Raw genomic sequence first — 72,089 nt, forward strand, 5'->3', positions numbered from 1 at the left:
TCAACCGAACCGGATAAATTTTACCGCTCCAAGAGCGCCGGTTTATATGGGGGCTATACGGAAAAGTGGTCCATTTGTAAAACCATTCGACCTACATCAATAACAACTACACTGAAAAAACAGTGAACCCACCAGGAAGAAAACATTTAGTTATTTTTAGAATTTTTTTAATATTTTTAGAAAATTTTCACTAAACAGTATTACAAACGCTGACATCGCGCCGATATCATAATTAACTTTTTTCACTTGTTAAAGAAAATTTTGTACTTTGAGAGAAAAATTTGGATTTCAAAATTGCAAGAATGTCTTTAGTGACATACGAAGTTCATGATGGGCACATTTGTAATAAAATTTACAAATTTAAAGAAATAATGAACTGTCTTGTGAGAAGTACGAATTTAGTTAAACTTTTTACTTCATTTGTGTATATTTTTTTCCCGTTTTTTAGTTCATTTAACTAACGAATGCAAAAATTTATTAGAGTAAAGGAAACTTTCTGCATATATAATAATTCCATGAACTAAAATAAAGTTAAATTGGCTTTAGTGAAATAGAGAGTTCACTTTTTTTGAGTGTACTTGTGCCAAGTTTCAAGTCGATAGCTTGTTTCGTTCGGAAGTTAGCGTGATTTCAACAGACGGACGAGCGGACGGATATATACTTTATGGGGTCTTAGTGCAATAATTCGATGTGTTACAAACGGAATGACATAGTTAAGCTGTATCTAAATCTGAACCAATTTGTATAATATTTTACACGCCTGATTGATACAACAAAAGGTTACCTTGTGCAAAATTTAAGTGAGATCAGTTCATAAATAAGCCCTCTATGGTCAAAAATATAGTTATAAGGGGTAAATTTTTCAAAATCGGGCGATGCAAATATATGGGAGCTATATCTAACTCTGAACCGATTTCGATGATACTTTACAGGTTTGGTTGATATTGCAGAAGATTATATTGTGCTAAATTTGTGTAAGATCGGTCAATAATTGAGGCCACTATTGTCAAAAATAAATTTATTAGAGCAAATTTTTGAAAATCGGGCGGTACATATATATGGGAGCTATATCTAAATGTAAACCAATTTCCATGATTTTTTGCACATATTGTTAGTACCATAGAAGATTAAAGTAAACCAACTTTAAGTACGATCAGTTGATAAATTTATGGCCAAATTTGGCAAAATTGGGCGATACATATATGTGGGAACTAAATCTATATCTGAACCGATTTCGATGAAATTTTTTAAACATGAAGGGTGATAAAAAAGATTACTTTGTGCTAAATGTGATGACGATCGGTTGGTAAAAAAGTGCAACGTGGTCCATTTGTCGAAATCGGGCGATACATATATATGGGAGCTATATCTAAATATGATCCGATTTCTCCCAAATTCGTTTGTCCTTGTGCCCAAAAAACACCCTGTACCAAATTTCCTCAAAATCGGTTAAGAATTGCGACTGGAATCCTGTGAACAAAAAATACATGGACAGACGGACGAACACCAAGCGCTATATCGACTCAGGAGGTGATTCTGAGTCGATCGGTATATATTTTATGGGGTCTAAAATCAATATTTCTGGTAGGCATTTTTTTTTTTTTTGCCGATCAAAGTTATTATACCCTGACCACTATGGATGAAATCACAATAAACTTTTACAATAACAACAACAACAACCGACATCTCGAGAAAATTTATAAAACCATAGAGCCTTGGCGCTGATTTTTATACCCACCACCATAGGATGGGGGTATACTAACTTTGTCATTCCGTTTGTAACACATCGAAAAATTGCTCTAAGACCCGATAAAGTATATATATTCTGGGTCGTGGTGAAATTCTGAGTCGATCTGAGCATGTCCGTCCGTCCGTCCGTCTGTTGAAAACACGCTAACTTCCGAACGAAATAAGCTATCGACTTGAAACTTGGCACAAGTATTTGTTATAGATGTAGGTATTGAAAATGGGCTGGTATTGCAATTGGGCCATATCGGTCCACTTTTACGTATATCCCCCATATAAACGGACCCCCAAATTTGGCTTGCAGACCCTCTAAGAGAAGCAAATTTCATCCGATCCGGCTGAAATTTGGTACATAGTGTTAGTATATGAACTCTAACAACCATGCAAAAATTGGTCCACATCGGTCAATAATTATATATAGCCCCCATATAAACCGATCCCTCGATTTGGCTTTCGGAGCCTCTTGAAGGAGCAAATTTCATCTGATCCGGCGGAAATTTGGTACATGGTGTGACAATATGGTATTTAACAACCATGCAAAAATTGATCTACATCGGTCCATAATTATATATAGCCCCCATATAAACTTATCCCCAGATTTGGCTTGCGGAGCCTGTAAGAGATCCGGCTGAAATTTGGTACATGGTGTTATTATATGGTCTCTAACAACTATACACAAATTGGTCCATATCGGTCAATAATTATATATAGCCCCCATATAAACCGATCCCCCGATTTGGTTTGCGGAGCCTCTTCGGAGACCAAAATTCATTTGATTCAGTTGATATTTGGTACGTGGTGTTAATATATGGCCTCAAACACCCATGCAAAAATTGGTCGAAATCGGTCCATAACTATATATAGTCCCCATATAAACCGATCCCCAGATTTGACCTCCGGTGCCTTTTGGAGAAGCAAAATTCATCCGATCTGGTTGAAATTTGGTACGTGGTGGTAGTATATAATATTTAACAACCATGCCATAAGTGGTCCATATCAGTTAATAATCATATATAGCCCCCATATAAATCAATCCCGAGATTTGGTTTTGGAGCATCTTGGAGGAGCAAATTTCATCCGAGTCAGTTGAAATTTGGTACATTGTGCTAGTATATGGCCGTTAACAACCATGCCTAACTAGGTCCATATCGGTCTATAATTATATATAGTCCTCAGATAAATCGATCCCCAAATCACACAAAAATTGGTCCACATCAAGTCCATAATTGTACACTGAAAAAACAGTGAACCCACCAGGAAAGATAACTTTCGATTAATTTTAGAAAATTTGGAACTTTTTTAGAAAATTTTAACTAAACGGTATTACAAGCGCTGGCATCACTCCGATATGGCAAAAATAAGTAAATATTTTTCGACAAATTCAAGAAAATTTATTAGACATAACTAAATTTTTTCAGTAGTTAAAGAAAATTTTGTAGTTTTAAGAGAAATCTTGGAGTTCAAAATTGCAAGAATGTCTTTAGTGACATACGAAGTTCATGATGGACACATTTTTGGTAAAATTTACAAATTTAAAGAAATAATGAACTATTTTGTAAGAAATACGAAATTAGGAAATCTTTATGCTTTATTTGTGTATAACTTTTTCCCGTTTTTTAGTTCATTTAACTAACATACGCAAAAAATTATTTGACTAAAATAAACTTTTTCCAAACATAATGATTCTATGAACTAATATAAAGTTAATATGGCTTTAGTGAAATAGAGAGTTCACTTTTTTTTGAGTGTATATAGCCCCCATATAAGCGACCCCCATATTTCAATTCTGGCTCCCTACGTACCGTGCAAAAGTCCATGTCGATTCTTAATTATTTGTAGACTTACCTATACATAACTTTTTTGTCTAATATATACCACGTATGGACTAACTCACAATTGAGACAAGTAAGTAAAGTCTAAAATCGGGCGGGTCCGACTATATTATACCCTTCATCCCTATGTAGGACAAAATTTGTGTTACCATCCCAACTACTTCACATTTGCTGGAAGCTGTATAAAGGAGACAATATTTATACCCTTCACCACTACTGTGGTACAGGGTATAATAAGTTTGTGCATTTGTATGTAACGCCAAGAAGGAGTAATCATAGACCAACCTTTTAGTATACGGATCGGCTTAGAATTAAATTCTGAGTCGATTTAGCGATGTCCGTCTGTCTCTCTGTCCGTCTGTCTGTCCGTCTGTCTGTCTGTCTGTCTGTCTGTTGATATATTTTTGTGTGCAAAGTACAGCTCGCTGTTTTAGTCCGATTGTCCTAAAATTTGGTATAGGGTCCTGTTTCGGCTCAAAGACGATCCCTATTGAATTTGGAAAAAATCGGTTCAGATTTAGATATAGCTGCCATATATATTTTTCGCCGATCTGGTCATAATTGGCGTGTATATCAACCGATCTTCCTCAAATTCCGTACATCCGAATATTTTATGGGTCTCGAAAAACTTGCAAAATACCAGCCAAATCGGTTCAGATTTAGATATAGCTCGCATATATAGCTTTCGCCCGATTTACACTCATTTGCCCAAAGAGGCCAATTTTTAACTCCGATTTGGTTGAAATGTTGCACAGGGAGTAGAATTAGCATTGAAACTATGCGTGCCAAATTTGGTTGAAATCGGTTCAGATTTGGATACATCTCCCATATATAGCTTTCGCCCGATTTACACTCATATGACCACAGAGGCCAATTTTTAACTCCGATTTAGTTGAAATTTTGCACAGGGAGTAGAATTAGCATTGAAACTATGCGTGCCAAAGTTGGTTGAAATCGGTTCAGATTTGGATATATCTCCCATATATAGCTTTCGCCCGATTTACACTCATATGACCACAGAGGCCAAGTTTTTGCTCCGATTTAGTTGAAATTTTGCACAAAGAGTAGAATTAGCATTGTAGCTATGCGTGCCAAATTTGGTTGAAATCGGTTCAGATTTAGATATATCTCCCATGTATAGCTTTCGCCCGATTTACACTCATATGACCACAGAGGCCAATTTTTAACTCCGATTTAGTTGAAATTTTGCACAGAGAGTAGAATTAACATTGTTGCTATGCGTGCCAAATTTGGTTGAAATCGGTTCAGATTTAGATATAGCTCCCATATATATGTTTTTCTGATTTCGACAAAAATGGTCAAAATGCCAACAATTTCCTTGTAAAATCGCCACTGCTTAGTCGCAAAGTTGTAAAAATGACTCTAATTTTCCTAAACTTCTAATACATATATATCGAGCGATAAATCATAAATAAACTTTTGCAAAGTTTCCTTAAAATTGCTTCAGATTTAAATGTTTCCCATATTTATACCCTTCACCACTGCTGTGGTACAGGGTATAATAAGTTTGTGCATTTGTATGTAACGCCAAGAAGGAGTAATCATAGACCAACCTTTTAGTATACGGATCGGCTTAGAATTAAATTCTGAGTCGATTTAGCGATGTCCGTCTGTCTGTCCGTCTGTCTGTCCGTCTGTCTGTCTGTCTGTCTGTTGATGTATTTTTGTGTGCAAAGTACAGCTCGCTGTTTTAGTCCGATTGTCCTAAAATTTGGTATAGGGTCCTGTTTCGGCTCAAAGACGATCCCTATTGAATTTGGAAAAAATCGGTTCAGATTTAGATATAGCTGCCATATATATTTTTCGCCGATCTGGTCATAATTGGCGTGTATATCAACCGATCTTCCTCAAATTCCGTACATCCGAATATTTTATGGGTCTCGAAAAACTTGCAAAATACCAGCCAAATCGGTTCAGATTTAGATATAGCTCGCATATATAGCTTTCGCCCGATTTACACTCATTTGCCCAAAGAGGCCAATTTTTAACTCCGATTTGGTTGAAATATTGCACAGGGAGTAGAATTAGCATTGAAACTATGCGTGCCAAATTTGGTTGAAATCGGTTCAGATTTGGATACATCTCCCATATATAGCTTTCGCCCGATTTACACTCATATGACCACAGAGGCCAATTTTTAACTCCGATTTAGTTGAAATTTTGCACAGGGAGTAGAATTAGCATTGAAACTATGCGTGCCAAAGTTGGTTGAAATCGGTTCAGATTTGGATATATCTCCCATATATAGCTTTCGCCCGATTTACACTCATATGACCACAGAGGCCAATTTTTTGCTCCGATTTAGTTAAAATTTTGCACAGGGAGTAGAATTAGCATTGTATGCGTGCCAAATTTGGTTGAAATCGGTTCAGATTTAGATATATCTCCCATGTATAGCTTTCGCCCGATTTACACTCATATGACCACAGAGGCCAATTTTTAACTCCGATTTAGTTGAAATTTTGCACAGAGAGTAGAATTAACATTGTTGCTATGCGTGCCAAATTTGGTTGAAATCGGTTCAGATTTAGATATAGCTCCCATATATATGTTTTTCTGATTTCGACAAAAATGGTCAAAATACCAACATTTTCCTTGTAAAATCGCCACTGCTTAGTCGAAAAGTTGTAAAAATGACTCTAATTTTCCTAAACTTCTAATACATATATATCGAGCGATAAATCATAAATGAACTTTTTCGAAGTTTCCTTAAAATTGCTTCAGATTTAAACGTTTCCCATATTTTTTTACTAACATTGTGTTCCACCCTAGTGCATTAGCCGACTTAAATTTTGAGTCTATAGATTTTGTAGAAGTCTATCAAATTCTTCCAGATCGAGTGATATTTAAATTTATGTATTTGGGACAAACCTTTATAAAGGGTGATTCTTTTGAGGTTAGGATTTTCATGCATTAGTATTTGACAGATCACGTGGGATTTCAGACATGGTGTCAAAGAGAAAGATGCTCAGTATGCTTTGACATTTCATCATGAATAGACTTACTAACGAGCAACGCTTGCAAATCATTGAATTTTATTACCAAAATCAGTGGCAGAAAATCCGCTTTTTTATCGACAAATTTTGTTCAGCGATGAGGCTCATTTCTGGTTGAATGGCTACGTAAATAAGCAAAATTGCCGCATTTGGAGTGAAGAGGAACCAGAAGCCGTTCAAGAACTGCCCATGCATCCCGAAAAATGCACTGTTTGGTGTGGTTTGTACGCTGGTGGAATCATTGGACCGTATTTTTTCAAAGATGCTGTTGGACGCAACGTTACGGTGAATGGCGATCGCTATCGTTCGATGCTAACAAACTTTTTGTTGCCAAAAATGGAAGAACTGAACTTGGTTGACATGTGGTTTCAACAAGATGGCGCTACATGCCACACAGCTCGCGATTCTATGGCCATTTTGAGGGAAAACTTCGGAGAACAATTCATCTCAAGAAATGGACCGGTAAGTTGGCCACCAAGATCATGCGATTTGACGCCTTTAGACTATTTTTTGTGGGGCTACGTCAAGTCTAAAGTCTACAGAAATAAGCCAGCAACTATTCCAGCTTTGGAAGACAACATTTCCGAAGAAATTCGGGCTATTCCGGCCGAAATGCTCGAAAAAGTTGCCCAAAATTGGACTTTCCGAATGGACCACCTAAGACGCAGCCGCGGTCAACATTTAAATGAAATTATCTTCAAAAAGTAAATGTCATGGACCAATCTAACGTTTCAAATAAAGAACCGATGAGATTTTGCAAATTTTATGCGTTTTTAAAAAAAAAAAAGTTATCAAGCTCTTAACAAATCACCCTTTATATAGCCCCCAACACATTTGACGGATGTGATATGGTATCGAAAATTTAGATCTACAAAGTGGTGCAGGGTATAATATAGTCGGCCCCGCCCGACTTTAGACTTTCCTTACTGGTTTTTTACTAACATTGTGTTCCACCCTAGTGCATTAGCCGACTTAAATTTTGAGTCTATAGATTTGTAGAAGTCAATCAAATTCTGTCCAGATCGAGTGATATTTAAATGTATGTATTTGGGACAAACTTTTATATATAGCCCCAAACACATTTGACGGATGTGATATGGTATCGAAAATTTAGATCTACAAAGTGGTGCAGGGTATAATATAGTCGGCCCCGCCCGACTTTAGACTTTCCTTACTGGTTTTACTTCTACAAAATCTCTAGAATTAAAATTTAAATCGGCTAACGCTATCCAGTTAATTGGAGGAAACTTCCATTGAAAATGGGTCTAAAATGTGTAACAGTCTACCATATTTCCCCAACTATGGTGTACGTATATATGGGAGCTATATAAAGGGTGATTTGTTAAGAGCTTGATAACTTTTTTTTAAAAAAAAACGCATAAAATTTGCAAAATCTCATCGGTTCTTTATTTGAAACGTTAGATTGGTCCATGACATTTACTTTTTGAAGATAATTTCATTTAAATGTTGACCGCGGCTGCGTCTTAGGTGGTCCATTCGGAAAGTCCAATTTTGGGCAACTTTTTCGAGCATTTCGGCCGGAATAGCCCGAATTTCTTCGGAAATGTTGTCTTCTAAAGCTGGAATAGTTGCTGGCTTATTTCTGTAGACTTTAGACTTGACGTAGCCCCACAAAAAATAGTCTAAAGGCGTCAAATCGCATGATCTTGGTGGCCAACTTACCGGTCCATTTCTTGAGATGAATTGTTCTCCGAAGTTTCCCTCAAAATGGCCATAGAATCGCGAGCTGTGTGGCATGTAGCGCCATCTTGTTGAAACCACATGTCAACCAAGTTCAGTTCTTCCATTTTTGGCAACAAAAAGTTTGTTAGCATCGAACGATAGCGATCGCCATTCACCGTAACGTTGCGTCCAACAGCATCTTTGAAAAAATACGGTCCAATGATTCCACCAGCGTACAAACCACACCAAACAGTGCATTTTTCGGGATGCATGGGTAGTTCTTGAACGGCTTCTGGTTGCTCTTCACTCCAAATGCGGCAATTTTGCTTATTTACGTAGCCATTCAACCAGAAATGAGCCTCATCGCTGAACAAAATTTGTCGATAAAAAAGCGGATTTTCTGCCAACTTTTCTAGGGCCCATTCACTGAAAATTCGACGTTGTGGCAGATCGTAAGTCTATTCATGATGAAATGTCAAAGCATACTGAGCATCTTTCTCTTTGACACCATGTCTGAAATCCCACGTGATCTGTCAAATACTAATGCATGAAAATCCTAACCTCAAAAGAATCACCCTTTATAATCTGAACCGATTTTGACTAAATTTGACACGTATAGTTAGAATAATAATTCTGCTATCTATGCGAAATTGCACGTAAATGGGAGTATAACTTTGGGCCCCCTGGTCATATGAGTGCAAGTCGGACGGAAGATATATATGGGAGCTAAATCTGAAACGATTTCAACCAAATTTGGCACAATTACCGATACTACTAAACGTACCCCTTGTGCAAAATTTGAAGCAAATCACGGCAAAATCCTGGCATTTGTGGCCATATAAGTTCAAATCGGACGAAAGATATATATGGGAGCTATATCTAAATTTGAACCGATTTCAATCAAATTTACCAAGCATTGGTAGAATGTCAATTCTACCCTCTGTGCAAAAGAAGATCGGTAGTAAACGAAGATCGGTAGTAAACATTGGCCTATGTGGTCATATGAGTCTAAATCGGACGAAAGATATATATGGGAGCTATATCTAAATCTGAACCGATTTGGCTGATATTTTGCAAGATTTTCAAGATTCATAAAATATTTGGATGTACGGTATTTCAAGAAAATCGGTTGATAAACACGCTAACGATGACGAAATCGGGGATAAATATATATGGCAGATATATCTAAATCTGAACCGATTTTTTCCAAAACCAATAGCGATTGTCTCTGTCCCAAGAAACGGCCCTATGCCAAATTTGAGGACGATCGGACTTAAATTGCGAGCTGTACTTTGTGCACAAAATTACATATACAGACAGACGGACGGACAGACAGACAGACAGACGGACATCGCTAAATCGACTCAGGATTTAATTCTAATGGCCAGTTTCTCATCCTCCGATTAATTTTAACCGGTGGATAGACCTCCGGTTAGTAAAATTTTTGTATGGGATCTGCTGTTTTATCGACACGATAAATAATAACAAGACATTGAGAAACTGGCCCTAAGCCGATCGGTATACTAAAAGATGGGCCTATGACCACTATTTCTTGGCGTTACATACCAATGCACAAACTTATTATACCCTGTACCACAGTAGTGGTAAAGGGTATAAAAACGATTTAATATACCACAACCCAATTAATTCGATTGTGGATGACAGTCTTTCGTAGAAGTTTCTACGCAATCCATGGTGGATTGCGAACTTACGGCCGTATATACTTGTTTTTTTTTTTTTTTTTTTGCCGATTAAAGTTATTATACCCTGACCACTATGGATGAAATCACAATAAACTTTTATAACATCTCGAGAAAATTTATAAAATCATGGATCCTTGGCGCTGATTTTTATTTTAAAATATTTTTACAATATACTTACCAATATATTCCGACATTTCCAAAAAAAAACAGTTAAATTTTATATAAAGGCATTTGTTTATTTAATTTGTATTTTTTTTTAATATTTATTTAGTAATATTGCAATATATATTTTATAAATATATGGAACACATGTACATAAATCAAGCAATTGCCAATTTAATAATATGGATCTTGATAATGTGGATTAGAGCCATAGGCAACACAACTGCAAGGATAACCTAAAGGATTAGAAATAATGAGAAATATTGCAAAAATATAAAATGATTATATAAAACAATATCAAATGGAAAATTATTTTTTATTCACAATAGAGAAGTCTAAATAATACAATTTTGAAAAATGTCAAAGAATAAAATAGACAAAAATTAGAAAAGAAATAAAATTGAAATATCTCATAAACTACAGACATGGAAACTTATAACACTGGATAATATTTCGAGGTGTTACATACATCACACAACTATAAAAAGTATTAAAAGTGAGTCTATTATAATTAACTATATTTGTGTATATGGAAATAAATTAATTAAAGCATGTTAGGGGGGGGGGGGTAGTTCAATTAATGCTCCAATTAATTTATTATTTTTTTTTTTATATTCGAGATTTTTGTTTTACTTTACTGAGAGTTGTATAGGTGTAGGTTTTTCTTATTTTTGCTATACGTAATTGCACAGTATCCAATTATTCAATTATGTAACGTTCCCGGGGCTCGAGTCCAAACAACTTGACCTAAACTATTCACAACCACTGTGAATAGAAGATAAAGAAAATTTTCTTATTAGGAAATAATTTTCACAAACACACAAACGTTACGCATACACACACACAATATTGTTTTTCGACCATAAGGAATGGAAAGTTAAACAAGCAAATAATGAAATTAAATGATTTAGACTAGAATTTATCACAATAAAATTTAAAAATTTTTAGAATTACAACTTTTTCGCAGATCTGTACAATTACATAGAGAAAGCAGATGTTTATGAAATAGGCAAAAACGATATATTAAAATGGGTTTATTTGTCAAAATGAGTCCATTTAGAAATTTATGAGCACTAAGCCATCATCTTTCATCTTTCGACGATATAGTTTGACAAATACCCCTATTACAAAAAGTATGAGAACGATAAGGAAAGGAAACTTATACAAATATATTACAGAAATATTAAAACGGCAAAATATATTTACGGTGAAAATTTAACAAACAGCTATTAACAAACACCTACAATAAATGTGATATTCATGATATTTCCGAAATCACTTTACAAGAGTGACTTTATGAAAATACACAAAAAAAAAAAGATTTAAATGTAGGCCAAGATAGATAAAAGTAATTACATTTAATTTGTTTTATCATTTAATTTTTTTTTAATTTCAATTGATAATTTAATTTATAATTTCAATTTTTATTTATTAAACGCAATGCAATTAAAATTTGTATCTATTAGTTTAGCTTTAATGTTATTTTCTTTTACTACAATACATTTTAATTTTTATATAATTTTTATTTGGAATTTAATCTATTAAATTTATTTCAATATTAATTTTTAATTTTTTTGAATTTAATTTTAATTTCAAATTATATTTTGTTTTCTTTTATTACAATTTTAATTTTTCAGTTTTATTTTATTTTAAATTAATTTTATTTTTATTTATTTTTTCAATTTTAATTAAAATTTGGGTTTAATTTATTAAACTTAATGCAATTTTAATTTTTATTGATAATTTTATTTTTAGTTATAAAAATATAAAAATTTTATTTGTACTTTTAGTTTCTGATTATAATTTTAATATATAAGATTTCGCTCATTTTAAATATTTACCTTTTATTTTAATTTTAATTTAATTTTTTTTGTAAGCGTAATTTTAAAAATACTTAATTTTTAATTTAAATTAAATTTTCTTTATTACAATATTAATTTCAATTGCAAATTTGATTTAAAGTTAAACTCCAAACTTAGTTTTATTTTATATTCTTTTATTACAATTTTACTTTTTTGTTTTAATTCTAATTTAATAAATTTAATTTATTAAAGTTTTTTTCTTTTATTAAACATTTTATTTATTATATATTAATTTCAATTGCAATTTTGATTTAAAGTTAAACTCCAAACTTAGTTTTATTTTATATTCTTTTATTACAATTTTACTTTTTTGTTTTAATTCTAATTTAATAAATTTAATTTATTAAAGTTTTTTTTCTTTTATTAAACATTTTATTTTTATATTTTAGTTTAATTGAAGTCCAAATTTTATTTATTAATCATTTTATATTTAATTGCAATGAAAACTTTCAGAAGTGGACACCTACGGTCGTTTAAATTTTGTCTACATTTGGTAAACATTCTTTTCCTCTGTTGGTTAAGGTACTCTTGTAGTTTAGTCAACGCAATGGGTTTAAAGCTGAGATCAAAACAAACAAAAAATAAAATTGAAATTGAAAAAAATTTTGTTATTTAGTTTTTTTAAAAGTTCTTCATCCAAATGAACTTCTAAGGCACAACTTTTAAAGCAATGCAAAGGATCCAAAAATTGAGTACTTCCATCCTATTATAAGTCCATGTAAAATTCATTGAAGATGATCCAAGTTTGCACTACTCCCGGATCACAAATTGAAGACCCAAAAACGTTTTTGAAGCTCTTTTTTTGCTGGGAATACAGCAAATGTCTCACGATAACTGTCCACTTTTGGGAGATGTCCGCTTTTCACAGTGCCCAAATTAGAGAGGTTTCACTGTATTATTTTAATTTATATAATTTTAATCATTTTTAATTTTTACCGTTTATTTTATTTTAATTTATATTTAAATTTTATTTTCTTTTATATCAATTTTAATTTTTATTTAAATTCTAAATTTAATTGTAATTGTTATCTTTATTGTAAATGAAAAACTGAAAATTACTGTTGTAATTTTAATTTAAGTTTAAATTTATTAAAGTTAATTCAATTTTAATTTTTAACTTTTATTTGAATTTAAATTTTATCTTCTTTTAAAAAAAAATGTTTTATTTGTTAATACAACCGCTAGGGAAATAGGGGATCATGATAACTGTAATTTTAAATATAATTACATTTTAATTTTTAATTCAATTGAAATTTTGATTTCAATTTTAATCTTTATTTTAATTTAATATATTATTTTAATTTAAATTAATTAACACTTTAATTAAGTATAATTATTTTTTATGTATTGAATATAGAGAGAGTCATGGAAATTGTAATTTAAACAAGTAAATACAGCAGTAAGTTCGGCCGGGCCGAATCTTAAATACCCACCACCATGAACCAAATAATAGGATTTCCTTTGAAATTTCAGGAGGGCTTGAGGACTTGAGGATACTTCCCGAAGATAAATTTAAATATTTCACCTATGAGGACTATATCAGATTCTGGATTTATAAGAACCATTTTTGTTTGAGTTTTAGAGGAATCATTGTAAGTGTGCAAGAAAATTATTAAATAACGTCTTGATTTGAAATCTGTAGATTTTCACCCGAGAAGTAAAATCTGGAAATTTTACACTGAGTTTCAAGCAATTTTCATGATCAGTGCGCCTTCTATACCCTCAAGAAGTGAAATCGGTCTATATGGAGGCATTACCAAATGGACCGATAAAAACTTAATCCGACACACGTCTTTGTGAGCCTAAAATATTTAAAATTTCAGGCAAATCGGATAAATACTACGGTTTCTAGAAACCCAAGGAGTTAAATCGGGAGATCGTTATTATGGGGGCTATACTAAAATATGGACCGATACTCACCGTTTTCGCACACCTCATTATGGCCCGAAAATACCTCTAGATTTCCGATTTCAGGCAAATTGGATAAAAACTTCGGATTCTAGAAGCCCAAGAAGTAAAATCGGGATATCGGTCTATATGGGGGCTATACCATAAAATGACCGATACTCACCATTTGTGGCACACCTCTTTATGGTCCTAAAATACCTACAAATTTCCAATTTCAGGCAAATTGTATATAAACTACGGATTCTATAAGCCCAAGACCTCAAATCGGGAGGTCGGTTTATATGGGGACCATACCAAAACATGGACCGATGCTCACCATTTTTGGCACACCCCTTTACGGTTCTAAAGTACCTCTCGATTTCCAATTTCAAGTAAATTAGATAAAAACTGTGGTTTCTTTAAGGCAAAGAGTAAAATCGGGAGTTCGGTCTATATGGGGGCTATACCAAAATATGGACCGATACTCACAATTTTTGGCACACGTATTTATGGTCCTACAATACCTCTAGATTTCCAATTTCAGGTAAATTTAATAAAAACTGCGGTTTCTATAAGCCCAAGAAGTAAAATCGGTAGATCGGTCTATATGGGGGCTATACCAAAACATGGACCGATACTCACCATTTTTGGCGCCCCTCTTTATGGTCATAAAATACCTCTAGATTTCAAATTTCAGGCAAATTGGATAAAAACTACGATTTCTATTAGCCCAAGACCCCAAATCGGGAGGTCGGTTTATATGGGGACTATATCAAAACATGGACCGATATAGCCCATCTTCGAACTTGACCTGCCTGCAGACAAAAGACGAGTTTGTGCAAAAATTCAGCACGATTGCTTCATTATTGAAGACTGTAGCGTGATTACAACAGACAGTCAGAGAGACAGACAGACAGACGGACATCGTTATGTCGTCTTAGAATTTCTCCCTGATCAAGAATATATACTTTATATAGTCGGAAATCGATATTTCGATGTGTTACAAACGGAATATCAAACTTATTATACCCCCGTCACCATTCCATTGTGGTGGGTATAAAAACAAGTATATACGGCCGTAAGTTCGGCCAGGCCGAATCTTATGTACCCTCCACCATGGATTGCGTAGAAGGTTAGGTTAGGTTAGGTGGCAGCCCGATGTATCAGGCTCACTTAGACTATTCAGTCCATTGTGATACCACATTGGTGAACTTCTCTCTTATCACTGAGTGCTGCCCGATTCCATGTTAAGCTCAATGACAAGGGACCTCCTTTTTATAGCCGAGTCCGAACGGCGTTCCACATTGCAGTGAAACCACTTAGAGAAGCTTTGAAACCCTCAGAAATGTCACCAGCATTACTGAGGTGGGATAATCCACCGCTGAAAAACTTTTTGGTGTTCGGTCGAAGCAGGAATCGAACCCACGACCTTGTGTATGCAAGGCGGGCATGCTAACCATTGCACCACGGTGGCTCCCGGTGGATTGCGTAGAAACTTCTACGAAAGGCTGTCATCCACAATCGAATTACTTGGGTTGTGGTATCTTAAAACTTCTTAACATCGTTTTCTAAATTGTGAGTTAGTCCATACGTCGTATATATTAGACAAAAAAGTTATGTATAGGTAAGTCTACAAATAATTACGAATCGATATGGACTTTTGCACGGTACATAGAGAGCCAGAATTGAAATATGGGGGTCCCTTATATGTGGGCTATATACAATTATGAACTTGATATGGACAACTTTTTGTGTGATTGGGGATCTATTTATCTTAGGGCTATATATAACTATAGACCGATATGGACCTAGTTAGGCATGGTTGTTAACGGCCACATGCTAGCACAATGTACCAAATTTCAACTGACTCGAATGAAATTTGCTCCTCCAAGAGGCTCCAAAACCAAATCTCGGGTTCGGTTTATATGGGGGCAATATATGATTATGGACCGATTTCGATCAATTTTTTCATGGGTGTTTGAGGCCATATATTAAAACCACGTAACAAATATCAACTGAATCAGATGAATTTTGGTCTTCCAAGAGGGTCCGGAGGTCAAATCTGGTGATCGGTTTATATGGGGGCTATATATAATTATGAACCGATGTGGACCAATTTTGCACGGTTGTTAGGTTGTTAGTTGTTATTGATGTAGGTCGGATGGTATTGCAAATGGGCCATATCGGTCCACTTTTACGTATAGCCCCTATATAAATGTTAGGTTAGGTTAGGTGGCAGCCCGATGTATCAGGCTCACTTAGACTATTCAGTCCATTGTGATACCACATTGGTGAACTTCTCTCTTATCACTGAGTGCTGCCCGATTCCATGTTAAGCTCAATGACAAGGGACCTCCTTTTTATAGCCGAGTCCGAACGGCGTTCCACATTGCAGTGAAACCACTTAGAGAAGCTTTGAAACCCTCAGAAATGTCACCAGCATTACTGAGGTGGGATAATCCACCGCTGAAAAACTTTTTTTGGTGTTTGGTCGAAGCAGGAATCGAACCCACGACCTTGTGTATGCAAGGCGGGCATGCTAACCATTGCACCACGGTGGCTCCTCCATATAAACCGATCCCCCGATTTGGCTTGCGAGGCCTCTAAGAGGAACATATTTCCTCCGATTCGGCTGAAATTTGGTACATGGTGTTAGGATATGGTCTCTAACAACCATGCAAAAATTGGTCCACATCGGTCCATAATTATATATAGCCCCCATACAAACCGATCCCCCGATTTGGCTTGCGAGGCCTCTAAGAGAAGCAAATTTCATCTGATTCAGTTGAAATTTGGTACGTGGTGTTAATATATGGCCTCAAACACCCATGCAAAAATTGGTTGAAATCGGGCCTTAATTATATATAGCCCCCATATAAACCGATCCCCAGATTTGGCCTCCGGAGCCCATTGGAAGAGCAAAATTCAACCAATTCTGTTGAAATTTGGTAGGTGCACGGATGAAAATATGTTTGGCTATAAACATTATATGTTTAGAACACAAATTTTTAAACACAATATTTTTGAGTGCAAGCATATAATGTTCATAAACTAGCATAACATGTTTGGGACATATATGTTAATATGTTAGAACATATTATGTTTGGGACATAAAATGTTTGTAAATATAATATGCTTGGATGCAAACATATATTAATTTAGAAATAGACTATAAACATATATGTGTTTAGTAGCTTGGAGCGCTATTTAACAGGGAGCGATATTGAATTAAGTTGGTGGTTGTTGCTTGTTATTACAGAATTTACATTTTATTTTTCCTTGGGCAATTGATCAGCTACTTCTTTGATCCTTACAAACTGTGTGGTCCGCTGTTCGAATCCCCGTCCGGCAAAAGGTAAAATTAAAATAAAAAAATCATACAATTGAATAATTTCTTCTACAATGTTTGTATTACAGAAAAAGGTGCTAAGAACTAAAAAATCTCGTGGAAGTGAGAAAGATGTGGGGGAATATACAATTGGGCAGAAACAAAATTTTGAGCATTCAGGTCGAAAACCTATGTTGTTAACACCTATATTACCTGTTTATTTTCATAATTCATTATGATTGTAAATATATAAATAAATAAATAAAATTTTGAGCACAATATTGTTTGGGAGAATTTTTTTAAGCATATAATATTTTTGGGTGCAAAATGCTTCCAAACATTTTATATGGTCACATAATAACATATTATTTTTTGGAAGACAACATTATTGAATTTGGATGCAAAAATACAAAATGTTTGGAACTTAGACTACCCAAACATATATTGTTTAGACCAATATGCTTTCAAACATATTATATATTGGAAGAGATCAAACATATAAATGTTTGGGCAATACTCAAAAATGTATATGCTTGAAGCAAAATATGTTTGGGAGTATATGTTACAGAAGCGATTTTTTGTGAGCGTGTGATGTTAGTATATGGTATCCAACAACCATGCAGGAATTGGTTCATATCAGTCCATAATTATATATAACCTCCATATAAACCGATCCCCAGATTTGACCTCCGGTGCCTTTTGGAGAAGCAAAATTCATCCGATCTGGTTTAAATTTGGTACGTGGAGGTAGTAAATGATATTTAACAACCATGCCAAAATATAGCCCCAATATAAACCGATCCCGAGATTTGGTTTTGGAGCCACTTGGCCGTTAACAACCATGCCTAAATAGGTCCATATCGGTCTATAGTTATATATAGCCCTCACATAAATCGATCCCCAATCACACAAAAATTGGTCCATATCAAGTTCATAATTGTATATAGCCCCCATATAAGCGACCCCCATATTTCAATTCTGGCTCTCTACGTACCGTGCAAACGTCCATATCGATTCGTAATTATTTGTAGACTTACCTATACATAGCTTTTTTGTCTAATATATATCACGTATGGACTAACTCACAATTTAGAAAACTATGTTAAGAAGTTTTAAGATAACACAACCGAAGTAATTCCATTGTGGATGACAGTTTTTCGTGGAAGTTTCTACGCAATCAATGGTGGAGGGTACATAAAATTCGGCCTGACCGAACTTACGGCCGTATATACTTGTTTTTTTTTTTTTTTAATTTATTTTATTTTTTAATACAACCGCTAGAGATAGGGGGTCATGATAATTGTAATTTTAAAAATAATTGAATTTTAATTTTTAATTCAATTGACATTTTGATTTCAATTTTAATTTTTATTTTATAACACTTCAATTAAGTATAATTATTTTTAATATATTGAATATAGAGGGTGTCATGGAAATTGTAATTTTAAGAATAATTTATTAAATTAATTTAAATTTTAGTTTTTAATTCAATTTAAATTATATTTGCAGTTTTAATTTTTATTTTAATTTTAGATATTATTTAATTTAAGTTAATAATTTAATTTGATTTAAATTATTAAAGAATTAAATAAGTATAACTTTTTTAATGTATTGGTCATAGGGAGCCATGAAATTTCACATTAGCATAACCTACCCATAGTTGGGAATTTTTTTGTTCGTATCGAGTGAGTATACTACCTTCAGTGATGTATCAAAAATATTTAGAGTTCATATTTTAAAACATAATGAAAACTTTACTTAAAATCTATTTGATCTTGTAATACTACTCACATTATTAACTACTACATAAATATGAGAAAAAGTGCTGTGATGTGAATGTATGTTTTTGTCTTTTTTTTTAATGTGATTTCATTGATGATGCATTTCGTATATGATCCTCCATCTATTCATAACGTTCGGAGGCCAACACCCAATAAACACAATCCAAAAATTTCAACTTGCCTCTTGGCTTGCATTGTAAATGATCCTTGATGTATTGGCAGGGACATTGAAATTGACCGCAATGACGTCCTGGCTCCAAGGGTGTTACATCCACCAGTCCTCTAATAGCTTCACGGCCCCAACGTGAGGCATAACGTAGAAAAACTTGCACACCGCGTTCCTGGAAATTTTTATGGGGGGTTTTGTTCATAATAAACATTTTAAGGATATAAAAAAAAAAAAACAAACATCAAATAAAAACAAAAATAAAATAAAATTGTGCAACACATTTGTTTGTTTATCATCATTATTACTATTATTATTGATTTTCTTAATTAAAATGATACATTGTATGTGTTATAGGGTAGAAATCATGCAAAATGATATGTGAACTACTACATACATATACTAACAAAAAATGTACTATGAGAATCTACATACATAAACAATCAAGACTTAATTATAGTAGTGATGTAAAGTGTTGTCCTCCAGAGTTTATAATGAAAGTGGTGTAAATTGAAATGAACTTTTATTTGATCAAGTAATAATAGAGAAATTTGGAATTAACAAAATATATATATGAGGTTCTTGTACTAGTTACTTTAGTTTGAGAGGCTGTTGTGTGTTGTTTTGATGTTTAACTTACTTTACATACTACAGTTTGAGAGATACTGGGAGAACTTTGATTGTAGGTTAGGTTAGGTGGCAGCCCTATGTACCAGGCTCACTTAGACTACTCAGTCCATTGTGATACCACATTGGTGAACTTCTCTCTTATCACTGAGAGCTGCCCGATTCCATGTTAAGCTCAATGACAAGGGACCTCCTTTTTATAGCCGAGTCCGAACGGCGTTCCACATTGCAGTGAAACCACTTAGAGAAGCTTTGAAACCCTCGGAAATGTCACCAGCATCACTGAGGTGGGATAATCCACCGCTGAAAAACTTTTTGGTGTTCGGTCGAAGCAGGTATTGAACCCACGACCTTGTGTATGCAAGGCGGGCATGCTAACCATTGCACCACGGTGGCTCCCGAACTTTGATTGTAAGGGGGTGAATAAAGCTACGGTCATAGCAGGGTTGTATTTTGAGCAATTTGGGTTGGTAACAGGGTCGACATTTTGTTCCGATCGCACCAAAATTGATCCAAAAAAATTATTAATTTTTAAATTTGGTCCGATGGTCGGACCAAATGATTTTGGTCTATCGGTCATTTTTAAAAATTTTCTATAGAATTAAAATTTTGACGACATTTTCTATAGAAAAAATATGTTGACGACATTTTTTATTGAAAAAAAATCGAGACGACATTTTCTATTAAAAAAATGTTGACAAAGTTTTCTATAGAAATAAAATTTTGACAAAATTTTCTATAGAAATAAAATTTTGACAAAATGTTCTATAGATATAAAATTTTGACAAAATTTTATATAGAAAAAAAATTATGTCAACATTTTCTATAAAAATAAAATGTTGACAAAATTTTTTATAGAAATAAAATTTTGACAAAATTTTCTATAGAAATAAAATTTTGACAAAATTTGCTAGATACTTTAGTTTGAGAGGCTGTCGTGTGTTGTTTTGATGTTTAACTTATTTTACATACTACAGTTTGAGAGATACTGGGAGAACTTTGATTGTAAGAGAGTGAATAAAGCTAGGGTCATAGCAGGTTTGTATTTTGAGCACTTTGGGTTGGCAACAGGGTTGACATTTTGGTCCGATCGCACCAAAATTGGTCCAAAAAATTATTAATTTTTAAATTTGGTCCGATGGTCGGACCAAATGGAATTTGGTTGATTTTGGTCTACATTCATCAAATCGGTAATTAAAAAAAATTCTATCGAAATAAAATTTTGACAAAATGTTCTATAGAAATTTTTAAATTTGGTCCGATGGTCGGACCAAATGGAATTTGGTTGGTTTTGGTCTATTTTCATCAAATCGACAATTTAAAAAAAAAATCGATAGAACTAAAATTTTGACAAAATTTTCTACAGAAATAAAATTTTGATAAAATTTTTTATAGAAAAAAAAATTTTGTCAAAATTTTCTAAAGAAATAGAATTTTGACAAAATTTTCTATAAAAATAAAATGTTGACATCATTTTTTATAGAAATAAAATTTTGACAACATTTTCTATAGAAATAAAATTTTGACAAAAATGCCTATAGAAATAAAATTTTGACAAAATTTGCTATGGACGGTAATTAAAAAAAATCTATAGAAATAAAATTTTGACAAAATGTTCTTTGGAAATTTTAAATTTGGTCCGATGGTCGGACCAAATGGAATTTGGTTGATTTTGGTCTATTTTCATAAAATCGGTAATTTAAAAAAAAAATCTATATAAATAAAATCTTGACAAAATTTTCTATAGAAATTAAATTTTGACAAAATCTTCTACAGAAATAAAATTTTGACGAAATTTTTTATAGAAATAAAATTTTGTCAAAATTTTCTAAAGAAATAGACAAAATTTTCTATATAAATTAAATTTTGACAAAATTTTCTACAGAAATAAAATTTTGACAAAATTTTTTATAGAAATAAAATTTTGTCAAAATTTTCTAAAGAAAAATTTTCTATAAAAATAAAATGTTGACAACATTTTTTATAGAAATAAAATTTTGACAAAATTTTCTATAGAAATAAAATTTTAACAAAAATTTCTGTTGTAATAAAATTTTGACAAAATTTGCTATGGACGTAAAATTTTGACAAAATGTTCAATACAAGTAAAATTTTAACAACATTTTCTATAGAAATAAAATTTTATTTTTATACAATGTCACAAAATTTTCTATAAAAACAAAAAAAAATGACAAAAATTTCTACAGAAATAAAAATTTGACAAAATTTTCTATCGAAGTAAAATTGCATTTATTTTTTTGAGATAAATTGGACAAATGGCATTATTGGCCACGCTTGCAGGACCATATCGTTAAATGAAATTTTTCATAACCGAACGGCGTTCCACATTGCAGTGAAACCACTTAGAGAAGCTTTGAAACCCTCAGAAATGTCACCAGCATTACTGAGGTGGGATAATCCACCGCTGAAAAACTTTTTGGTGTTCGGTCGAAGCAGGTATTGAACCCACGACCTTGTGTATGCAAGACGGGCATGCTAACCATTGCACCACGGTGGCTCCCAAACTTTGATTGTAAGGGGGTGAATAAAGCTACGGTCATAGCAGGGTTGTATTTTGAGCAATTTGGGTTGGTTCCGATCGCACCAAAATTGATCCAAAAAATTATTAATTTTTAAATTTGGTCCGATGGTCGGACCAGATGGAATTTGGTTGATTTTGGTCTATCGGCAATTTTTAAAAATTTTCTATAGCATTAAAATTTTGACGACATTTTCTATAAAAAAAATATGTTGACGACATTTTTTATAGAAAAACAAGTAAGGAAAGTCTAAAGTCGGGCGGGGCCGACTATATTATACCCTGCACCACTTTATAGATCTAAATTTTCGATACCATATCACATCCGTCAAATGTGTTGGGGGCTATATATAAAGGTTTGTCCTAAATACATATATTTAAATATCACTCGATCTGGAAGAATTTGATAGACTTCTACAAAATCTATAGACTCTAAATTTAAGTCGGCTAATGCACTAGGGTGGAACACAATGTTAGTAAAAAAATATGGGAAACATTTAAATCTGGAGCAATTTTAAGAAAACTTCGCAAAAGTTTATTTATGATTTATCGCTCGATATATATGCATTAGAAGTTTAGGAAAATTAGAGTAATTTTTACAACTTTTCGACTAAGCAGTGGCGATTTTACAAGGAAAATGTTGGTATTTTGACCATTTTTGTCGAAATCAGAAAAACATATATATGGGAGCTATATCTAAATCTGAACCGATTTCAACCAAATTTGGCACGCATAGCTACAATGCTAATTCTACTCCCTGTGTAAAATTTCAACTAAATCGAAGTTAAAAATTGGCCTCTACGGTCATATGAGTGTAAATCGGGCGAAAGCTATATATGGGAGATATATCTAAATCTGAACCGATTTCAACCAAATTTGGCACGCATAGCTACAATGCTAATTCTACTCCCTGTGCAAAATTTCAACTAAATCGGAGCAAAAAATTGGCCTCTGTGGTCATATGAGTGTAAATCGGGCGAAAGCTATATATGGGAGCTATATCTAAACCTGAACCGATTTCAACCAAATTTGGCACGCATAGCTACAATGCTAATTATACTCCCTGTGCAAAATTTCAACTAAATCGGAGCAAAAAAATTGGCCTCTGTGGTCATTTGAGTGTAAATCGGGCGAAAGCTATATATGGGAGCTATATCTAAATCTGAACCGATTTCAACCAAATTTGACACGCATAGCTATAATGCTAATTCTACTCCCTGTGCAAAATTTCAACTAAATCGGAGCAAAAAATTGGCCTCTGTGGGCAAATGAGTGTAAATCGGGCGAAAGCTATATATGGGAGCTATATCTAAATCTGAACCGATTTAGCTGATATTTTGCAAGTTTTTCGAGACTCATAAAATATTCAGATGTACGGAATTTGAGGAAGATCGCTTGATATACACGCCAATTATGACCAGATCGGTGAAAAATATATATGGCAGCTATATCTAAATCTGAACCGATTTTTTCCAAAATCAATAGGGATCGTCTTTGAGCCGAAACAGGACCCTATACCAAATTTTAGGACAATCGGACTAAAACTGCGAGCTGTACTTTGCACACAAAAATACATCAACAGACAGACAGACAGACGGACAGACAGACAGACAGACGGACATCGCTAAATCGACTCAGAATTTAATTCTAAGACGATCGGTATACTAAACGATGGGTCTCAGACTATTCCTTCTTGGCGTTACATACAAATGCACAAACTTATTATACCCTGTACCACAGTAGTGGTGAAGGGTATAAAAATCGAGACGACATTTTCTATTAAAAAAAATGTTGACAAAGTTTTCTATAGAAATAAAATTTTGACAAAATTTTCTATAGAAATAAAATTTTGACAAAATGTTCTATAGATATAAAATTTTGACAAAATTTTCTATAGAAATAGAATTTTTACAACATTTTCTATAAAAATAAAATGTTGACAAAATTTTTTATAGAAATAAAATTTTGACAAAATTTTCTATAGAAATAAAATTTTGACAAAATTTGCTAGATACTTTAGTTTGAGAGGCTGTCGTGTGTTGTTTTGATGTTTAACTTATTTTACATACTACAGTTTGAGAGATACTGGGAGAACTTTGATTGTAAGAGAGTTAATAAAGCTAGGGTCATAGCAGGTTTGTATTTTGAGCACTTTGGGTTGGCAACAGGGTTGACATTTTGGTCCGATCGCACCAAAATTGGTCCAAAAAATTATTAAATTTTAAATTTGGCCCGATGGTCGGACCAAATGGAATTTGGTTGATTTTGGTCTATATTCATCAAATCGGTAATTAAAAAAAATTCTATCGAAATAAAATTTTGACAAAATTTTCTACAGAAATAAAATTTTGACAAAATTTTTTATAGAAATAAAATTTTGTCAAAATTTTCTAAAGAAATAGAATTTTGACAAAATTTTCTATAAAAATAAAATGTTGACAACATTTTTTATAGAAATAAAATTTTGACAAAATTTTCTATAGAAATAAAATTTTGACAAAAATTTCTGTAGAAATAAAATTTTGACAAAATTTGCTATGGACGTAAAATTTTGACAAAATGTTCAATAGAAGTAAAATTTTAACAACATTTTCTATAGAAATAAAATTTTATTTTTATACAATGTCACAAAATTTTCTATAAAAACAAAAAAAAAATTGACAAAAATTTCTACAGAAATAAAAATTTGACAAAATTTTCTATCGAAGTAAAATTGCATTTTTTTTTTTTTGAGATAAATTAGACAAATGGCATTATTGGCCACGCTTGCAGGACCATATCGTTAAATGAAATTTTTCATAACCAAAGCGTTTGTTGATGATGTAGACCATCCGCAACTGCACAGAAAAGAAAGTAACTATCGTTAAACTAATGTTAATTTTGACTTATTTTTATAGCAAAACAAATGTTATAGGTTTTTTCTTTGTCCCGAAATTGTCAAGTAAATTTCATCCGATTTAGTTGAAATTTGGAACGTGGTGTTAGTATATGGTCTCTAAAAACCATGCAAAAATTGGTCCATATCGGTCCATAATTACATATAGCCCTCATATAAACCGATCCCCAAATTTTACCTCCGGAGCCTCTTGGAGGATCAAAATTCATCCGATCCGATTGAAACTTGGTACGTGGTGTTAGTATATGGTCTCTAAAAATCATGCAAAAATTGGTCCATATCGGTTCATAATTATATATAGCCCCCATATAAGCCGATCCAGAAATTTGGTTTTGGAGCCCCTTGGAGGAGCGAATTTCACCCGTTTCAGTTGAAATTTTGTACATTGTGCTAGTATATTGCCGCTAACAACCATACCATACAAAATCCACATCGGTTTATAGTTATATATAGCCCTCAGATAAACCGATCTCCAATCACACAGGAATTGTTCCATATCGGTGCATAATTGTATAAAGCGACCCCCATATTACAAATCTGGATTCCTAATAAGGGTATCGTTAAGCGTGCCAAATTTGGTTCAAATCAGTGCCGATTTAGATATAGCTCCCACATATATCTTTCGTCCGATTTGGACTTATATGGCCTCAAAAGCCAGTTTTGTCCTGATTTGCTTCAAATTTTGCACAAGTAGTGCGTTTAATAGTATCCTTAATTGTGCCACAATTAGTTGAATGGGAATATAAACCTTTATATAGAATTTTCATTGAAGATTGGGGTTGGCATCTAGACAAAGATCCGCTATTTTATTTCGATATTTGGAGGCGGAGGGGGGCCTCCCCTTTGTTCGACTTTTTTTTAAGTACAGTGAAAAAACTAAAATTATCTAAATTATCTGAGATTTACAGAGAACATGTGGTGAGGTTATGGAATTAATATGGGGTACCCGATGATTTCATATGTGGATGGGGAGGGGGACCTCCCCCTTGCCATACTTTTTGAAACTTGGAAAAAAAAATTATGCGATTTGCTTGAAATTTTCATTGAATGTTGGGGTTGGCATCTAGACAAAAATCAGGTACATTATTTTTCGATATTTGATCGGGGAGGGGGACCACCCCTTTGCCCGAATTTTTTTGTTTGAAAGTACAAAAAAACTAAACTCCCCCGACTGAAATTTTATGGAAAAAATGGATTATGAAATTTATATCAGGTTCTCGATTTTTAAATAAAAATAAAAGGGCATAGGGAGACATCCGCTTCTCTTAAGTACATACAGAGAAACAATTAAACTTTGACCGAGTTACTTGAAATTTACAGAGGACTGGGGAGAGGTTACGATATTAATAGTTGATACCTGATTTTGTGATATTTGGACGGAAGAGAGGCCGCCCTTTTAGGCTTATAATTTGCTTGACATTTTCTGGGACATTTACAAAAGGTACGCTACATCACTTTTCGATATTTAGTCGGGGAGGAGGTCCTCCTCTAAAACTGCAAAAAAAAACAACAATTCTTAATTATGAACGAAGAGGCAACCTTCCTTGCCCCACACTTGAAGGAAAGTTTCAAGAATTTTCAGGGAAGGTTAGGGGTGCTATTCAGTACGGTGTTTGTCGAAAGTGACGTCCCTTTAAAACAATAGAGCAAAATTTAACATCGCCGATCTACTTGAAATTTACAGGGAACGTGGGAGGAGGTGATTAAATTTATACATGATTTTTAAATTAGTATATGATTTTTCGATATCTGGTTGGGGAAGGGGAAAATTGAAATAAACTTTGTCGATTTACTTCGATAGAATTTATAGGGACCATTGAGTAGTTGCGAAATTAATATAGGGTACGTGATAGTCCGATATCAGGTCGGAGTGGAGCGAAGGTGGGAGGTGAGAGGGTTCCCTTTTGTCCGTTTTTTTTTTCTTAAATTGAAAGTAGAGGGTTGTCCGTAAATGGAAACTCGCTACATAATTTTATGATTTTTGCACAGGCTTCTGCCAGACTTTTTTTAGTAAAGAACTTAAATTTACATGAAATTGGCAGCCAACGTAGAGGGTGCATCATTTTCCAACATTTTGGCAAATGTTAATGTGGTAAAATTTTTTTGCTTTTTCCGATTTATTGGATGGGAAACAGTAATTCTTTGTATGTTATTATAATATAGTGCTTAATTTTCAGATATGTTGAGGAGAAGGATACATTTCCACACTTAAAATTCACAAGAAATATAGAAGATTTTCCAACTACTTGAATACCGAACATTATTTAAAAAATTTTGAGGAAAGGGTACAGCCTCTCCCCGACATTTTTTAAGACGAACCGTTTTACATATGCATATCAGCCATATTTGTATCTATAAATGAAAAAGCAAGTAGTCCGATTTGTTTGAAAGAATTCAAATCTTTTCGAATTTGTTTTCAGCACGAAGGATATGGTTGACTAAGTTAACGCAAAATGTTCCTACAAAAACACTTCGGAAGGCGCAGCGAAGCGGGCCGGGTTACGCTAGTTTTCTATAAAAATAAAATGTTGACAACATTTTTTATAGAAATAACATTTTGACAAACTTGTCTATAGAAATAAAATTTTGACAAACATTTGCTATAGAAATAAAACTTTATCGAAATTTATATAATAAATAATAAAATTTTGTCAAAATTTTCTATAGAAATAAAATTTTGTCAAAATTTTCTGTAGATATAACATTTTGTCAAAATTTTCTATAAAAAGGATTTATTGACAAAATTTTTTATAAACATAAAATTTTGAAAAAAAATTCTATAGAAATAAAATTTTGACAAACATTTCTGTAGAAATAGAGTTTTGACAAAATATGCTATAGATGTAAAATTTTGACAACATTTTCTATAGAAGTAAAATTTTAACAACATTTTCTATAGAAATAAAATTTTGACAAAATATTCTATGGAAATAAAATTTTGACAGACATTTTCTACAGAAATAAAATTTTGACAAAATTTCCTACAGAAATAAAATTTTGTCAAAATTGTCTACAGAAATAAAATTTTGTCAAAAGTTTCTATAGAAATAAAATTTTGTCAAAATTTTCTATAGAAATAAAATTTTGTCAAAATTTTCTATAGAAATAAAATTTTGTCAAATTTTTCTATAGAAATAAAATTTCGTCAAAATTTTCTATAGAAATAAAATTTTGTCAAAGTTTTCTATAGAAATAAGATTTTTTCAAAATTTTCTACAGAAATAAAATTTTGTCAAAATTTTCTATAGAAATAAAATTTAATCAAAATTTTCTATAGAAATAAAATTTTGTCAAAATTTTCTATAGAAATAAAATTTTGTCAAAATTTTCTATAGAAATAAAATTTTGTCAAAATTTTCTATAGAAATAAAATTTTGTCAAAATTTTCTACAGAAATAAAATTTAGACATAATTGTCTACAGAATTAAAATTTTGACAAAATTTTCTATAGAAATAGAATTTCGACAAAATTTTCTATAGAAATAAAATTTTGTCAAAATTTTCTATAGAAATAAAATTTTGTCAAAATTTTCTATAGAAATAAAATTTTGTCAAAATTTTCTATAGAAATAAAATTTTGTCAAAATTTTCTACAGAAATAAAATTTTGTCAAAATTTTCTATAGAAATAAAATTTTGTCAAAATTTTCTATAGAAATAAAATTTTGTCAAAATTTTCTACAGAAATAAAATTTAGACATAATTGTCTACAGAATTAAAATTTTGACAAAATTTTCTATAGAAATAGAATTTCGACAAAATTTTCTATAAAAATAAAATGTTGACAACATTTTTTATAGAAATAAAATTTTGACAAAATTTGCTAAAGATGTAAAATTTTGACAAAATTTTCTATAGAGGTAACATTTTAACAACATTTTCTATAGAAATAAAATTTTGTCGAAATTTTCTATAGAAGTAAAATTTTAATAACATTTTCTATAGAAATAAAATCTTGATAAAATTTTCTATAAAAATAAAATTGTGACACAATTTTCTATTAAGTAAAATTTTCACAAAATTTTCTATAAAAAAAATTGACAAAAAATTCTACAGAAATAAAATTTTGACAAAATTTTCTATAGAAATAAAAATTTTGATTAGAAATAAAATTGTGACAAAATTTTCTACAGAAATAAAATTGTGACAAAATTTTCTACAGAAATAAAATTTTGACAAAATTTTCTATAGAAATAAAATTCTCACAAAAAAAATTGTGAGATATACTCGGAACAAAGAAAATTTCATTGGTCTGAGAAAATTTTCTTTTGAAAATTAAACTAAAAAATATTCTTTTTTATATTCGCCTGTTATCAATGTTGGCTGGTTTTTATAAGTTGTTTCCAATGAAATTAAATTAATTTTGGCATCAGTTTAACAGCGGCCTTGTAAAATTTAAACCATTTTCATTACAAACTCCAAATAGAAATAACAATTTTTTTCTATATACCATGTATCTACTGTATTATAAAATTAATTATTAATTATATATATTTAATTATTATTATATTGATTTATTATTTTTTTTTTTAAAATTTACAATACACAATTAATCAAAAAATATTTTTATATGATTCCCATGGATAAAAGAAAAATAAGGAAAAAAGAAATTATGCCAATATTTTTTACAAAACTCAAGAAATAGAAGCAAAAAAATAAAAAACTTAAAAATATAAAAAAATTGGGATAAAAACATAAATCGACACAGAAACTATAAACAAACGTTAATTTAAGTTAAAAGTTAATTTTTTTATAACTTAAAAATTTTTCCCCTTTATTTGTGTGTATGCTATCCGAATTCCAAGCAATTGTTGGAATTTTGTTTGGCCATATTTGTGTTTTCTGATTTTTTTCTTAAGTTTTGCCATAGATATTTTATATTTGGTGTTTGGTGATTTAATTTTATTTATTATTTATTATTTTTTTTTTTTTTTGTAAATCCTCTGGCCTCCTATAGCCAACAACCCAGGCAATTAATGCCACAGCATTGTTTACGTTGCAAATGCGTTTTGATTTTATTCCTTAGAACTTCTTCTTCATATTGACAGGGACAGATGGATGATTGCAGGTGACGGGGTGTTTCATGAACACCGGCCTCTTGGACCGTCCAATCAAGACGACGCCTTAAAAAGTCTTTGCCCCAACGTTGTAAATAGCTGAGGTAAAGCTCTTGGGCCACAGCCTAAAGATTTAATATACAATAGGGTGGTTGTGATAAATTATCATAAAAAAAGTAGATAGGTGATTTTTTTTCTTGTATATAAAAATAAAATTGCATAGAAAGTGAATTAAAAACATACAAATAATTAAATAAATAAGAAGTATAAAATATATATGAAATGATATATATTAATAAAAATTAGTTTAAATATTATTTACAAAAAAAATTAAGTAAAAATTTCTTATAGTCTAAAAAAGATATATATATATATAAGACCTTAGAAATTTAGTTTCTATTAAATGATAACAATTAACAACACCCACCTGTTTCCTGGAGACCCTTACAGGCGTTGTCCCCTGTATGACAATATCATTTAAATCAATATCCAATTTTGATTCCCATCCTGCTTTAATATTTTCTCCACCATTCTGTTCGGTATGTTCCAAGAATTCATTTAGGAAATTCACACAAGGACCCGAATCAAAATACAAAAAACATAAATTCACTTTATGACATGAGATGCGTCCTCGATCATCCAATATCAGAAGAATTTTATGTTTCAGCAATTGTTTATTGACACGGGCCAAACATTTCTCCAAGCCACGAGCCAAACGTAATTTCACCCACATGCATAGGAAAATGGCGGCTGCATTTAGGAACAACCATCCTACACCCAATGAGAACAAGGCCACTCCTTGTAAACCGGAGAAGAGTAGCGTGAGTAGGACAGTAAAGGCGAAAAATATCCAACAAACTAAAATGCGTTTATAGCAAATATTGTACATTGTAAAGCGATAATCGTTAACCAAAGTTTCCATGGCATGGACATATTCCTCAACGGTTAACTGAAATTTATGAAACGAATTTCAAAAAAAAAAATTATTTGATTTCGTTTTTGATAGAGAACGGCTACTTACTGTTAACCCTTGAGCCATAAGCTCTTCGGGTACTAATTCTGGCCTGAAAATGGCTGGTGTTACCCAGGGAAATTTGGTATTGGCAGGTAGCAGTGTGACAATGACATCGCCATTAGCTGAAATAGAAATAGAGTGGAATATAATTAAATGACCAATTTTTAGGATAAAACGTTAGCTTGTTGCCGGTCGTACCAGTTAACAACAGCATAGCCAAAAAAAAAACTAAGGAAAGTTTAAAGTGGGACGGGGCCGACTATATTATACCCATCACCACTATGTATACCAACATTTTTGATACCATCTTAACACCTTCAAATTTGTTAGAAGCTATATGATTCCCATATACAAATATTTAAATATGAACCGATTTGGACAAAATTTTCCAAACTTCAACAAAATGTCTAGACCCAAATTTAAATTGGTTAATGATCGCAACGGACCACAATGTTAGTTAGCAATTTTAAGGGAACTTCACAAAAGTTTATTTACGATTTATCGCTCGATATATATGTATTAGAAGTTTAGGAAAATTAGAGTCATTTTTACATCTTTTGGACTAAGCAGTGGCGATTTTACAAGGAAAATGTTGGTATTTTGACCATTTTTGTTGAAATCAGAAAAACATATATATGGGAGCTATACCTAAATCTGCACCTATTTCAACCAAATTTGGCACGCATAGTTACAATGCTAATTCTACTCCCTGTGCAAAATTTCAACTAAATCGGAGCAAAAAATTGGCCTCTGTGGGCAAATGAGTGTAAATCGGGCGAAAGCTATATATGGGAGCTATATCTAAATCTGAACCGATTTGGATGATATTTTGCAAGTTTTTCGAGACCCATAAAATATTCGGATGTACGGAATTTGAGGAAGATCGGTTGATATACACGCCAATTATGACCAGATCGGTGAAAAATATATATGGCAGCTATATCTAAATCTGAAACGATTTTTTCCAAAATCAATAGGGATCGTCTTTGAGCCGAAACAGGACCCTATACCAAATTTTAGGACAATCGGACTAAAACTGCGAGCTGTACTTTGCACACAAAAATACATCAACAGACAGACAGACAGACGGACATCGCTAAATCGACTCAGAATTTAATTCTAAGCCGATCCGTATACTAAAAGGTTGGTCTATGATTACTCCTTCTTGGCGTGACATACAAATGCACAAACTTATTATACCCTGTAGTGGTGAAGGGTATAAATATGGGAAACATTTAAATCTGAAGCAATTTTAAGGAAACTTTGCAAAAGTTTATTTATGATTTATCGCTCGATATATATGTATGTATTAGAAGTTTAGGAAAATTAGAGTCATTTTTACAACTTTTCGACTAAGCCGTGGCGATTTTATAAGGAAAATGTTGGTATTTTGACCATTTTAGTCAAAATCAGAAAAACATATATATGGGAGCTATATCTAAATCGGAACCGAATTCAACCAAATTTGGCAAGCATAACTACAATGGTAATTCTACTCCCTGTGCAAATTTTCAACTAAATCGGAGCAAAAAATTGGCCTCTGTGGTCATATGAGTGTAAATCGGGCGAAAGGTATATATGGGAGATATATCTAAATCTGATTCGATTACAATAAAATTTGGCACACTTGACTACACTACTAATTGTACTCCTAGTGCAAAATTTTAAGCAAATTAGTGTACAACTCTGGCTTCTGGGGCCATATAAGTCCATATCGGGCGAAATATATATATGGGAGCTATATCTAAATCTGAACCGATTTCAACTAAATTTGGCAAGCATAGCTACAATGCTAATTCTACTCCCTGTGCACAATTTCAACTAAATCGGAGTTAGAAATTGGCATCTGTGGTCATATGAGTGTAAATCTGGCGAAAGCTATATATGGGAGATATATCTAAATCTGAACCGATTTAAACCAAATTTGGCACGCATAGCTACAATGCTAATTCTACTCGTTGTGCACAATTTCAACCAAATTGGGCCAAAACTCTGGCTTTTTGGACCATATTAGTCCATATTGGGCGAAAGCTATATATGGGAGCTATACCTAAATCTGAATCGATTTCAACCAAATTTGGCGCGCAAAGCTACAATGCTAAATCTACTCCCTGTGCAACATTTCAACCAAATAGGGCCAAAACTCTGGCTTTTAGGACCATGTTAGACCATATCGGATGAAATTTGCTTCTCTTAGAGGATCAGCAAGCCAAATTTGGGGGTCCGATTATATGGGGGCTAGAGGTAAAAGTAGACCGATATGTCCCATTTGCAATACCATCCGACCTACATCAATAACAACTACTTGTGTCAAGTTTCAAGTCGATAGCTTGTTTCGTTCGGAAGTTAGCGTGATTTCAACACACGGACGGACGGACATGCAAGGTTAGGTTAGGTTAGGTGGCAGCCCGAGGTATCAAGCTCACTTAGACTATTTAGTCCATTGTGATACCACATTGGTGAACATCTCTCTTATCACTGAGTGCTGCCCGATTCCATGTTAAGCTCAATGACAAGGGACCTCCTTTTTATAGCCGAGTCCGAACGGCGTTCCACATTGCAGTGAAACCACTTAGAGAAGCTTTGAAACCCCCAGAAATGTCACCAGCATTACTGAGGTGGGATAATCCACCGCTGAAAAATTTTTTGGTGTTCGGTCGAAGCAGGAATCGAACCCACGACCTTGTGAATGCAAGGCGGGCATGCTAACCATTGCACCACGGCGGCTCCCGGACATGCAAAGATCGACTCAGAATTTCACCACGACCCAGAATATATATACTTTATGGGGTCTTTGAGCAATATTTCGATGTGTTATAAACGGAATGACAAAGTTAATATCCATCCTATGGTGCAGGGTATAATATTGGAAATATTTAAATTGCATAACATTTCGCAAATCTGCATGTATTATGTATAGGTCTGCATTTATGATTTATAGGTGATTTATAGTCGAAATATACGAATTAGAGTATAGGTAAATTTTAATCATTTTTGCGAGTTTTCGACTTAATGGTGACGATTTTACAAGAAACATGTGGATATTTTCCACATGTTCCACATGGATATTTTCCACATGTTTTCCACATATTCTAAAATCAATAGGAATCGTCTTTGAACCAAAAAAGGACCCTATGCCAAATATAAGGACGATCGGACTTAAACTGCGAGCTGGACTTTGTACACAAAAATACAGCAACAGACAGACGGACATCGCTAAATCGACTTAGCAATTAATTCTAAGCCGATCGGCTTAGAAATAAAATTTTGAGAACATTTTCTATAGAAATACAATTTTGAGAAAATTTTCAATAGAAATAAAATTTTGACAAAATTTTCTATAGAAATAACATTTTCAGAAATTTTTCTATACAAATAAAATTTTGAGAAAATTTTCTACAGAAATAAAATGTTGAATAAACTCTGTCCATGGAAATACAATTTTGAGCAATGTTTATATGAAGGTAAATTTTGACAACATTTTCTATAGAAATAAAATTTTGACAAAATTTTCTTTAGAAATATAATCTTGACAAAAATTTCTATACAAATAAAATTTTGACAAAATTTTCTATAGAAATAAAATTTTGATAAAATATTTAGTAAAAATTTTATTTCTATAGAAATTTTTGTCAAGATTATATTTCTAAAGAAAATTTTGTCAAAATTTTATTTCTATAGAAAATGTTGTCAAAATTTACCTTCATATAAACATTGCTCTAACTTGTATTTCCATGGACAGAGTTTATTCAACATTTTATTTCTATAGAAAATTTTCTCAAAATTTTATTTGTATAGAAAAATTTCTGAAAATGTTATTTGTATAGAAAATTTTGTCAAAATTTTATTTCTATTGAAAATTTTCTCAAAATTGTATTTCTATAGAAAATGTTCTCCATAATGTTATTTCCAGTGGAAACTTGCTCAATTTTTTTCTTATATAGTTTGTCAAAATTTTATTTCTATTGGAAAATTTCTAAAATTAAATTTTATACAATTTTCTATCTCTTTAGAAATAAAATTTTGAGAAAAAATTTAAAAAATTTATAAAATTTCTATAGAAATAAAATGTTGACAAAATTTTCCATAAAAATAAAATTTTGACAAAATTTTCTATAGGAAAAAAATTTTGACAAAAGTTTCTATAGAAATAAAATTTTCTATAGAAATACGATTTTAAGGAAATTTCCAATAGAAATAAAATGTTGACAAAATTTTCTATTGAAATAAAATGTTCAGAAAATTTTCTATAAAAATAAAATTTTGAGAAAATTTCTTATAGAAATAATATTTTGAGAAAATTTTCTATAAAAATAAAATTTTGACAAATCTGTCCATGGAAATAAAATTTTGAGAAAATTTTCTAAAGAAGGAAAGTTTTGATAAGATTTCCAATAGAAATAAAATTTTGAAAAATTTTCTTTAGAAATAAAATGTTGAGAAAATTTCTATAGAAATAAAATTATGAGAAAATTTTTTACAGAAATGAAATTTTCAGAAAATCTACTCCGGCAATATGTTCAGCTCACAAACAAGTTGTCTACTATAGCGGCATAGATTTCTAACAAATCTGCCCAAATCTGCTCTTTCGGATTATTTCTAGTGTTGTTCCAGTTAGTTTTCGTTCATTTTTTGGACGCAATGCAACACTGTCAATATCACGGTAACGAGCAATGGTATGAGAAAAAAATTCTGAAGGGTTCTAACAATAGTCACTTGTCGTTTTGCAGCCAAACATAAAGCAATCACGCTACTATCACGCTTGAATTTCATCACTAATAACTTTATTTCTGAATGCAAAGGATCAACAGATGGGCTGTAACGGCCATGCCTCCACATAAACCGATCCCGAATAAAAATTTACTCTTGACTCTTGATGGCCAGAATATTGATGTGTACAAAAAATTCGTACGTTTCTGGGTGGACTAAAAAACCTCTAGTTTTTAAATTTCTGGCAAATCGGATAAAAATTTTATGGAGGTTACACCAAATCATTGACCATATTCAGCACACCTATTTGAAATCTTAAACATTTCTAGCTTCCCAATTTCAGGCTGATGGGAAAACAGTATCTATATCTTTTAGAAGTCCAGTCGGGAAATTGGTTTATAGGGCCTTTTTCAACAGCTGGTCCTATATAGACCACTCTTGAACTGGTTGGCGATATTTCGGTTTGTTACAAACGTAACTGTAAATCCCTAAACCATAGGATTTTGATATATCACCTCCAAAGATCTTCTTCTGAAATGAAAATTATGTCCATCTCTAGAATAGAATTTTTCTATGTACTTTACAACTAATGGCTTAGGAAGGACATCCAATTTTTTTTTGCTGGAATGTATTAACAAGAGGCTTTATACATTTTGAAAAACAAAATCCAAATCAAAAAAGAAAATTTCGTTCCATATATGAAACTTTTCATAAATATTATGTAAAAGTACATATTTGTTCAGAAGCAAATGAAATACAAAACATTTCATAAATAATATGTAGGCATGTACAACCAAAATCAGTATTTTTTTATTTAATTTATGAAATTGTTCATACATTTTATGAAATCCATCATTGGAAAATTTTTGCGAGAACTATTCATAAAATAAATGAATATTTACTTTTTTCTATGTTGCATCTATCTGAATCCTAGTTCTTTCTTGTATAATTGTAGGCCCACATTTCGATTATTTCGATACTCACCAAATCCTTCTCGTATCCTCCCAGTGGATAATTCGATTGTACGCATCGGTGGCTGAGATTCTACGGGTATTGTGACATTATTACCACTCACCGCAGCTGATGAAGAACCAATGGCTGCATTCGATGATGCTACTGGGCCATGTTTATTAGCCTGATTACTGTGATGTGGTAGTTGCTGATTGTGATGATGGTTGGCGGTGACGACATTAGTGGCTGAAGCATTCGAATGATGTTGTGGGTGTTGCTGTTGCTGATGTGCTGGAGGCGTTTTAAGGGTGGCATTCAAGTCAACATGAGTACTTTCGGTAGTTAAAACAGCCGGGGCAGCTACATCCGGTATGGAAATGGCTGAGGAAGTAGATAATGTGGTACGCTAAGGAAATGAGAAATAAAAGAAAGGAAAAATGAAACTAAAGACGAACATTTCATAAAAATTCATATTCAAGATTACGGGCAATCCACTTGTGACTTATAAGTATTTAAAATTCATGATTGATACGGAAACCCCATAAGTTTCATGGGGCAACATAAATGAATACCTAGACCTTTGACCACGGTTGCCACACGATCCAAAAATACTCCACCAAAATTTGAAGAAAAAACTAAAAACTAAAAAAATTTGTTTGCAATTTTGAATTTCTACAGAAAGTTTTGTAAATTTCTTTTTTGTAGAAAATTTTGTAAAATTTTTTTCGATAGAAAATTTTGTCAAATTTTATTTCTATAGAAAATTTTTTTCAAATTTTATTTCTATAGAAAATTTTGTCCAACTTTTATTTCTATAGAAAATTTTGTCAAAATTTGTTTTCTATGGGAACGAAAAGGAAATTTTACCAAAGTTTGTTTTTTTTAACGAAATTTTGTCAAAATTTTATTTCTATAGAAAAAAATTTTCACAATTTCATTTCTATAGAAAATTCTGTCAAAATTTTATTTCTATTGCAAATTTTGTCAAAATTGTATTTCTATAGAAAATGTTGTCAACATTTTTATTCCAACAGAAAATTCTGATAAAAAATATTTTCTATGAACAATTTTGTCAATTTTTTGTTTCCTAAAGGAAATTTTGCCAATTTTTTTTTTGTCTAAACGAAATTTTGTCAAAATTCCATTTCTATAGAAATTTCTGTCAAAAATTTATTTCTATAGAAAATTTTGTCAAAATTCTATTTCTATAGAAAATTCTGTCAAGATTTCATTTCTATAGGAAAAAATTGGCAAAATTTCATTTCTATAGAAAATTCTGTCAAAATTTTATTTCTAAACGAAATTCTGTCAAAATTTTATTTCTATAAAGAATTTTATCAAAATTTTATTTCTATAAAAGATTTTGTCAAAACTTTACTTCTATAAAAAAATTTGTCAAAATTTGTTTCCTATGGAAAATTTGTCAAAATTTATTTCCTATGTAAAATTTTGTCAATTTTTTTTTTTAAGGATATTTTGTCAATTTTTTGTTTAGCAAAATTTTATCAAAATTTTAGTTCTATAGACAATTTGGTAAAAATTGTATTTCTATGGAAAATTTGTCAAAATTTTACTTCTATAGAAAATTTTGTCATTTTATTTTTGGAGAAAATTTTGTCAAAAGTTTCTTTTTCTATAGAAAATTTAGTAAAAATTTTATTTTGTCAAAAATTTACTTCTATAGAAAAATTTGTCAAAATTTGTTTCCTAAGGAAAATTTTTTCAAAAGTTTCTAGTTTTATAGAAAATTTTGTAAAAAGTTTATTTCTTTATGTCAAAATTTTACTTCTATAGAAAATTTTATTTTTGGAGAAAATTTTGTCAAAAGTTTCTTTTTCTATAGAAAATTTAGTAACAATTTTATTTCTATAGAACATTTTGTCAAACATTTACTTCTATAGAACAATTTGTCAAAATTTGTTTCCTAAGGAAAATTTTGCCAAACGTTTTTTTAACGAAATTGTGTCAAAATACTATTTCTATAGAAAATTCTAAAATTCTGTAAACAATTTTGTCAAAATTGTATTTATATAGCAAAAAAATTGTCAAAATTTCATTTCTATAGAAAATTCTGTCAAAATTTTATTTCTATAGAAGATTTTGTCAAAAATTTACTTCTATAGAAAAATTTGTCAAAATTTGTTTCCTATGGAAATTTTTTTTCTAAAAGAAATTTTGTCAAAGTTTTTTTTTTTTAACGAAATGTTATCAAAATTATATTTCTATAGGCAATTTGGTCCAAATTTTATTTCTATGGAAAATTTGTCAACATTTTACTTGTATAGAAAATTTTATCACGTTTTGTTTAGAGAAAATTTTGCCAAAGTTTTTTTTTAACGAAATTTTTTCAAATTTTATTTTTATAGAAAAATTTGTCAAAATTTTACTTCTGTAGAAAAATTTTTCAAAATTTGTTTTCTATGTAAAATTTTACCAACGTTTTTTTTTCTAAACGAAATTTTGCCAAATTTTATTTCTATAGAAAATTCTGTCAAAATTTTATTTCTATAGAAAATTCTGTCAAGATTTCATTTCTATAGAAAAAAATTGTCAAAATTTCATTTCTATAGAAAATTCTATCAAAATTTTATTCCTATAGAAAATTCTGTCAAAATTTTATTTCTATAAAGAATTTTGTCAAAGTTTTATTTCTATACAAGATTTTGTCAAAATGTTACTTCTATAAAAAAAAATTAGTCAAAATTTGTTTTCTATGGAAAATTTTGTAAATTTTTTTTCTAAAGGAAATTTTGTCAAAGTTTTTTTTTAACGAAATTTTAACAAAATTTTATTTCTATGGAAAATAGTCAAAATTTTACTTCTATAGAAAATTTTGTCAATCTGTTTTTAAAGAAAATTTTTTTTCAAAAGGATCTTTTGCTATAGAAAATATTGTCAAAATTTTATTTCTATAGGAACATTTGTCAAAATTTTACTTCTGTAGAAAAATTTGTCAAAATTTGTTTTCTATGGAAAATTTTGTCAAAGTTTTTTTTCTAAACGAAATTTTGTCAAAATTTTATTTCTATAGAAAAAGTGGTCAAAATTTCATTTCTATAGAAAATTCTGTCAACATTTTATTTCTATAGAAAATTCTGTCAAAATTTTATTTCTATAGAAAAAGTTGTCAAAATTTGTTCCCTATGGAAAATTTTGTCAATTTTTTTCTAAAGGAACTTTTTTTGTTTACGAAATTTTATCAAAATTTTATTTCTATAGACAATTTGATCAAAATTTTATTTCTATGGAAAATTTGTCAAAATTTTTACTTCTATAGAAAAATTTGTCATTTTTTTAGAGAATATTTTGTCAAAAGTTTATTTTCCTATAGAAAATGTCAACATTTTATTTCTATAGAAAAATTTGCCAAAATTTAACTTCTGTAGAAAAATTTGCCAAAAAATGTTTTCTATGGAAAATTTTGTCAATTTTTTTCTAAAAAAAAAATTTGATCAAAGTCTTTTTATAAATGAAATTTTGTCAAAATTTTATTTCTATAGAAAAAAATTGTCAAAATGTGTTCCCTATGGAAATTTTTTTTCTAAAGGAAATTTTGTCAATTTTTTTTTTTTTAACGAAATTTTATCAAAATTTTATTTCTATAGACAATTTGGTCAAAATTTTACTTCTATAGAAAAATTTGTAATTTTTTTAGATACATTTTTGTCAAAAGTTTCTTTTCCTATAGAAAATGTCAACATTTTATTTCTATAGAAAATTTTGTCAAAATTTAACTTCTGTAGAAAAATTTGTCAAAATTAGTTTTATATGGAAAATTTTGTAAATTTTTTTCTAAAGGAAATTTTGTCAAAGTTGTTTTTTTTTTTTTTTTGTTAACGAAATTTTATCAAAATTTTATTTCTTTAGACAATTTGGTCAGAATTTTATTTCTATGGAAAATTTGTCAGAATTTTACTTCTATACAAAATTTTGTCATGTTTTTTAAAGAAATTTTGTCAAAAGTTTTTTTTATAGAAAATGTTGTCAAAATTTTATTTCTATATTTTGTAATTTTTTTTTAAAGGAAATTTGGTTAACGTTTTTTTATAAACGAAATTTTGTCAAAATTTTATGTCTATAGAAAATTTTGTCAAAATTTTATTTCCATAATAAATTTTGTCAAAATTTTATTTCTTTTCCTATAAGAACAGTCAAAATTTTATTTCTATAGACAATTTGATAAAAATTTTATTTCTATGGAAAATTTGTCAAAATTTTACTTCTATAAAAAAATTTGTCATTTCTTTTTAGAGAATATAGCGTAACCCGGCCCGCTTCGCTGCGCCTTCCGAAGCCTATTTGGAGGAATATTTTGCGTTAACTTAGTCAACTATATCCTTCGTGCTGAAAACAAATTCCAAAAGATTTGAATTCTTTTAAACAAATCGAACTACTTGATTTTTCGTTTATAGGTACAAATACGGCGGGAGAGGGTGTACCTTCTTCTATATTTCTTGTGAATTTTAAGTGTGGTTTGTCAAGGAAAGGTATCCTTCTCCTCAACATATCTGAAAATTAAGCACTATATTATAATAAGATACAAAGAATTACTATTTCCCAACCAATAAATCGGAAAAAGCAAAAATAGTAAAAAATTTTACCACATTAACCTTTGCTAAAATGTTGGAAAATGATGCACCCTCTACGTTGGCTGCCAATTTGATGTAAATGTAAGTTCTTTACTGTGCAAAAATCATAAAATTATGTACCGAGTTCCCATTTACGGACAACCCTCTACTTTCAATTTAAGAAAAAAAAACGGACAAAAGGGAACCCTCTCCCCACCTTCGCTCCACTCCGACCTGATATCGGACTATCACGTACCCTATATTAATTTCGCAACTACTCGATGGTCCCTATAAATTCTATCGAAGTAAATCGACAAAGTTTATTTCAATTTTCTCCTTCCCCAACCAGATATCGAAAAACCATATACTAATTTAAAAATCATGTATAAATTTAATCACCTCCTCCCACGTTCCCTGTAAATTTCAAGTAGATCAGCGATGTTTAAATTTTGCTCTATTGTTTTAAAGGGACGTCACTTTCCCCGATACAATATCGACAAACACCAAGTTTAAAAAAGTAGGGCAAAGGGGAGGTCCCCCTCCCCGTCCACATATGAAATCATCAGGTACCCCATATTAATTCCATAACCTCACCGCATGTTCTCTGTAAATCTCAGCTAATTTAGAGAATTTTAGTTTTTTCACTGTACTTTTAAAAAAGTCGAACAAAGGGGAGGTCCCCCTCCGCCACCAAATATCGAAATAAAAATTAGCGGATCTTTGTCTAGATGCCAACCCCAATCTTCAATGAAAATTTCAAGCAAATCGGTCAACTTTGGTCCAATTTTCAAAAAGTCCGACAAACGGGAGGTCCCCCTCCGCGACCAAGTGTCAAAAAATGAGGTACCCTATTTTCACCACATGAACGCCCCCTACGATCTCTGAAAGTTTCAAGTAAATCGGTTCAGCCGTTTCGGAGCCAACTCGGAACGTACAAACAAACAAACAAACAACAAATACACAAACATAGATTGACTTTATATATATAGATTTTGTCAAAATTTTGATTCTATAGAAGATTTTGTCAAAAATTTACTTCTATAGAAAAAATTTTCAAAATTTGTTTCCTATGGAAAATTTTGTCAAAGTTGTTTTTTTTTTTTTGTTAACGAAATTTTCTCAAAATTTTATTTCTTTAGACAATTTGGTCAAAATTTTACTTCTATACAAAATTTTGTCATGCTTTTTAGAGAAAATTTTGTCAAAAGTTTCTTTTTCTATAGAAAATGTTGTCAAAATTTTATTTCTATAGAAAAATTTGTCAAAATTTTACTTCTGTAGAAAAATTTCTCAAAATTTGTTTTCTATGGAAAATTTTGTCAAATTTTTTTTCTAAAAGAAATTTGGTCAAAGTTTTTTTATAAACGAAACTTTGTCAAAAATTTATTTGTATAGAAAATTTTGTCAACATTTTATTTCCATACAAAATTTTGTCAAATTTTTGTTTCTATAGAAATTTTTGTTAAACTTTTATTTCTTTGGAAAATTTTGTCAAAATTTTATTTCTATAGAAAATTTGACATCTTAGGTGGAAAAGAATATTTTGCAAAATCTACCAAAACATCAAGAATTCTACCAATCTACCAAACAGTAAAAATCTACGATTTTTGGTAGAAATCTACCAACTGTGGCAACCGTGCCCATGGCCCCCTCGTTGTTTGTTTTTTTTTTTTCCATATTCATAATTTCCAATAGCCCTGGTATAGAGGGAATATTTAAAAAAGGGAAATGGCAAAATGTTTGTTTTTTGTAGGAAATCAATAAAATTGATTTGCCGTCATGAGACTTGCATTTAAACGACGTATGTTGGTCAAAGCCAATGATTTCATAAATCGAATATGACCATGATATTGGCCGAATGGAATGTATTGGGTAAGAATATTTAATATTTAGGCATTATTAACTTTCCAATCCCAAATGGACATATTTGGTTGCAAATGAAAGTTTCGTTGGAAATTCGTGTGAAAAGTTAATAGCTACGTTAGGTAAGCGTGAGAGGAGAAGTCACCATTTCCATAAAAAAATTTCAAATACTTCTAGAGATGTCATGCTCAGAAATATGATAGTGAAATCCTACTAGATATCAAGACTCAAGGGTCCTATTTTAAGCGATTTTATACGATTCCAGTAAATTCCGAAGAAATCTAAAAAGTTACAAAATAGTCGGGCAAGGAAAGGTCCTCGCCTCCGCCAACAAATATCAACCAGCCAAGTATCAATTTCCATCGCAGGACTATCCTGCAAATTTCAAACAAATCCGATGATTTTTATTGAATGTTCAATAAGTAAAGAAATTGGGAGTTATCCTCCCGATGAAAGCTTCTTTGTAATTTGTTAGAAAAGCTAATAGCTATGTTTTGCAAACGTAAAGAGTGAAGTTGCCTTTCATCACCATTTCCATGAAAAAAAATCTCAGATATTTTAGCGAAGCCATCCAGAGAAACATGCTTTATCTAAATCTGAACCGATTTTAACCAACTTTGCCATGCATAGCTAGAATGCCAATTTTATTCCTTGTACAAAATTCCACGTACATCGTAGTAAAACTCTGGCTTCTGGTGCCATATAAGTGTAAATCAGGCGAAAGATGTATATGGAAATCTGAACCAACCAATAGGCTTTTATTATGACCCGAAACACATACGTGTGCCACACTTGCAGTTTCTACAGAAATAAAATGTTGAAAAAATTTTCTATAGGAATAAAATGTTGACAAAATTTTTTTAAGGAATAAAATCTTGAGAACATTTTTTTGTAGAAATAAAATTTTTACAAAATAATTTATTGAAATAAAATTTTGACAAAATTTTCTACAGAAATAAAATGTTGGCAAAATTTTCTATAGGAATAAAATTTTGACAAACTGTTTTATATGAATACAATTTTCCATAGAAATAAAATTTTGGCAAAATTTTTTTGTAGAAATAAAATTTTTACAAAACAATTTATTGAAATACAATTTTGACAAAATTTTCTACAGAAATAAAATGTTGACAAAATTGCTATAGGAATAAAATTTTGAAAAAATTTTCAACAGAAATAAAATGTTGACAAAATTTTCTATAGAAATAAAATCTCGACAAAATTTTCTATGGAAAAAAATTTTTAACATTTTTTTTTTTTTGGAAAAAAAATTTGACTAAAGTTTTTTGTAGAATTAAATTTTGAGAAAATATTCTATTGAAAAAAATATTCTATTGAAAAAAAAAAGAATTTATTATCAGAATAAATTCTTGGTTGATAGTTTTGTTGCAAGTAGAGGATGCTGATGAGGAATGTGGTAATTCCGAAACGTGCGTCCATCCAAGCATCTTGCAGTCTATAGGGCTTTGCCCAAATAAATTTGACAAACATTCTTTTCCTCTGTTGGTTAAACTACACTTGTAGTTTAGTCAATGCATGGTTTTAAAGCTGGGATCAAAATAACAAAAAATTTATTAATACAAAAAATTTGTCAAATTTTATTCTAATAGAAAATTTTGTCACAATTTTATTCCTGTACAAAATTTTATTGTTATAGAAAATTGTGTCAAATTTCATTTCTATACAAAATTTTGTCAAAATTTTGTTTCTATAGAAAATTTTGTGAAAAATTTATTCCTACAAAAAATTTTATTTCTTTGGAAAATTTTGTCAAAATTTTATTCCTAAAGAAAATTTTGGCAAATTTTTATTTCTATAGAAAACTTTTGCAAAATTTTATTCTTATAGAAAATTGTCTCAAATTTTATTTCTATAGAAAACTTTGTCAAAAATTTTATTCCTATAGAAAATTTTGTCATAATCTTATTCCTGTACAAAATTTTATTCTTATAAAAAATTGTGTCAAATTTTATTTCTATAGAAAACTTTGTCAAAAAGTTTGTTAAAATTTTACTTTAAGAAACATTTTGTTAAAATTTTATTCCCATAGAAAATTTTGTCAAAGGTGTATTTCTTTAGAGAATTTTCTTAAAATTTCATTTCTATAGAAAATTTTGTCAACATTTTATTCCTGCAGAAAATTTTGTCAAGGTTTTATTTGTATAAAAATTTTGTTAAAATGTTATTCCTATAGAAAATTTAGTAATTTTTTTTTTTATTTTTATACCCTCCACTATAGGATGGGGGTATATTAACTTTGTCATGCCGTTTGTAACACATCGAAATATTGCTCTAAGACCCCATAAAGTATATATATTCTGGGTCGTGGTGAAATTCTGAGTCGATCTGAGCATGTCCGTCCGTCCGTCTGTTGAAATCACGCTAACTTCCGAACGAAACAAGCTATCGACTTGAAACTTGGCACAAGTAGTTGTTATTGATGTAGGTCGGATGGTATTGCAAATGGGCCATATCGGTCCACTTTTACGTATAGCCCCCATATAAACGGACCCCCAAATTTGGCTTGCGATTGCTCTAAGAGAAGCAAATTTCATCCGATCCGGCTGAAATTTGGTACATGGTGTAAGTATATGGTCTCTAATGACCATGCAAAAATTGGTCGACATCGGTGCATTATTATATATAGCGCCCATAAATAAAATTCTTTATTTTGCCAAGCTTGAGATCTATTTGTTTTTATTATTTTTAATTCATCCGTCCTAATATTTCGCAATTTTCGTTGAATTGCTTCATCAGAGGTGTATGATCGATAAACATTTTTTACATTTATTATAATATTAATTAATTAATTAGGTTAACCCCCATATAAACCGATACCCAGATTTGATCTCCGGAGCCCCTTGGAAAAGCAAAATTCATGCGATTCGGTTGAAATTTGGTACGTGATGTTAGTATATGGTATCCAACGACCATGCAAAAATTGCTTCATATCAGTCCATAATCATATATAGCCTCCGTATAAACCGATCACGAGATTTGGTTTTGGAGCCACTTGGAGGATAAAATTTCATACGAGTCAGTTGAAATTTGGTAAATTGTGCTAGTATATGGCCGATAACAACCATGCCTAACTAGGTCCATATCGGTCTATGGTTATATATAGACCTCAGATATATCGATCCCCAATCACACAAAAATTCGCCCATATCAAGTTAATAATTGTATATAGCCCCCATATAAGCGACCCCCATATTTCAATTCTGGCTCTCTACCTTACCTACACATACCTTTTTTGTCTAGTATATACCACGTATGGACTAACTCACAATTTAGAAAACGATGGTAAGAAGTTTTAAGATACCACAACCCAAGTAATTCGATTGTGGATGACAATCCATGATGGAGGGTATATAAGATTCGGCCTGGCCGAACTTACGGCCGTATATATTTGTTTTTGTTTATTTTTTAGTTTATTGACTTTACTTTTGACTTTTTATCAAAATGTTATTTCTATAGAATTTTTTTTTTTCAAAGCTTTATTTCTATAGAAAATATTGTCAACATTTTATTTTTATAGAAAATTGTCGAAATTGTATTCCTATAGAAAATTTTTTCAACATTTTATTCCTATAGAAAATTTTGTAAAAATTTTATTCCTATAGAAAATTTTGTCAAAATTCATTCATTGTTGTTGTTTTTTTATTTCAGTTTAAAAATAAATTTGACAAACATTCTTTTCCTCTGTTGGTTAAGCTACACTTTTAGTTTAGTCAATGCATGGTTTTAATCTGAAATAAAAAGACAACAACAATGCTTAAAGAACAAAACCAATAATAACAAAACAAAATTTTATTCTTATAAAAAATTTTGTCAACATTTTATTCCTATAGAATATTTCGTCAAAATTTTATTCTTAAAGAAAATCTTGTCAAAATTGTATTTCATAGAACAAAATTATATTTCATAAAGTTGTATAACTATAAAAATGTTTGTCAAAATTCCTATAGAAAATTTTGTCAACATATACAAAAAATTTTAACAAAATGTAATAAAATAAAATTTTGATAAAATTTTCTATAGAAATAACATTTTTATAAAATTTCCTATTAAAATGTCCCTTTTTTAGAAGTAGCAATTTTCCCTTTTTGGTGCGAGCTAAAAATATTTGCAACTTCGACACAAGTATACACCCAAAAAAAATTGTTGCTATTAGGAGTTATCACGAAATAATTAATAAACTAAAATAATAAACCAATTCTTTCGAAGAAAATTTTTTTCATAAAACCAGAAAAAATTTATCAAAAACTGCAAAGATTGGTAGACATTTTTTTTGGCTTGAGTGGCAATCGTGCTCAGGAGCCCAAAGATATCATGTGTCTATCTCGTCTCCTTCTTGGTGTTACAAACATATGCATTGTTCCACAGTTTAACGCAGGGTATACAATTGTGGTCATTTGAGTTGGTAACACTTCGTGTTAGCTACCGTGTTTACGAAATACACCTGAATAAGATCACGGGATATATTTGTAGAAAATATTCGCATTATGAACACAAAACACATGTTAAAGGCATTTATTTATTTATTACTCTTAGCTTGCACAGTGTAACGAAACAGAAAAAAATATCCGCACAGAGAAAAAGTCCCAAATAGCCCTAATAGATGGTATTTTCTAATTAGATTCGTGAAACAGTACTGTTTCAAATGAACATATTCCCGGAATATTGCCATATTTCCACCTATATAATTCCCAGAAATTTTTCCTCACAATATTTCAAAGTCAATTCTTCGAATAACAAAACAAAAATTTCCTTGGTCTAAAATTTCATGTTAGTGAAAAGAAATTATTTTTTTTTTTTTGGGTGTATAAATCTACCAAGATACTTTTGAATTTTGTTTATTTCTGTTTTTTTTTTTTTTGTCTTTTGTTAAACATAAATATGCTATTCTCGTTAAATCTATTTATTTTCGAAACAAAAACTTCATGAAATCATTTTCATTTCACTGTATCGAGATAAAAATCATGTGTAAACTCATTCATACAAAAGTCAAGTTCTCTCCATAAAACCGGCTGGAGGTATTTTTTTGTTTATTTGCAATTACACTGTGACTCTTAACACAGTCATTCATTCAATAATAACAATTACAAAACATACAATTAAATAAAATGGTGGTGTGGGGGGAGGAACAAAAAACGCAAAACAGTTTTTGCCATGAAACCTGAAATACTAAGAGGTGACAGATTCATTTTATCGCATGTGTGTTTATTTAAAAATTAAAAACAAAAAAAAATCTTATAGACCACAATGGTATGACTCAAATTTTAAGCGATCTGACAGCGTGTCATCGAAACATTAACATTAACTGACTTGGAATGCGACATTCAAAATGTCTGGTTAAAATCTTTGGTGATAGAAAATAGAAAAGGATAGCAAACTAGGCAAAAATTTTGACAACATTTTCTATTAAAATAAATTGTTGGCAAAATTTTCTATAAAAATAAAATTTTGACAAAATTTTCTAAAGAAATAAAATTTTGAAAAAATTTTCTAAAGAAATAAAATTTTGACAAAATTTTCTAAAGAACTAAAATTTTGATAAAATTTGTATAGAAGTACAATTTTGGCAAAATTTTCTATAGAACTGAAATTTTGACAAAATTTTCTATTAAAATAACATATTGACAAATTTTCTATGGAAAAAAATTTTGAAAATATTTTCTATGGAAATAAAATTTTGGAAAATTTTGGAAAATTTTCTATGGAAATAACATTTTAAGAAAATTTTATATAGAAATAAAATTTAAGAAAAATTTTTATAGAAATAAAATTTTGAGAAAATTTTTATAGAAATAAAATTTTGACAACATTTTTTTTAAACTTTCTATTCAAAAAAAAACATATTGAAAATTTTTCTATGGAAAAAAATTTTGGAAATATTTTCTATAGAAATAAAATTTTGGAAAAACTTTCTATGGAAATAACATTTTAAGAAAATTTTATATAGAATAAAATTTTAATAAAAATTTTTAAAGAAATAAAATTTTGAGAACATTTTTATAGAAATAAAATTTTGACAAAATTTTCTATAGAAAAAAAATTTTGACAAAATTTTCTATTAAAATAACATGTTGAAAAATTTTCTATGGAAAAAAATTTTGGACATATTTTCTATGGAAATAAAATTTTGGAAAACTTTTCTATGGAAATAAAATTTTAAGAAAATTTTTTATAGAAATGAAATGTTGGGAAATTTTTTACAGAAATAAAATTTTGACAAAATTTTCTATAGAAATAAAGTTTTGACAAAATTTTCTATAGAAATAAAATTTTGACAAAATTTTCTATAGAAATAAAATTTTGACAAAATTTTCTATAGAAATAAAATTTTGACAAAATTTTCTATAGAAATAAAATTTTGACAAAATTTTCTATAGAAATAAAATGTTGACAAATATTTTTATAGAAGTAAAATTTTGACAACATTTTCTAAAGAAATAAAATTTTGACAAAACTTTTCTATTAAAATAACAAATGAGAAAATTTTCTATAGAAATAAAATTTTGACAAAATTTTCTACAGAAATAAAATTTTGACAAAATTTTCTATAGAAATAAAATTTTGACAAAATTTTCTATAGAAATAAAATGTTGACAAATATTTTTATAGAAGTAAAATTTTGACAAAACTTTTCCATTAAAATAACAATTGAGAAAATTTTCTATAGAAATAAAATTTTGACAAAATTTTCTATAGAAATAAAATTTTGAGAACATTTTAAAATTTTGACAAAATTTTCTATAGAAATAAAATTTTGACAAAATTTTCTATTAAAATAACATATTGAAAAATTTTCTATGGAAAAAAAATTTGGACATATTTTCTATGGAAATAAAATTTTGGAAACTTTTTCTATGGAAATAACATTTTAAGAAAATTTTATCTAGAAACAAAAATTTTTATAGAAATAAAATTTTTAGTAATTTCTACAGAAGTAAAATTTTGACAAAATTTTCTATAGAAATAAAAGTTTGACAAAATTTTCTATAAAAATAAAATTTTGACAAAATTTTCTAAAGAAATAAAATTTTGAAAAAATTTTCTAAAGAAATAAAATTTTGACAAAATTTTCTAAAGAAATAAAATTTTGACAAAATTTTCTAAAGAAATAAAATGTAAAAAAAATTATACAAATAAAATCTTGACACAATTTTTCTGTACAAATAAAATTTTGACAATAAAATTTTGACAAAATTTTCACAAGATTTTCAAAAGAAATAAAATTTTGTAAAAATTTTCTATAGAAATAAAATTTTGACAAAATTTTCAATAGAAATAAAATTTTGACAAAATTTTCTATAAAAATAACATATTGAAAAATTTTCTATGGAAAAAATTTTGGAAACATTTTCTATGGAAATAAAATTTTGGAAAAAGTTTCTATGGAAATAACATTTTAAGAAAATTTTATATAGAAATAAAATTTTAATAAAAATTTTTATAGAAATAAAATTTTGAGAACATTTTTATAGAAATAAAATTTTGACAAAATTTTCTATAGAAATAAAATTTTGACAAAATTTTCTATTAAAATAACATACTGAAAAATTTTCTATGGAAAAAAAATTTGGACATATTTTCTGGAAATAAAATTTTGGAAACTTTTTCTATGGAAATAACGTTTTAAGAAAATTTTATCTAGAAATAAAATTTTTATAGAATTAAAGTTTTGAGAAATTTTTTACTGAAATAAAATTTTGACAAAATTTTCTATAGAAATAAAATTTAGACAAAATTTTGTATAGAAATAAAATTGTGACATAATTTTCTATAGAAATAAAATTTTGACAAAATTTTCTATAGAAATAAAATGTAAAAAAAAATTTTATACAAATAAAATCTTGACACAATTTTTCTGTAGAAATAAAATTTTGACAATAAAATTTTGACAAAATTTTCACAAGATTTTCAACAGAAATAAAATTTTGTAAAAATTGTCTATAGAAATAGAATTTTGACAAAATTTTCTATAGAAATAAAATTTTGACAAAATTTTCTATAGAAATAAAATTTTGACAAAATTTTCCATAGAAATAAAATTTTGACAAATATTTTTATAGAAATACAATTTTTACTAATATTTTTATGGAAATAAAATTTTGGCAGAATTTTCTAAAGAAAAAAAATTTTACAAAATTTTCTATTAAAAACAATTTGGAAAATTTTCTATGGAAAAAAATTTGGAAATTTTTTCTATGGAAAAAAATTTTTTTCAAAATTTTATATAGAAAAAGAAAATTATGACGAAATTTTCTATAAAAATAAAATTTTGACAAATATTTTTAAAGAAATACAATTTTGACAAATATTTTTATAGCAATAAAATTTTGAGAAATTTTCCTTCAGAAATATAGTTATGACAAATAGTTTTATAGAAATTTTGAGAAATTTTTCTATAGAAGTAAAATTTCGAGTAATATTTTTATAGAAATAAAATTTTGACAAAACTTTTTATAGAAATAAAATTTTGACAAAATTTTTTATAGAAATAAAATGTTATCAAAATTTTCTAGAGAAATAAGATACGAAAATTTTTGTGGCCATTGTGCTGTAGAAACGAAGCGAGGAACCTCCTTTTTAAGACATTTTTGGTTGAATGTTGGAATGGCTATTGTTCGCTTGTCTGCCCAGGGATCACTGTCTTATAAACATTTTTTTAACGGCATTCATTTTAACTCTACTGAATACGAGCTGGGGGCCACCGTCAGCCGTTACGGCGGCCCACACCATTACCACCGGCACCGCTTGAGTTCTGGTGGCCCATTGAAGGTATAAATGTTCATCTGACCTCTTTGGCAGGTAAACCCTATTATTTTGTTGGTTCACAAACTGCTAAATTTTGAATTGCTTCTCAACGGAGAAAACCAAATTCGGTAACTGGCCACTTTCGTATAAACAAAACTTGATGAAACTCGGTGCACATTTTTTAACTTGGTTATAAAAATCTGAGGTATTCTCTCTTCGCATAATAATCATAGGAGACATTTTTTATTGACCTTTATTGAATTGAATTTTTGAAATGATTTAGTAAACATTAAACTATTCCAATTTCATATATCTGTATTCATAAGCCATCCAATAACATCGATTGGCAATAGAATTCTTGGCACACAGTGCCGATTAAAGTCCAGCCAATTGCAATTGCACAAAACGTGTATGGACTAAAAATGTATTTATTTGTTTTTTTTTTAGTGAATTTGTTATAATTAATTGAATATTTTCACCAGTAATCTGTGAAACAATTTATTCGTAGAAGTCATCTAATGAAACACCTAAAAATGTTAAAATTATATTCCCCATAGGAAGCACGTAAGTTAAAAAAAATATTTTTTTAATATTTCCTCATAGTTACTTCACAAAAGTCGTATAACATGTATCAATGTCGAAATTCCCTTAGTAGGGTTAAAAGAGAACAAAACAGAACAAAAAATTATTTGATTGAAAATGCGATAATTCGAAAAGGACAATTAATTGAAGCAAGAAAACAAAATAGCAAATCAATAAAAAAACAAAAACAAAAACAAAAACTAAATTAAAAATTTCACCTCTGCAGGAATTTGAATATCAACACAATATTTCCAATTAGAAAGTTGTTTGAAGTTAACGTTTTTAAATAAACCATGAATTCAATTAAATAAGTGATGGATTTTTTATACCCTCCATCATAGGATGGGGGGTATATTAAATTTGGGTCGTGGTGAAATTCTGGGTCGTGGTGAAATTCTGAGTCGATCTGAGCATGTCCGTCCGTCCGTCCGTCTGTTGAAATCACGCTAACTTCCGAACGAAACAAGCTATCGACTTGAAACTTGGCACAAGTAGTTGTTATTGATGTAGGTCGGATGGTATTGCAAATGGGCCACATCGGTCCACTTTTACGTATAGCCCCCATATAAACCGACCCCCAAATTTGGCTTGCGAATCCTCTAAGAGAAGCAACTTTCATCCGATCCGGCTGAAATTTGGTACATGGTGTTAGTATATGGTCTGTAATAAACATGCAAAAATTGGTCCACATCGATCTATATTTATATATAGCCCCCATATAAACGGACACCCAAATCTGGCTTGCGGAGCCTCTAAGAGAAGCAAATTTCATCCGATCCGGCTGAAATTTGGTACATGGTGTAAGTATATGGTCTCTAATGACCATGCAAAAATTGGTCAACATCGGTCCATAATTATATATAGCCGCCATATAAACCGATCCCCCGATTTGGCTTGCTGAGCCTCTAAGAGAAGCAAATTTCATCCGATCCGGCTGAAATTTGGTCATGGTGTCAGTATATGGTCTCTAATGACCATGCAAAAATTGGTCAACATCGGTCCATAATTATATATAGCCGCCATATAAACCGATAACCAGAATTGACCTCCGGAGCCTCTTGGAAGACCAAAATTCATCCGATTCAGTTCAAATTTGGTGCGTGGAGTTAATATATGGCCTCAAACACCCATGCAAAAATTGGTCGAAATCGGTCCCCATATAAACCGATCCACAGATTTGACCTCCGGAGCCCCTTGGAAGAGCAAAATTCATCCGATTCGTTTGAAATTTGGTATGTGATGTTAGTATATTGTATCCAACAACCATGCAGGAATTGGTTCATATCAGTCCATAATTATATATAGCTCCCATATAAACCGATCCCCATATTTGACCTCCGGTGCCTTATGGAGAAGCAAAATTCGTCCGATCTGGTTGAAATCTGGTACGTGGTGGTAGTATATGATTTTTAACAACCATGCCAAAAGTGGTCTATATCAGTCCATAATCATATATAGCCCCCATATAAACCGATCCCGAGATTTGGTTTTGGAGCCTCTTGAAGGAGCAAATTTCATCCGAGTCAGTTGAAATTTGGTACATTGTGCTACTATATGGCCGTTAACAACCATGCCTAACTAGGTCCATATCGGTCTATAGTTAACATATATATAGCCCTCAGATAAATCGATCCAATCCACGTATGGACTAACTCACAATTTAGAAAACGATGTTAAGAAGTTTTAAGATACCACAACCCAAGTAATTCGATTGTGGATGACTGTCTTTCGTAGCAGTTTCTACGCAATCCATGGTGAAGGGTACATAAGATTCGGCCTGGCCGAACTTACGGCCGTATATAGTTATTGTTGGTTTGTTTTTCAATCATTTTTGTTGTTTTGATCTCAGATTTTTTCGGAGGGTTCAAGTGGGGTTCACTTTGGGTTTAGTGAACTGCCTGAATTGATTCTGATAATTGGTTGATAGTTTTGCTGCAATTAGAGGATGCTAATGGTGGCATGTGGTATTTCCTAAACATGCGTCCATCCAACCATCTTGCAGTCTATAGGGCTTTGCCCAAATAAATTTGACAAACATTCTTTTCCTCTGTTGGTTAACACTTGTAGGTTAGTCAACACAATGAGATCAAAACAACAAATATGATTGACGTACAAACCAACAATAAAAAACAAAACACGAATGAAATAAAAATTTTGACAAATTTTCTATAGAAATAAAATTTCGACAAAATTTTCTAAAGAAATAAATTTTTGACAAAATTTTCTACAGAAATAAAATTTTGATAAAATTTTTCTATAAAAAAAATGTCGACAAATTTTGTATAGAAACAAAAATTCGACAAAATTTTCTTAAGAAATAAAATGTTGACAAAATTTTGTAGAGAAATAAAGTTTTGACAAAATTTTCTATAGAAATAAAATTTTGACAAAATTTTCTATAGAAATAAAATTTTGACAAAATTTTCTATAGAAATGAAATTTTGACAAAATTTTCTATAGGATTTTTTGTAGAAATAAAATTGTGACATAATTTTCTATAGAAAAAAAAATTTTGACAAAATTGTCTATAGAAATAATTTCTACAGAAATAAAATGTAAAAAAAAAGTACAAATAAAATTTTGACACAATTTTTTGTAGAAATAAAATTTTGACAAAATATTCTATTGAAATAAAATTGTGACATAATTTTCTATAGAAATAGAATTTTACAACATTTGCTATAGAAATATTTTCTATAGAAATAAAATGCTAAAAAATTTCTATGGAAATAAAATTGACAAAATTTTCCACAAAAATTAAATTGTGACATAATTTTCTATAGAAATAAAATTTTGGCAAAATTTTCTATAGAAATAAAATGTTGACAAAATTTTTTATAGAATTTATAGAATATAGAAAAAAATTGTGACATAATTTTCTATAGAAATAAAATTTTGACAAAATTTTGTATAGAAATCAAATAAAATTTCGACAAAATTGTTCTATAAAATAAAATGTTGAAAAATTTTCTATAAAAAATAAAATTTTGACAAAATTTTGTATATAAATAAAATTTTGACAAAATTGTCTATAGAAATAAAATTCCAACAAAATTTTCTAAAGAAATAAAATTGGGACAAAATTTTCTATACAAATAAAATTGTGACATAATTTTCTATAGAAAAAAACGTAGAAATAATTTCCATAAAAATAAAATGTTAAAAAAAAATTTATACAAATAAAATTTTGACACATTTTTTTTTTTTGTAGAAATAAAATTTTGACAAAATATTCTATTGAAATACAATTTTGACAAAATTTCCTATAGAATTTTTTATAGAAATAAAGTTTTGACAAAATATTTTATATAAATAAAATTGTGACATAATTTTCTATAGAAATATAATTTTGACAACATTTGTTATAGAAATAATTTCTATAGAAATAAAATGTTAAAAAATTTCTAAGGAAATAAAATTGTCAAAATTTTCTATAAAAATGAAATTGTGACATAATTTTCTATAGAAATATAATTTTGACAAAATAAAATGTTAAAACAAAATTTTTCTACAGAAATAAAATTTTGCAAAATTCTCTATAGAAATAAAATATTGACAAAATTTTTTATAGAGTTTATAGAATATAGAAATAAAATTGTGACATAATCTTCTACAGAAATACAATTTTGACAAAATTTTGTATAGAAATCAAATAAAATTTCGACATAATTGTTCTATAAAAAAATTGACAAAATTTTCTATAAAAAATAAAATTTCGACAAAATTTTGTATAGAAATAAAATTTTGACAAAATTGTCTATAGAAATAAAATTTTGACAAAATTGTCTATAGAAATAAAATTTCGACAAAAATTTTCTAAAGAAATAAAATTGGGACAAAATTTTCTATACAAGTAAAATTTTGACAAAATTTTCTATAGAAATAAAATTTTTATAAAAATTTTCTATAGAAATACAATTTTGATAAAATTTCTCTATAGAAATAAAATTTTGACAAAATTTTCTATAGAATTTTTTATAGAAATAAAATTGTGACATCATTTTCTATAGAAATAAAATTTTGGCAAAATTTTGTATAGAAATAAAATTTTGACAAAATTTTCTATATAAAAAAAATTTTGACAAAATTTTCTATAGAAATAAAATTGTGACAAAATTTTCTATAGAAATAAAATTGTGACATAACTTTCTATAGAAATAAAATGTTAAAAAGGAATTTCTATACAAATAAAATTTTGACACAATTTTTTGTAGAAATAAAATTTTGACAAAATATTCTATTGAAATAAAATGTTGACAAAATTTTTTCTAGAAATAAAATTTTGACATAGAAATAAAATATAGAAATAAAATGTTAAAAAAAATTTCTATACAAATAAAATTGTGACATAATTTTCTATATAAATTAAATGTTAAAAAAAATCTATAGAAATAAAATTTAACAAAATTCTCTGTAGAATTACAATTTTGACAAAAATTTTTATAGAATTTTTTTATAAATTTTTTATAGAATTTTTTACAGAAATAAAATTTGACCAAATTTTCTATAGAAATAAAATTGTGGAATAATTTTCTACAGAAATAAACTTTTGACAAAATTGTCTATAGGATTTATTATAGAAATAAAATTTTGATAAAATGTTCTATATAAATAAAATTGTGATATAATTTTCTATAGAAATAAAATTTTGCCAAAATTTTGTATAGAAATAATTTCTATAAAATAAAATGTTCAAAAAATTCTATAAAATTTGACAAAATTTTTTATAGAAATAAAATTGTGACATTATTTTCTATAGAAATAAACTTTTGACAAAATTTTCTATAGAATTTTTTATAGAAATAAAATTTGACAAAATTTTCCATAAAAATAAAATTGTGTCATAATTTTTTATAGAAATAATTTCTATAGAAATAAAATGTTAAAAAATTCTATAGAAATAAAATTTGACAAAATTTTCCATAGAAATAAAATTTGACTAAATTTTCCATAGAAATAAAATTTGACAAAATTTTCCATAGAAATAAAATTTTGGAAAAATAAAATTTTACAATATTTTTATAGATATAAAATTTATTGGACAAAATTTTTTATAGAAATAAAGTTTTGATAATATTTTCTATAAATTCAATATTTTGAAAAGTTTAAATTTTCGTGTTAGGTCCGCTATCAAATTCCATTTTGAGTAAGTTTTCCCTTTTTGTAGAAGTAGTAACCGAAATAACTAAAATAAAATAACAAAACATTTCTTTAGAAGAAAAAGCGTTTTTTCATACTAATCACAAAATTTTGTTGGTAGATTTTTGGTAAAATTTTCTTAAAATTTTGATAGATTATTTATGGCACGAGTGACAACCGTGATCTCAATCCGTTGCCTTTTGCGTCTGGAACATTTTGGAGAGTAACGTTGTCACTAAAAACTACCAAAGTGTCGATCATCTCTAGGCGGCGTTTCGCCGGAAATGGGCCAAAGGACTCCAGAGCCACTTTCGTGCAGCGTGTGATGGCTTTGTTGACCATGGAAGGCCACAACTCGTGCCAAAGATAGCCAATTCGAACCTAAATTGATTCTAAAATGTGATTTATTTGCAAATTGTTTGCCATTGGATAATATATTAAAAAAACGATTTACTTTGATGCATTACATATCAGTCACCCTGCATTTTACCATTTTTATCCTTTCATTTTCCAATGATAGCAAACACTTTTTCACATATCAGAATAAATTTGAAAAGTGATCTGAGTGGCTAAAATATGTCTCTACTTTAGATGATCGCCTACCAGCTTTATTATTGAATTTGGACTTACGGCCTTGATTAATGCCTCCAAAATGTATACTCATCAACAGATATTGAGCCTTAAATGAGATGATATTAAATAAAAGACGATTAATTCATGCAATGCAATCTCAGAATATATATACACTTCAACTATCGAAAACAAGAATTAACATATTCCATATTGGAACAAGTATATACGGCCGAAACTTCGGCCTATGGTGGAAGTGTTTTATTCCATAATTTATTGTGTTTTGTACTACTGTGCACGAACATGAGGATACATTCGACCTTAAGAAGAAATAAATTTATATTTAAAGTAAAAATTACAATACTTGGCTTTTCGAGTAGTCAAATTTCTGCCTATTCCATATAGATATTTTTCATAGGTTGGCATCCCTATATCCAGTTGATCGTCTACTCACAGAGCATGCCGAAATGTACTCATTACAATTTGGGTTTATGTCAATATTTTTTCGAGTTTCTCGCCCCCCTCATTTTAAATTCTTCCCATATAATACCACTTACCTGTATAGGCTTTGGTGGCGCTGCATCCAAATGTATGGCATGCAGCTGTTGTTGTTGTTGTGAGCTACCGCTCTCTAGTTGAGTTGGAGTACGTGGTCGAGAGATAGCATTCGGTGCTGCAGCAACAACGTTGGCAGAGTTTCTCTTGGGATGGTTTGGTGGTGGTATTGGTGATGGTGTTAACCTGTTTGATGATGTTGGGGCATTGTTAACGTCAGCGTCAACGACGACTACATTACTTGCATTCATGCGACTCTCGTTATCGTTGTGAATGGAGTGGTTATTGTTGTTGCTATTATTGTTGTTGTTGTTGGTGGAGGTACCTAAAATACCTTCATTGACGTCGTCATCAAATTTAACCCAATTTTCTTTTTTATTCACGTTTTTTGTTGTTGTTGCGTTTGCTTCATTACTGGGTGAAATATTTTCATTGCTCGCATATGGTGACGAGGCCATGGGCGCATTGAGATCAATATCCTGTAAAGGATGTTGAGTAACGGTGTGGCTTAAATCACTGGATGACATGATCACAACACTAATGCAGTTTTTGTTATTAAGATGTGAATATCATAAAGAATGAGAGAAACACAAGAGTAAGAGGGTAAGGGGGAAAAGACCCGTGTGATGTATTTGTAATTAAAAAAATAATAATAATGAAAATTTTTTGTTTATAAATTTAAATTTGGATTGGATTGGTTTTCTCCTTGTTTTAATAGATTTTTTTTTCACAAAATTATATTGCTAACCATATTGTTGTTGTATAATTTTTTTTCGTTTTTATTTTTGAAATATATTTTTTTGTTTCTATTTTTGGCTTTTTAACACTTTTTTTATTTTCAATGTTGTTGTTTTTGTTTTTTATTAGACCGATTTTTTTCGAAACGTTTTACCCGCTTCTAGTTTAGTAGCCGTATATATCTTCGCAAAGTGTCGAAAAGCAACTAAATTTGTATTTTTCTAAAGTCACACCCAGCTTTAGAGGCAGCTTGAATTTGGTTGTTTTTGTTTCATTGCTGAATTTGTTGTTGTTTTTAGTTAACACCAGTTACCTAACTCTAGCTTTGTGGCCAAGAGCCAAAACCACTGTCAATACGCTCTTACTCTCATCGGTGTTTATGGACTTAGGAATGGCAAGTAAGATTCTCAGCTCTCTGTTTTTGTGTGTAAAGTTTGTATTGACGGGGTTTTTTGTGTGTTTTTCGAATTCTGCTCTCTTTGGCTATAGACCTCACACAATCGAGAGTTAACCGTTAAATAGGTATTTTTTGCTGTTGCTTTTTTTCATACGGCTAGAGACGTTGTGTTAGTATATTTACCTTTACTCTCTCTCGCTATTAACGTTTATTATGGGACCACTGTTTTGCATATATGATGCGGTAAACTTAAGGACAGTGTTGCCACATTACTAATGTCGATATAAACAGTTGGAAAAGAGTTTTTTTTAGGAAACTCTGCATTAGGAATTTTAACAAATCAATACAAATTTCCATTAACTAAAATAGAATTAAATTGGCTGGTGTATGTTAACCCTCCACCATGGATTGCGTACAAAGTTCAACTACTAAGACTGTAATGCCCAATCGAATTGCTTGGGTATTATCATAATCCGGCGATAAGATACAATTATATTCTAAACAGTGTCTTCTAAAGAGGATTACCTGCACGGACGAAAAAGACTGTTTTTCATATGTTTGGGTGTAAAAATCAAGGCCGTGTTCAGGGGGGGGGGGGATGAGGGGGATCAAACCCCCCCTCGAAATGAATGAATATTTTTATATAAATAAATATATATTTTTAGCTGCATAGAAAAAGATGTTGAAGAAAAGCTGGAGGTTTTATGTTGAAAAACGTTTACCTATAAAACTTGCACAAATCATAGAATATTAGTTGAAAAGCCCGTCAAACGACGGTCGAAAAAAAACAACTTGTTTTTGTTCTCGCACCACAAATTTCATTTTTGAAAAAAGCATTTCTGCTTTTTATGTGGGTTTGTTGTTCTTTTTGTGAACATGACTTACTATGTTTGGCCATAGCAACAACAACGAAACAGCCAAACACACATGTGTAAATGAAATGGCGCAAAACCTGCATAATTCAGCGATGGAAGCAATAAAGAGATATTTCCAAACGTGCACATTCTTCTAAAAATTTTGGTCACTTTGCCAGTTACTCAGGGATGGAAAATACAATTTTTAAGAAAGTACAAAAATGGTATTTTTGAGCGGAAAATTTCACTGGAAAATTATTGTCAAGAGACTGAATTTGAAAGAAAGTAATATTTTGACAAAATTTTCTATATAAATAAAATTTTGCAAAAATGTTCTATAGAAAAAAAATTTTGCAAAATTTTTTCTATAGAAATAAAATTTTGCAAAAATTTCCTATAGAAATAAAATTTTTACAAAATTTTCAATTGAAATAAAATTTTGACAAAATTTTCTATAAAAATAAAATTTTGCAAAAATTCTATATAGAAATAAAATTTTGACATTTTCTACCGAAATAAAAAATCGATTGACTATCTCTGTTACAAAATCGAGATTTTCTTCCCACATGAACATGTCTGTTTTGCCATATTTGTAAAAGACTATTAGCAAATAAGGTTGATAAAGACTTTCTCAAAATATTAAAATATTTTGTCAAAGCTATTGTACCATAAATCTGATGTAGACTCAAAAATGTATACACAAAAGGTACTAAATCATTCGCGGGGGTACTACGGTACTGACCGGGGTGAAAACGTTTTGAAAAAAGTACTATAGTACTGCATTTTCCATCCCTGCAGTTACTACGTGCTCATCCGAACGTTCATTTTCAACAATGAAGAGATTAAAGACGTATCTTAGAAATTCGACTAGCGAGAGTAGACTGAAAGGATTGGCATTAATGTCGGTTCATCGCCGAATAAATGTACCGACTGAAGAAGTCATTGATTTATTTGCTGCCCAAAAAGCCCGTCGGCTCAATTTAATATTATAAAAATATTGTATACATACCTATGCATAAATAAAATTTTCTACACATGAGAATATATGAATATTTTTTTTTAAGTTGTAGTAATCATAAGCATTTGAGGGGTAACACATATGTCTGGGAGATAAACTGCAGTTGCATATTTAAGAAAATTAAGGGGTACATGTCTATGGATGCTTTGTGTTAATCTGACTATAGCTCATAGTCAATGTTGCCAGAGAAAATGTTCGGTTTACCCTACAGGGACAAAAAAAGTTCCATACATTCCCTGCTATATTTTTCGTTAAATTTAAAACAAATTACAAAACAAAAATGGTTCTAAGTACCTTATTATCTTAAAACATGAATATGCAACGTATATAACTTAGAATATAAATTTGTATTACCACCACGGTTGCCACAGTTGGTAGAATTATATCCAAAATAGTTATCTTTTTTGTTAAATCTCTATAAAAATAAAATTTTGGAAAAAGTTTCTATAAACAAATTTTTGTGAGAAATTTTTCTATAGAAATAAAATTTTGACAATAAATTCTATAGAAATAACATTTTGAGAAAAAATTCCACAGAAATAAAAGTTTGAGAAAATTTTTTATAGAAATAATATTTGGAAAAAGATTTCTATAGAAATACAATTTTGACAAAATGTTCTATAGAAATAAAATGTTGACAAAATTTTCTACAGAAATAAAGTTTACTACACATTGTTAAAGATCAAGCCTTGCCGGCTTCTAATTTCCTCCTCTAGAGCCACCAAAATGTAAAAATTATTACAAATTGTGTTGAGTGAAAATGTCCTACATTGTGGCCCTACGTCCCTACAAGACGCTAAATATTAGAAAAAACACTACATATAGGAAATTTCCCCAACTTCTAGCAACACTGGCTGTGTTGATATTGCACCTACGGAGTTAGTATGCCACTAATATTGAGCCCATTATTAAAAAAAGAGAAAATCGTTAAAATAGTGTGGGTAATAAATACAAATTTGTAAAAATCGAGCAATATTCTTATGTAAGAGCTACAAGTACGTATAAGTACGATCGGCTAGTACATCAAAATTTGAAATTTGAGTAACATTGGTTAATAAATAAGAGTACTATGGCCAATTTTGGGAAAATCGAGCTATGCATATATATATGGAAGCTATATCTAAATCTGAACCAATTTGCATAATATTTTGCGGGTTTGATTAATACCACAAAAGGTTACCTTGTGCAAGATTTGAGTAAGATCAGTTAAGAAATGAGGCCTGTATGGTCAAACATAAGGTTAATAGGGGCGAATTTTTCAAAATCGGGTGACACATATATGGGAGCTATATCTACATCTGAACCGATTTCGATGAAATTTTGTACATATAATTAGTACTATAGAGGACTGGATCTAGCCAACTTTTAGTAAGATCGGTTAATAAATAAGGATTCTATGGCCAATTTTGGGAAAATCGGGCTATACATATATATGGGAGCTATATCTAAATCTGAACCGATTTCGATGATTTTTTGCACATATAGTTAGTGCTATAGAAGACTACATTTAGTCAAATTTGGGTAAGATCGGTTTATCAAATAAGGGTTTTATGGCCAAATTTAGAAAAATCGGGCGGTACATATATATGGGAGCTATAGCTAAATCTGAATCGATTTCGATGATTTTTTGCACATATAGTTAGTGCTATAGAAGATTATATTTAGCCAACTTTGAGTAAGATCGGTTGATAAATAAAGGTTTTGTGGCCAAATTTGGGAAAATCGGAGCTATATCTAAATCTGAACCGATTTGTATGAAATTTTGCAGACTTGAAGAGCGATGGAAAAGATTACCTTTTGCCAAATTTGGTGACGATCCGTTTGAAAAAACGCGCAACGTGACCCCATTTGTCGAAATCAGGCGATACATATATATGGGAGCTATATCTAAATTTGATTCGATTTCTTCCAAATTCAATAGCGTTCGTCCTTGTGCCCAAAAAACTTCCTGTACCAAATTTCATCAAAATCGGTTAATAATTGCGGTTAATAATACCGGAATCCTGTGAACAACAAATACATGGAAAGACGGACGGACGGACGGACGGACACCAAGCGCTAGATCGACTCAGGAGGTGATTCTGAGTCGATCGGTATATATTTTATGGGGTCTAAAATCAATATTTCTGGTAGGGACATTTTGGCCGATCAAACTTATTATACCCTGACCACTACGTGGTTTAGGGTATAATTATAAAACTGAATAATTTCTTCAACATTATTTGTATTACAGAAAAAGGTGCCAAGAACTAAAATATTTCGTGGAAGTGAAAATTACGTCTTTGGGAAAAATTCTTCCAAGCATATAATATTTTTGGGCTCAAAATGCTTCCAAACATATAATATGTTCACATAAAACAAACATATTAATGTTTCGGCAGTATCCAATAATATATGTGCTTCCTGCAAAATATGTTTGGAACATATGTTAAAGAAGCGATTTTTTTTTTGACGGTGTATACATAACTTTTTTGTCTAATACATACCACGTATGGACTAACTCACAATTTAGAAAACGATGTTAAGAAGTTTTAAGATACCACAACTCAAGTAATTCGATTGTGGATGACAGTCTTTCATAGAAGTTTCTACGCAATCCATGGTGGAGGGTACATAAGATTCGGCCTGGCCGAACTTACGGTCGTATATACTTGTTTTCCGCTAAATCTGGCTATTTTGAAGTCTTTTAGCGAAAAAAATATTTCACGGCTTTTTGTGGCTTAAATATTGACAAAATTGCGTTTTTATCCAAATCACGTTGTCAGAATAATGTTTTGCATTATTTCAAAGCTCAATCCAAACATTAGAAATAATTTCCCCCGTGACTTTTGATACAAAAAATATTTAGCGTTTTTTCTGGGTTTTAAGTCGTTTGGGGAAATTCGAAACAATTCTGGCAACGCTGGTGTGCTATAACCGCAATGAAGCTTTCATTACAATTCTCGCCCCCTCCAAGAATGGAGTTTTTACCAAATATTTAGGTATTATATTGATTTAAATATGAAAACACGGTAACCCTAAAATGCATTCAACTCAAATATCTTAAGATTTTTTTTAATGAGGGGCTACCGACAAATTTTCAATATTTATTTACTGTATTTGACATTCCCTTTTGCTGTTGGCGACGGCAGAGAGGTTTTTTTTTTGTGAGCTAATTGTGGGAAATCTCATTTTTCTTTTTAGGGGGAGGGGGTTAGACTATCTCGTTTCTCCAATCACATAAAAAAGAGTCTCTCATCATGCTGACTAGTGTATGGGGTTTTGTTTTTATTGTTGCTCTTCTTTATTCTCTTTATAGTTGTGGTTACTGGCATACATACATACGCACCATACAAATATGAATCGTGTTAAATTTTATCGGTTCTACTGGTGACTGAAAACATTTTTATTTAAAACGTCTAAGTTTCATTGTTGATTATTCTCCAAACGTAAAGAAGAAACAACACACATATATACCCCCTCTTCCTCTCCCACCCTCGCCGCCTTCACCAAAGAAATATGCTAAAGACAAACGTGTAAAAAAAACAAAAACTTAAACCAAAAACAAATTTGTATTCTTAATTATAACTGGCGGTTAGTTGTTGGATTGTTTATTTGGCTAGACCATTTTAAAAGGCGAATATGAAAAGCATAATCGTTAACATTGTTGAAGATCTATCTTTGTTGAATTGTTTCTCTACTTATAGATATTTACTTAATAATTTTACTTTCCTAAAGCGAATTTGTTAATTTTAAATGGAGGGAATGGAGTGTTTTTTGTACGAGTATTCGTTGTATTATATGACCATATTTCAGCAACAAGTGTTTATTTATTTATTTTTTATACCCTCCATCATAGGATGGGGGTATATTAACTTTGTCATTCCGTTTGTAACACATCGAAATATTGCTCTAAGACCCCATAAAGTATATATATTCTGGGTCGTGGTGAAATTCTGAGTCGATCTAAGCATGTCCGTCCGTCCGTCCGTGCGTCCGTCCGTCTGTTGAAATCACGCTAACTTCCGAACGAAACAAGCTATCGACTTGAAACTTGGCACAAGCAGTTGTTATCGATGTAGGTCGGATGGTATTGAAAATGGGCCATATCGGTCCACTTTTACGAATAGCCCCCATATAAAGGGACCCTCAGATTTGGCTTGTGGAGCCTCTAACAGAAGCATATTTCATCCGATCCGGCTGAAATTTGGTACATGGTGTTGGTATATGGTCTCTAACAACCATGCAAAAATTGGTCCACATCGGTCCATAATTATATATAGCCCCCATATAAACCGATCCCCAGATTTGGCTTGCGGAGCCTAAAAGAGAAGCAAATTTCATCCGATCCTGCTGAAATTTGGTTCATGGTGTTAGTATATGGTCTCTAACAACCATGCAAAAATTGGTCCACATCGGTCCATAATTACATATAGCCCCCATATAAACCGATCCCCAGATTTGGCTTGCGGAGCCTCAAAGAGAAGAACATTTCATCTGATCCGGCTGAAATTTGGTACATGATGTTGGTATATGGTCTCTAACAACCATGCAAAAATTGGTCCATATCGGTCCATAATTATATATAGCCCCCATATAAACCGATCCCCAGATATGGATTGTGAAGCCTCTAAGAGAAGCATATTTCATCCGATCCGGCTGAAATTTGGTACATGATATTGGTATATGGTTTCTAACAACCATACAAAAATTGGTCCACATCGGTTCATAATTATATATAGCCCCCATATAAACCGATCACCAGATTTGGCTTGCGAAGTCTCCAAGAGAAGCAAATTTCATCCAATCCGGTTGTAATTTGGAACATGGTGTTAGTATATAATCTTTAAGAAGCGTGCCGGAATTGGTCCATATCGGTCCATAATTATATATAGCCCCCATATAAAACGTTCTCCCGATTTGACCTCCGGAGCCCTTTGGAGGAGCAAAATTCATCCGATCCGGATGAAATTCATCAAATTAGGAACGTGGTGTTAGTATATGGTCGCTAACAACCATACCAAAATTGGTCCACACCCTCAAAAAAAATCGCTCCTTTAACATATGTTCCAAACATATTTTGCAGGAAGCACATATATTATTGAATACTGCCGAAACATTAATATGTTTGTTTTATGTGAACATATTATATGTTTGGAAGCATTTTGAGCCCAAAAATATTATATGCTTGGAAGAATTTTTCCCAAAGACGATTGTGCTCATTCCCTAACATTATCGTAATTTTCACTTCCACGAAATTTTTAGTTTTTGACACCTTTTTCTGTAATACAAATAATGTTGAAGAAATTATTCACTTTTATAAATTTTTTAAATTTTACCTTTCGCCTGCACGGAGAATCGAACCGGGGACCATACTGTTTGTAAACCAACACACTATCCACTGGGCTACGTAGCTGTTATGGTCACCAGCAGATAATTATCGTTATAAGTTACATTTATATAGCATAGTTTGCAGCGCCCACGAGGCCATGCAAACATAACATTATTTAACAGACATTGTTTGCCACGTGGAGCAGTGGTTAGCATGTCTGCCTTGCATGCAAAGGGTCGTGGGTTCAATCCCTGGTCCGACCGAACATTTTTTTTTGTTTTTTTTTTTTTAATTTACACATTTATATTTATACTATATTAAATTTTTATTATGAAACTTCGAAATGTGGGATATTAAAGATTTATAGTCAGTAACAGTGCTTGATATAAACGAAATTGGCTGATTTTTGGATAAAATATTATTTTTTATTGCAAAAATAACAATTTTGTAACAAAAAACTGTTTTTGGTACAAAACTTTAAAATTTGGAAGGGATTCAAAAACTGTAACAAAAGAAGAACGTGGAGTCGAGTATAAACATACATAAATAATTTTATAATATAAACATAAGTTTATTTAGGCGTGAACAGTTTTTTACTAGCATTTAACACCATCGCTATAAAATACCTTTTATTTTTCTTTAATAATTCATTTTAAAGAAAATAAACTTTTTAAATTGTTTTAGCTGCAAAACTCGAACTTAATGCCCGCTTTTATATTTGAAGGTGTCCGTCAACTCCTCGTGGACTACTTATTAATCAAGAGGAACTAAACTTTGTTTTTATACATTTTACTGCGTAATTTTTCACTATTTCCTCCTTATTTCATTTTACTGTCCCAACTCTAAAAAGAGTATAGTGCCCTTTTTGTTATTTTTATGAAGACCACTGATTTCTTTTAACGAACCAAGAAAAAAATTGTGCCCATAATGCCAAAATGGTAAACAAAACACATGTCCACACATACATAAAATGCTGCTCTCAAGGCGAAAACGTATGCTGTTTGTTTTTCAAATGTCTATTCTCTTGGTTCCGAATGTCCATTCTCTTTATTCAAATTAAATAATATTTAGACTTAAGCATATCAAATTTTTGGCCTTATCATAAAACAGTTTTCCGAAACAACATGCAAGCGGTTTCACAGAAATTGTTCTCTTTTGATGCTTTCGGTGTGTTATGTTGATATCTTTCGTCAACTCTCCCGGTTTCCATCTCTATTTCTTTGTCTATACTCTCTCTCTCTCTCTGTCGCTTTGAATAAAATATCACAACATATGTATGTTTAGTCGAAATTTGTAAATTCATATATGTTTGCATTCACACATATGATTTTTATGAAACATTCATGCCCCAAACATAATATATTCTAACATATTAACATAGATGTCCCAAACATTTAGTGTTAGTTTAGGAACATTACATGTTTGCACTTAAATAAATTGTGTTTAAAAATTGTGCCCGAAACACATTTTGTTTATATCGGAACATATGAAAAACATATTTTTCTAAGAGTGCAATCACACAAAAATTGGTCCATATCGGTTCATAATCATGGTTGCCACTAGAGCCAAAAATAGTCTACCAAAATTTTATTTCTATAGAAAATTTTGTCAAAATTTTATTTCTATAGAAAATTTTGTCAACATTTTATTTCTATAGAAAATTTTGTCAACATTTTATTTCTGGAGAAAATTTTGTTAAAATTTTGTTCGGTTCATAATAAAATTTTCATCATTGTCAAAATTTTATTTCTATAGAAAATTTTGTTCAAATTTTATTCGGTTCATAATCATGGTTGCCACTCGAACCAAAAATAATCTACCAAGATTTTATTTCTATAGAAAATTTTGTCAAAAGTTTATTTCTATAGAAAATTTTGTGAAAATTTTATTTGTATAGAAAATTTTGTTAAAATTTTATTTCTGTAGAAAATTTTGTCAAAATTTTATGTCTACTTTGTCAAACTGAATTATATACGTATTGGATCGATCTTTTTTGATTTAATATATACCACGTATGGACTTACATAAAATTTAGAAGATGGTGTTAGGAGATTTTAAGATACCTTGCCATCGGCAAGCGTTACCGCAACTTAAGTAATTCGATTGTGGATGGCAGTGTTTAGAAGAAGTTTCTACGTAATCCATGATGGAGGGTACATAAGCTTCGGCCTGGCCGAACTTACGGCCGTATATACTTGTTTTTGTATGCATTGACAACCCTGACATTAGCCTATGCAACAAGAAATTTCATATTGAGCAAATATAACGGTTCACAATGAACATTAGAGTGGTGAATATCTTACGCATATATGTATACTATACATTGTATATATTCACAAATATGTATGCAAAATGAACAATTTTCTATATCAGGAAGTTCCACACAAGTTCATTGACACATTAAAGTGCTTTGTAAGCAATTTAATGGCGATCTTGCAAAATTTATAACAGGTTGGCTGATAAGTCCCCGGTCTGACACATAGATGGCGTCGCTAGTATTAAATGCATATTATTTTTATATAGTACCAACCTTCAAATGATTCGTGTCAAAATTTGATGTCTGTAAGTCAATTAGTTTGTGAGACAGAGCGTCTTTTGTGAAGCAACTTTTGTTATTGTGAAAAAAATGAAAAAAAAGGAATTTTGTGTTTTGATAAAATACTGTTTTCTGAAGGGGAAAAATACGGTGGTAGCAAAAACTTGGCTTGATAATGAGTTTCCGAACTCTGCCTCAGGGAAATCAACAATAATTGATTGGTATGCAAAATTCAAGCGTGGTGAAATGAGCACGGAGGACGGTGAACGAAGTGGACGCCCAAAAGAGCTGGTTACCGGCGAAAACATCAGAAATATCCACAAAATGATTTTGAATGACCGTAAAATGAAGTTGATCGAGATAGCAGAGGCCTTGAAGATATCAAAGGAACGTGTTGGTCATATCATTCATCAATATTTGGATATGCGGAAGCTCTGTGCACAATGGGTGTCGCGAGCTCACATTTGACCAAAAACAACAAGGTGTTGATAATTCTGAGCGGTGTTTGCAGCTGTTAACTCGTAATACACCCGAGTTTTTCCGTCGATATGTGATAATGTATGAAACATGGCTCCATCACTACACTCCTGAGTACAATCGTCAGTCGGCTGAGTGGACAGCGACCGGTGAACCGTCTCCGAAGCGTGGAAAGACTCAAAAGTCCGCTGGCAAAGTAATGGCCTCTGTTTTTTGGGATGCGCATGGAATAATTTTTATCGATTATCTTGAGAAGGGAAAAACCATCAACAGTGACTATTATATGGCGTTATTGGAGCGTTTGAAGGTCGAAATCGCGGTAAAACGGCCCCATATGAAGAAGAAAAAAGTGTTGTTCCACCAAGACAACGCACCGTGCCACAAGTCATTGAGAACGATGGCAACAATTCATGAATTGGGATTCGAATTGCTTCCCCACCCACCGTATTCTCCAGATCTGGCCCCAGCGACTTTTTCTTGTTCTCAAACCTCAAAAGGATGCTCGCAGGGAAAAAATTTTGCTGCAATGAAGAGGTGATCGCCGAAGCAGAGGCCTATTTTGAGGCAAAACCGAAGGAGTACTACCAAAATGGTATCAAAAAATTGGAAGGTCGTTATAATCATTGTATCGCTCTTGAAGGGAACTATGTTGAATGTATTATTTGAATTTTGTCAAAAAAAAATGCGTTTTTCTTTGTTAGACCGGGGGCTTATCAGCCAACCTGTTACAACAATGACTTTTTCGGTTCATCTAGTAACTAATTTTTATTAATTTTTTATTATTTGCATTCAATTCATCGCCACAAAACAAACAATAAAAAACTTTTTGCAAAATTTAAACATTTTCATATAACATGAAATTTTTGCGTTTTTAATACTCTCCACCATAGGAAGGGGGGGGTATATTAACTTTGTCATTCCGTTTGTAACACATCGAAATATTGCTCTAAGACCCCATAAAGTATATATATTCTGGGTCTTGGTGAAATTCTGAGTCGATTTTAGCATGTCCGTCCGTCTGTTGAAATCACGCTAACTTCCGAACGAAACAACCTATCGACTTGAAACTTGGCATAAGTAGTTGTTATTGATGTAGGTTAGGTTAGGTGGCAGCCCGATGTATCAGGCTCACTTAGACTTTTCCGTCCATTGGCGTTCCACATTCCAGTGAAACCACTTAGAGAAGCTTTGAAACCCTCAGAAATGTCACCAGCATTACTGAGGTGGGATAATCCACCGCTGAAAAACCTTTTTGGTGTTCGGTCGAAGCAGGAATCGAACCCACGACCTTGTGTATGCAAGGCGGGCATGCTAACCATTGCGCCACGGTGGCTCCCGGAGCCTCTTAGAGGAGCAAAATTCATCCGATGCGGTTGAAATTTGGTAAGTGGTGTTAGTATATGGTCTCTAACAACCATGCAAAAATTGGTTCATATTGGTCCATAATTATATATAGACCCCATATAAACCGATCCCCAGATTTGAGCTCCGGAGCCTCTTGGAAGAGCAAATTTAATCCGATCCGGTTAAAATTTGGTACGTGGTGTTAGTATATGGTATCTAACAACCATGCAAAAATTGGTCCATATCGGTCCATAATTATATATAGCCCCATGTAAATCGATCCCCAGATTTTGGAGGATCAAAATTATCCGATTCGGTTTAAATTTGGTACATTGCGATAGTATATGGCAGCTAACAGCCATGCAACAATTGGTTCATATCGGTCTATAGTTATATATAGCCAATGGCCAATC

At 30.6% G+C, this 72,089-nt stretch overlaps 1 protein-coding gene across 4 annotated transcripts; it reads right to left on the reverse strand.

Moving 5' to 3' along the window:
• Positions 1 to 10,196: 10,196 nt before the first annotated feature.
• Positions 10,197 to 60,114, reverse strand: LOC142224015 (uncharacterized). 4 transcript variants are annotated; one of them, XM_075293826.1, is made up of 6 exons: positions 59,004 to 59,743; positions 36,995 to 37,367; positions 31,307 to 31,422; positions 30,713 to 31,234; positions 19,183 to 19,342; positions 10,197 to 10,379 (listed from the first exon to the last, which is right to left on the reverse strand). In XM_075293826.1, the coding sequence occupies exons 1-6, from the start codon at positions 59,526 to 59,528 to the stop codon at positions 10,318 to 10,320; spliced, it is 1,758 nt and encodes a 585-aa protein (XP_075149941.1). In that variant the 5' UTR covers positions 59,529 to 59,743; the 3' UTR covers positions 10,197 to 10,317. The 4 variants fall into 4 exon arrangements, with proteins under 4 accessions (XP_075149941.1, XP_075149940.1, XP_075149942.1 ...); XM_075293825.1 differs by lacking the exon at positions 10,197 to 10,379 and adding an exon at positions 10,436 to 10,908; XM_075293827.1 differs by lacking the exons at positions 10,197 to 10,379; positions 19,183 to 19,342 and adding exons at positions 29,752 to 30,410; positions 59,750 to 60,114 and having other exon boundaries at positions 59,004 to 59,480.
• Between the last annotated feature and the right edge of the window lie 11,975 nt (positions 60,115 to 72,089).

Source organism: Haematobia irritans, chromosome 2 (genome assembly GCF_050003625.1).
Source record: "Haematobia irritans isolate KBUSLIRL chromosome 2, ASM5000362v1, whole genome shotgun sequence".
Lineage (NCBI taxonomy): Eukaryota > Metazoa > Arthropoda > Insecta > Diptera > Muscidae > Haematobia > Haematobia irritans.

Excerpts from the sequence above, each read along its gene's own strand:
- LOC142224015 (XM_075293824.1), bottom strand. The coding sequence starts at position 59,528 with ATGTCATCCAGTGATTTAAGCCACACCGTTACTCAACATCCTTTACAG. Across the intron at positions 31,423-36,994 it reads GAGGATACGAGAAGGATTTG|CTAATGGCGATGTCATTGTC; the intron begins GTGAGTATCGAA and ends TTTCTATTTCAG. Across the intron at positions 30,411-30,712 it reads TAAGGGTCTCCAGGAAACAG|GCTGTGGCCCAAGAGCTTTA; the intron begins GTGGGTGTTGTT and ends TTAAATCTTTAG.